Source organism: Pan paniscus, chromosome 8, assembly GCF_029289425.2.
Source record: "Pan paniscus chromosome 8, NHGRI_mPanPan1-v2.0_pri, whole genome shotgun sequence".
Classification (NCBI taxonomy): Eukaryota; Metazoa; Chordata; class Mammalia; order Primates; family Hominidae; genus Pan; species Pan paniscus.
Genome location: NC_073257.2, coordinates 83,078,912 through 83,150,811, shown reverse-complemented (window position 1 = coordinate 83,150,811; position 71,900 = coordinate 83,078,912). Strand labels below are relative to the sequence as shown.

At 51.0% G+C, this 71,900-nt stretch overlaps 1 long non-coding RNA gene across 1 annotated transcript; it reads right to left on the bottom strand.

Moving 5' to 3' along the window:
- Positions 1 to 44,398: 44,398 nt before the first annotated feature.
- On the bottom strand, positions 44,399 to 61,479 carry LOC130540506 (uncharacterized). Its single transcript, XR_008954488.1, has 3 exons — positions 61,352 to 61,479; positions 46,049 to 46,376; positions 44,399 to 45,031 (listed from the first exon to the last, which is right to left on the bottom strand). It is a non-coding gene; the product is annotated as an uncharacterized LOC130540506 (long non-coding RNA).
- Between the last annotated feature and the right edge of the window lie 10,421 nt (positions 61,480 to 71,900).

Sequence of the window (71,900 nt, the reverse complement as noted above, 5' to 3'; positions counted from 1 at the left end):
AAATTAGTGCCCTAATAAAAGCTTGAGGGAGCTCATTTACCCCATCTGCCATATAAGGACACAGCAACAGGCGTCATCTTTGAAGCAGAGACCAAGCCCTTGCCACGACACTGATTATGTTGGCACACTTGATCTTGGACTTCCCAGCCTCCAGAACTGTGAACGATAACTTTCTCTTGTAAATTACCTAGCCTAAGGTATTTTGTTATAGCAGCCTGAACTAAGACAGGCCCCGAGGGCAATAAACACAGGAAGTATTTATTCATTAGTTTTCATCTCCCATTGGTCAAAGGTTGCCTGTGGGCATTAACTGCCCTCTACACACACACACACACACACACACACACACACAAGAGGCATGTGCACACACACATACAGAGACAGAGGGAGACACAAGAGACATGCATGCACACACCTATGCAGAGACAGAGAGAGACATAAGAGACATGTGCACACACACAGAGACAGAGACAGGAGAGACATATGCACACACACACACACAGAGACGGAGACATGAGAGACATGTGCACACACACACAGGTGTCTGCACACATATTGACACATTTCCGATTTGCACATGCAGAAGTGCCACCTAGATTCCTGCAGATGTCTCACGTCATGACAAGGGGGCCTCATTCGCACCTGGAGTAAGGTGAGTCACTGTCAGGTTGCACCTGAGGGAGGTCTATCAGTCTGTTTTGTGTTGCTGTAAAGTAATACCTGAGGCTGGGTAATTTATTTTAAAAAGGAGTTTATTTGGTTTATGGTTCCCCAGGCTGTACAAGAAGCATGGCACCAGCATCTGCATCTAGTGAGGCCTCAGGGAGCTTTTACTTACGGCAGAGGATGAAGAGGAGATGGCATCACATGGCTAGAGAGGGAGCAAGAGAGAGGAAGGAGGTGCCACATTGTTTTTTTAACAACCAGTTCTCGGGTTAACTAATAGAGCGAGAACTCCTTCATTACCGACGGGAGGGCACCAAGCCATTCATGTGGGATCCACCCCCATAACCCAAACACCTCCCACTAAACCCACCTCCAACATTTGGGGATCACATTTCAACGTGAGATTTGGAAGGGCCAAGCCTCCAAACTGTATCAGGAGGCTACCAGCCTGCGTAAAGCTGGTCAGCCCAGGAGGGAGAGGTGTGGCTGAGTGACCTGAGGTGTCTGATAGCATTACCTGCTTCAAGGCGTGCAGGCAGAACTCAAACTGGATGTTTTCAGTACAGGCAAAGGCTGGGCCCAGAGTGAACCCATCCATTCCTGGGTCCACCCATCCCTGTGACCATAATACCTCTGTGGAAAGAGGTCCCATGAGTGATTTAGGGATGGGGGAGGGTAGCCAGGGTCTGAGCAGAGGGTCTGAGCTAGGCCCTGCGGTAGGCATAGGGGGTGTTTGTGAAGTCCCTGAAGGAGGGACCCCCGTCTGATTTGAAAAATGGTCTCGTTCTCCCTGCCTCACCATAACAAAGGTATCCTGGTCAGGAGACACGAGTGCGGCTTGCACATGTCAACTGTGAGGCCGGGACACTCCCAGAAAAGCTTTCCTGCCTGCCACAGCATCCCTGTCCCGCTGGTGTAATTAACCCTGAGCTAATGGGGCGAGGCCTGCAAGGAAGCAGTGTGCCATACCGTAAGGTGGGTCTCAGCACTCCTTCCCGGCCCCTCCACATGCTTTCCCTTTCCTCTGCCCCCTGATTCATGGACGCCTCCCAGCCCCAGCCCCACTGAGAGTTCCTGGGCCAGGAGGAGCAACAGCGAGGATCCCAGGGCATCATGGACGTAGCCCAGAAAGCCCCCTGGACCCCCTTCCTCAAATCCAACAAGAGCCATTGATCAGGAGATTCTTTCTTGTTCTGGCCTAAATGTGCTGGTGGTATTCCTAGCCCAGAACCTAGAGACCCTGCTCCTTGCCCTAGGGGTTTCAGGGTATAGGGAGTCTCATCTCAACATTCCTCTTTCCTGACCCTCCTGGGGAAAGAGGGGCTTTGAGGGTAGAGCACACTCCTGGGGGACCCCTGATAAAAGCCAGCTCTCCTACCACATGGAGAACCAGCCCCACACTCAGCCACAGAGGCTTTGTGGAGCTTGGGCCTTGGAAGTGGGCAGGCCTGGGTATAAATGCTGCTTCTGAGAGGCCTCGAGCAAGTTGCTACACCTCCTAAGTGTGCATTTTCTCACCTGTGAAATGCGGAAAAACTAGGACTAGCTCACAGGGTTGTCATCAGCACGAGCACTGACGTGTGAACAGCACTTGGCACGTAGTACACACTCAGTAAATGATGGTTCTTATGACGATGATGCCAGGATGGAGATAGTGGACAGGGGCATCCTGCTGTCCAGAGGATGATGTTCAAGGCTGCAGCTGGGAAGAGAGGAGAGCAAGGGCTCACGTGGACATCCACAGGACCACCAGTGTGGGGCCCAGCTCCCCACAGGGCCTCCCAGACAAGCCCAGGCAGCCAACCCTCCACTGCCTGCCCCATCCTGCCCAACCCCACCACCCACCAATATCAGAAGAGACTGGAATCTAGAAAGGAGGGGAGTGTTTTCCCTCCTGGATATCAAAGATGGGGAGTAGGACAGCAAGAGCCTTGAATTAAATGGGAGCCTGCAGGATTTAAATAAACAGAACTGGCTTTTAGAGAACGGGAGTAAGACTACTTAATAAACAAGTCAGGAAGCTGTGGTTAATGGAGCTCGATCCTCCAGGGTGGGTGTGTTAATAGGGTATCGACAGTTACTGGGGGGAAAACTAGCCGCTTCATGTTCACATCTCCATGAGCTGGGATGCCTGACTGGACATTGTTATCATCATTTTCATTCATTAGGCGAACAGTATTATTTGTTGAGTACCTGCTGGTACAACTACCTCCCTTCACCAGGTGCCCTGAGGATGCATAGTCAGGGAACTTAGCTGGGTGCCTCTCAGGTCCCTGTTCCCCTGGGAAGGAGACTCTGACTCAGTGCCTCAGGGGCACAAGTCAAGCAGGTCACATCCTAAAGCGTGGGGGACCAAGGACCTGACAAGAATGGCCTCCTGCAGTGCTAAAGGCATGAAGCCCACCTGAGTGTGAAGAGGGCAGCAAAGGGCCACAGCCCACAGCCAGCTTGGCAGTAGGAGGTGACATGCCCACAGTCCTGCAGCAGGGTCAGCTGAGTTAGGCTGGTCCCCAGGTCCCCAAGGTTCATGGTACAACCATTTCAGGTAAAACTGGCTCATGGCAGCTCATTCTGCCCCACACTTGAGTCCTTCCTCCCTCTTTCTTTCTCTCTCTCTCTCTCTGTCCCTACAAGTAGGATGGTGGTTGAGCAAACATCCTCCAAATGCAGGGGAGCCTGGGTCTGTGTCCCACTCCCCATCCCGCTTTGTAGCCCCTCCAGAACACTACCTCCCCTCATCTCTGGCCAGCTGACATCTTACCATCACTCCCTGCCAAGGTAAGTCGGTGTCAGATGGTTTAATTCATAGCAATGAACCCACCTACCTGTACAAAAATAGTGCCTGGGAGGTACCCTCGGCCTTTATTCACCTCAATTCTAATTCTATCTTTACTACTGTCTGGCTTGGGGACCTTGGCAAGTCACTTTGTCACTGGGCCTCAGTTTCCCCATCTGGCCCATCATGAGATTGAACTAAGTCACTTCTAAAGTTCTTTCTAGAATTGAGCCTTCCCCACCCAGCACCCCTTAACAACAAGCAGCAGCAACACTTCTCTCCCCTCTCTACAATGTCAGCTCCACCAGAGGACAGGGACTTGTGTCTGTCTTGTTCACTCCAGCATCCTAAGACACAGAACAGTGCCTGGGACATAATTGCCACTCAAGAAATATCTGTCAAGTGAATGGAAGAATCAGCTACAGCTCCTATTTATTAAGGGTGTACTGTGAGTCCAACACTGGTCTAAACACTCTGCAGGCATGACCAGAGGACAAGCTATTCAGGTGGCTGTGCATGACAGTGGGGAGCAGCAGGGCTGGGTGGGTCAAGCTGGGAGCCCAGAGACAGACTGTGAGTGGCCCAGGATCACTCACTCTCTTTAAAATCTGGAAAGCCCTGTAACTGAAGTCCTTCCTAAGTCATTGTCAGATCTTGCTTGTCTCCCTTCAATTTCATTTTTTTCTGTTTGATTCTCAGAAAAGGGGGAAAGTACCATTTTACATCAGCTATTTATATACCCCAAAATCTTATTACATTCTTCCCAAGAACGCTGTGACAAAGCCAAAAGGCAAATAACAAACTGAAAAAAAAACATTTTTACCATATATGAAAGACAAAGGGTTAACAGTCTTAATACAAAGAGTACTTCAAACCATTGGGAAAAGATAAACTAGGAATTCACAAATTCAAAGAGCCAATAAACCAGAAGGAAAATTAGAAAAATTGTCAACTTCACTAATAATTCATGACATGCAAACTCAAATAATAGTAAGATGCAACTTAACACGTAGCAAATTAGCAAAGATTCGCTCAATTTGGTGTTGGTTTGTGTGTCGGGAAAAGCGCATCATGATGGTATACTGTGGGTATGAGTGAGAAGTGGCACATCCTTCTCCGGGTGGGGGCGATTGGACTGTCAAACCTGAGACTCTTTAACACAGGCATACTCTTCAACCCAGTGATCCTACTCCTAAGTATTAATCTGAAGAAATGCCTCAAGGATGTGTATCTAAATGTTAATCAAGTGTTCTTAAGAAGTGCCTGGTTGCCCAGTGATAAAGCTTTAGTCAAATGATTCCAGGTGCCTCCACACAATGGAATACCTTGAGCCATGAAGAATGATGCATACACACCATCATGTCTTTAGACCATCTTTAGAAAGACTCAAAAAACTGCTAATAGTGGGGGTCCCTTCAGAGGCAAATGAGGGGTGGAGAGACAGGGATGGGAGGGGAATTCATTTTCCATTCTGTTCTCTTTTGTACTGTTAGACTTATTTATCACATGCATGTATTAACCAGTGAAAATAAAATTAATTACAAATGATATAGAAATCTATTTTTGTCAAAAGATAATAAAGTTTGGATGGCTGTCTATAAAGTGTGAGCCAGAGTTATTGGTAGAGGGAAATCCCACCTGTCTCTACACTTTGGCCCCTCTTCCCACCCTCTCCTCTCCTCCACCTCATAAGCGAGGAGGAGTTTAATTGACAGTGGTCCAAGCCTAGGATATTTGGGGGCCACCTTCACTAGGGGGGCAAGGTCACTGCACTGAACAGCCACTAGTGAAGCACTTCTTCCACCCCTGTCCCAGGCTGCAGAAGGCAGGTCGGTCCTGCCCCAAAGAGGCTGCCGGCTTTGATTTTGTGGGAAAGGGGTAGAAAGCCCCTCAAAGGCTTCAGGCCTGGGCCATGTTCTCCATCCTATCCCTTACCAGGGTTCCACATTCATTCATAAATCTACTCATAGAGTAGCAATTGGAATCTCATCCGGCCACTGTTTCTTGTATACAAGTTCCTCGATCAGAATTCTGCACGGGGCTGGGGAAGGGGAGTTGTGATCCGGGACTTTCTGGGTGCTTGGCTCTATCTAGTATCATAACAACCCAGAAACTTCACCCAGAACTCAGAACCATTCTCTCTGGGTAATGGGATATTATAGGATATTTTAATTTTCATGTTTGTGCCAGTCTGCTTTTCCTAATCTTTTCATTATTTAGTAATTCTTAAATTTTTTTTCCAAAGAAAAAGAATGGGAAAATCCCCTCTGGGACAACCTTGCTGAAGACAGGGCCCTGGTCAATGTTTTTCGCAAGATAGACACCTGCCCCACAACTTCCTTTTAATCAGGTCATCGAATTCTCCCAAGAAGACTTTTGTGGACATCAAATTGCCTCTGTGCTTGGAAGGGATTAGGAAATGCCAGTTTTTATCCCAGGGGATTGGTTTTTGGAAGAACCATGTCTTCTGAAGACCAGAGGGGCTGTGAGAGAGAGTATTCGAGTCAACACGTATTAATGCCTGACATTTGTACAACATCCTGCGATTTACAGAGAGCGTCCACATCCATTATCCCCTTTGATCTTCCCACAAACCCTGGGAGAAGGAGACCTTCCTCCTGGGAATGGGAAATAAATTATTAGTAATCCCATTTGACTCACAAAGAAACTGAGGCACAGAGAGGTTAATTGCCCTAGGTGGTAGAGCCCAGCTATAGACACAAGCACTCTGCCTCTGCATCCCACACCCTTGCACTCTATTCTCCCCAAGCTGTGTGAGGTGAGCAAAGTGCCTAACCCTCCTGAACCTCAGTTTTTCCATCTGACAAGTGGGAAAAATAATAGTACCTTCTGCCCTAGGGTTGTTGTTAGAGTTAATTGAGTTAATATGTGTGATGTCTTTTTTTAAAAAAAATAGATTTAGGGGATACAAGAGCACTTTTGTTATATGAATATATTGCATAGTGATGAAAGCCGGGAATATGTGTCATGTCTTAAGACTGCGTCTAGCAGGTAGTAAGTATTCAATAAATGAACGATTATTAAAGGTGGAGTCTCCCAGGTGTGTGCCACACCAAGTCCTAGTCTTGCTCACCGTGCCGGTCTACCGCCTGCCTATTTGCTGAGTGCCTCCTCTGCACAGGGCTCTGGGGGGAGAGAGAACTAGACAAGGTAGAGGGACTGCCTATAAGAAGATCACCCTCTAGCAGGACAGAGAGGCATTTACACACCCCAGCCCAGTAACTAGGCACAACAAAGGCATTGAGACTGAGGGGCAGAAGGCTTTATTCTTCTTTGGAAGAAGGATTCTGGGAAGGCTTCCTGGAGGAGGTGCTGAGGCACCTGGCTGATGTGATCCTCCAGGATGAGGACTGAGTTCCAGTAATGGAAGGATAGAGGGTGGCCTGACAGATGTGGTCCATTCCTGGCCACAGTAAGGATGTTTTCCCCTTCTCCACCCAGCACAAAATGGGAGGCAAATAATAGCTTGAGAGATGTCGCTTCTTGGAGCCACTTCGCCTGTTGCAAATCAGATAGCCAGGCCAGGTGTAGTGATATAGGGTCTACGGGGTTGGATAGAGAGGAAACAAAACGTACCAGCAGCCTCTCCCTGCCGTCTCCCGCCACAGCCTTGCCGTGCCCAGCAAGCTTTCCAAAGTCAGGCTACCCTGTACAGGTGCCAGAGTCTGTGGACGGAGCCTCTCAACAAAGAGAGAGAATGGTGAGCGGGTGGAGGCTGCCTTCCCCTCCCTATGCCACCACACCCCGTTGTTCCCATCCTCATCGTGGGCACTCCAGGCCTTCACCCTTCAGAACTGGCTCTCAGGAAAGGCTCCAAAGAGCTGGATGCCACTGAGGGAAAAGTATCTGCAACCCCTGTGACTCCAGAGGAGTCTGTAGATCCAGGGGAACACGCACACCTACCCTTATTCAGCCCGAGAACACTGCTTCCCTGAGGAGCCCAGAGGAGCACTCAGTCCTGCTTGCAGCTGTGGGGCCTTGAGCAAGTCAGCGAACCTCTCCAGGGCCCGTGCTCCTCACCTACGGGGGCTGGGAAGGAGCCTGCTTACTCCTGTTGCCCTAGCATAACAGGTACTGCCTGACAGCCTCAAAACTGTTCCAGTTTGGATAAAGTGCACAGTCTCGCTAGATTACCTGTGAAGTGGGACTAGTCACACTCTGTATTGGGGAATCCAATGAGATAATCATGGAAATACTTTGTGCTGGCCAACTGTGATACATTCTGTTTTGGAAGGGGTTAAAATAGTATTGGATGTTTTTAAAAAGTCAGTCTTAATTTAATATCTGAAAGAGGCACTTTTGAAATAATGATAACTAGTGTGCTCTCTAATTCTGCTGGTACTTTTTCTGAACAAGAATATTCCATGCAGCCAGGCACTGTGGCTCACACCTGTATCCCAGCACTTTGGGAGGCCGAGGCGGGTGGATCCCTTGAGCCGCCCGAGTTCAAGACCGGCTTGACAAACATGGCAAAACCTTGTCTCTACTAAAAAATACAAAAATTAGCTGGGCGTGGTGGCGCATGCCTGTGATCACAGCTACTTAGGATTTGCTTGAACCTGGGAGGCAGAAGCTGCAGTAAGCTGAGATCGCGCCACTGTACTCCAGCCTGGGCAACAGAGTGAGACTCTGTCTCGAAAAACAAAAAAAAAAAGAAAGAAAAAGAAAAAAGAATATTCCATGTGTTTAGTTCAACCCTACTTGCAACTCCTTCATACTGTAGGCAAAGTTAGCGGAAGAGCCTTGGGAGAAGCACAGGAGCACACTATACATCTTGGTCTAAGAGAATATGTTGCAACCTCTATTGTATGTTTTACTGTGGCCTTGCAGACAAATTCCAAAACCTGCTAGCTTGTGGAGGGTTCAAAGGCCAGTCCCCTCCCCAGGACTTGCTGCTGGAGCCAGGTTACACCTGTGCAAGAGAGCTGGTTGTTAAAACTTCAGAAATTTCGAGAACCAGTTGATGGTTGGTAGCTGGAAACTGGCCGTGGTGGGAGCATTTACACCACAGAAATTGGCACACATGACAAAGCAAGGCTTCCCCTCCGCCTCCTGGAGATCAGGCTGTTAAATATTTAGCCACATGCCACTACCGAATGCCCACAATATTTAGCAATCTGTGACAAGAGACTGAGAAGGAGGTCCCACCTTAATCCCAGGGCTAACATGTGTGCTGCCTCATTTCATTTCCTCTCCCCACTATTTCTTTGCAGCCCTGGACCGGTGAGGCCCAGGAGCTCCCACTTTGCTGTGGGATCGCGAGGGAGGAGACTGCTGTTTGATGTAAAACATGTTTAGCTGCAGGAACTCTCCAGGGTGTAGAGGCCTGAATTAATAGCATCTGGGGTGCCCAGTGTCTGGCGGGGTGCCCTTCCCCCAGCTCTCCTGTCTGCCCAAGTGTCCACACTGCCTGAGATGTACAATGTGTGCCTGCAGGCTCATCTCCTCAAACAAATAAGCCCGGGTGTGGGTGCTTGGGCATTTCCTTCCCAATAGACCTCCTGCCAGGGATGCAAACCCTGGGTAAGGAAACAGCATCCGGCCACAACCCGACCACCGCCCGCCCTGGACCCAGGCGCTAGAGAGGAGGCAGCACTAGATGCCCAGAGCAGGGATCCTGGCTCTGGTCCCATCTTGGCCAGTGCCATGCCCACCGCCCTCCCTCCCCAATCCTCTGTCTGCCTTTCTGTAAAACAAGACAAAGGAGAAGGAGGCACTTTTACTTTCTCAACAGTCACCCCAGGAATTCCTCTTGGGGACCACGCTGTATTTATTTGGAGAAATAATACGTTGGTCTGCCTCTTGGGTTGAGGAATGAGACTCCGAGGAACATGTTAATATCACAAAATATGGTCCCTGAGCTGCCTTCTCACAGAGCCTGGGTCCTATTCACAGTGCCCTTTGTTGTGCTGTGCCTGATGCTGGGTCTGAGTTTGTTATTTGGGGGCAGGAGCCTCGTCAAATCTAAAATGCTCTACATAATTAGCGGGCAGGAAATGGCAGATCCTGGGGGGATGTGGAGGGCCAGGAGGCAGGCTTGTGAAGAGGAAGCTTGAGAGTCTGACACTTGGTGGAGACCGAGGAGATAAAAACAGACCATCGTCCGGCCGCAGTGGCTCACGCCTGTAATCCCAGCACTTTGGGAGGCTGAGGTGGGCAGATCATGAGGTCAGGAGATTGAGACCATCCTGGCTAACATGGTGAAACCCCATCTCTACTAAAAATACAAAAAACTTAGCTGGACATGGTGGCGGGCGCCTGTAGTCCCAGCTATTTGGGAGGCTGAGGCAGGAGAATGGCGTGAACCCAGGAGGCGGAGCTTGCAATGAGCCGAGATCACGCCACTGCACTCCAGCCTGGGCGACAGAGAGAGACTCCATCTCGGAAAACAAACAAACAAACAAACAAAAAACAACAAAAAAAAACCAGACCATCGAACCCAGTGGTGCCAAGACAGAGGAGGAACTTCAGCTAGGGAAGACAAAGCTCATGGCGTTTTCTTTTAAATGTCCTATTGAAGGATAACACACAAAGACAAAGCACACAATCACACTGCCACCGTTAAATGGATCGTGGCAAAGTGAAGACGTGCAGAGCAAACTTCCAGGTCAGACACGGGACACTGTGGGATTTGCATGCCTTTCCCAGGAAACTATCTCCCCACAAAGCAACCGCCGCAGAGATTGTCTTTGCCTGCCTCTAACGTCGCAGAAACAGAATCATACAGGTGTGTTATTTCGTGTCTGGCTTCTTTCTCTCAGCGTTTTCTCTGTGAGATTCAGCCATGTTGCTGCACTGTAGCTATAGCTTTTTTATCCTCATCCCATAGAGTATTCCGCTGGCTGAGTAGCTCACGGTTTACTTACCTATTCTACCTGGAAGAGAATGTGGGTCATTCCCATTTTTGACAATTATGCACAGTGCTGCTGCTCTGAACGTTCTTTTGTTGAACACACGTACGCGCTGCTGCTGGCGCGTGCTCAGGAGTGGAAGGCCTGGCTCATGGTCTGTGTATGTGCAGCTTGCAGGACAGTTTTTCTAAAGTTGCTGTGCAAGTTCACACCCCACCAGCTGTGAGGGAAAGACCCAGCTGCGGTATGCACCAACCCACACTGGGCCTTGTCTGTCTCTCTCATGATCATCTTCCTGGTGGGTCTAAGGAGGTGACTGCTGTCACCTCCATCACATTTCCAGGGAAGTCCATGGAGCTCACAGACACCCTTGGACAAGGGATTCTTTCCGGTAAGTCAAAGGGGTGCCAAGCTAAACCTTCAACTAGGCCATGGAGGGAAGGCAGAGGCCGTTCTCATGGAAGTGGGAGCAGAGGCTGAGAAGGGGTCTGACCTCTGGATTCCAGAGGGGAGTGGCTCCATGAACCCCACCCTCCAACTCCTAATTTCCCAGGACTCCTGAAATTCCTGCCTCACACACACAGCTGGCTCTCAGGAAACTGCCTCTTGTCTCTGATTGCCACACCCAGTCTGTGGGGTGCACTCATCTCTCTATCTCCTGCCCCTCCTTGATACCCTCAATCTCTGCAACCCCAGACCCAGGCCCAGAGTAGGAGGCAGTAACGGCCAAGCCCAGTGCCTGCCAGTCATCATGATGATGTGCAGCTGAAACTCCAGCGGGATCTCAGGCTGCATAAATAGAGGCACAGTGCCCAGAACAAGGAGGGGACAGACCCACTCTCCACCTCTCAGGCCCAGGACCAGACTCCCCTCTGCCTGAGACGCACACAGACTACCCAAAAGACACCCAAGGTGGAGCGGCCAGGAGGAGGCCTACTGACGTCACTCGAGTGGGCAGTACTTCCTGAGCTCATTCTGAGTGCCAGGCCCAGCTCCAGTTGCTAGGGACACCTCTGAACAACAGGGACCAGTACCATGCCTTTGTGGGAGATAGGGCCTGGTGATGCACAGCTTTAAAACCCCGGAATAAGGTTACTTCTGGAATTACTGAGAACTGTGAAGTAATTGAAGAAGAATGGTGGAAAAGAGCGTGGCTAGAGTGCGAGGGGTGGCACAGCAGCTGGAAGTAGGAAGGTCAGGGGAAATGTCATCTCTCAGGAGGTGACATTGGGAGGGAAATCCAGAGAGGAGGAGCCAGAGAGAAGAGGCTGGGGAAAGCATTCCAGGCAGAAGGAACTGCAAGTGCAGAGGCCTGGAGGCAGGAAAAAGCTTGGAATTTTCTGGAATCTGACAGAAGGCTAAAGGGTAGGGGTGTGGGGACAGTGGTGAGGAGTGAGGAGAGAAGGTATTTAGAGGCCTGATTGGGCAGAGCCTCAAAGGCTGCCTTAAGAGGTTAAATTTCATTCTAAGGTCAACAGAAAGCCTCTGAAGGAAACATTTAGAAAAGATGTGGCAGACACCTGGCATCCTGGCCTTGCTATCTCAGCTGCAGCCTGGTAGGCCTCATGCTGGCGGGGTCCATCCTCGGGACACCTGCACACCCTCAGGGCGTGTTCAGCCTCAGGGCTTTCTCTGACACCTGGGGAGCCCCTGCGCCTGCACGGGAGCTTAGTCCCCAAATGCAGGGGAATAAGCTCCTGCACAGCCACCCTCAAACACAGGACCAAGCCCATGGATAAATGCTCCAGTGCCCATGCTGCTTCAGGGGCAACCCTGGAGGCCTTCTGCATGTTTCTTGAGAGACCCGGCAGAAGCAAGCCCCCCAGCTCATGGCGGCAGCCTCAATAACACACTCTTCCATCAGCTCCTCCTCCTTCCCCTCCTCACGCTCCAGATACTTCCACGATACCTCCCGGGATCACCACCCAGCTCAGCCACCTGCACCCAAACCCCTGCCATGGTCTCTTCTTGATGGGAGGCCATGGCGCCATCCCACTGATGCTCTTGTTGATGCAGAGTGGGCAGTGGGTAGGAGGGGGAAGGTGGGAAGCCCAGAGGCCGGTCAGGGGCTCCCCTGGTCATGCAGGGAGAAATGGGGTGGCCTGGATCACAGTAGTGGAGGTGGAGTGGAGGTTGCATCCAGGCTGTGTTTTAAAGACCGTACTTGGTGATGGTTTGGATGTGCTCAACCAACAAGACTTTGAGGATCCAGGACTGTTTTGCTTGAGCAAGTGGAGATTTGGGTAGCACTTACCGCCTGCACCCTCCACCCCAGCCACAGTGTGAAAGATTGTCCTGGAGAAGAGACTCGACCATAGGCAGACAGGCCATAGGCTTCAGCAATGAGGACAGGGGACTGGCAGGTAATGAGTGTCAAGCTTATGCCAAGCACACACTCATCTGCCTATCCCCAGCCTCATGTGGTCCCTGGGTGCTTGACTGCAAGGTGCTTAGTGACACACCAGGTCTCAAAGGCTTAGAATAAGAAGAGAATGAGAAATATCTTGTTAATGCTTTTTTACATTAAATATATTTTGAAATAATATTTTAGATATATTAGATTAAGTGCATGTATTATTAGAAATTAATTTCACCTGTTTGTTTCTTTTCACTTCTTTAATTGGGCCCCTGGACAATATAACACTACGTACCTGCCTTACATCTGAGGCCCACATCCTATTTCTATAGGCTGGAGCTGGGCTAGAGGGTGTGCGTCCACTGAACACTCAGGCCACGCGACATCATGTGAGGAGACTGCTCCTGCCCATTTCCAAGCAGCAAGGCTGAAGTTCAGAGAAAGCAAAGCTCCGAAGTCCAAGCTTCTTTCTACACTGCGTGCCCCTTAAGGGGCAGTGGCTTTTTATACTAGAGTTTCTACACTGCCAGGGTAAGGGCTCAAGCACCGGACAGAGGAGGCAAGTTTGGGGTGATTGACCTTGAAGGTCACTTCCAGCCCTGACGCTGTGCTTGGGCGTCGGTGGAGGGAGGTAAGGACCCTTCTCCCCTCCCCCATCACTCTCCAGGGGCCTCCTGACCCCAGGACGACTAATGGTTCCTCAGCCCCACCTTCCCACCCACTGGGCTCCACCCGCCCTCTTCCCACTGTATCAATCCCCTGAGTAATTTATGAGAGCCATCAAAGTTAATTAATGCCGTAGTTACGAAGCCATCCCAATGTAATTATTGTGTAATTGGATTATAACTTAGGTAATTTCTGACAAAGCACCTAATACTTATGCAAGAAAGCCAGGGATTTTTGCCGAGTGATTGATGGGGGTGTCCGGGCCAGAAAGGGAGGTTAGGGGCTGTGTATGAGGTTGGGGAGGCTCCCCGGGAGGAAATCACAGCTTTCAGGCTGAGGCATCCTGTCTGAGCTGGAGGGGAGAAAGGCAGGTGTGCGTGGGCTCCTCACCCTCAGCCTCAGGCCTTCCCTCAAGGCAGGACTGGTTTGGGCCCACCTGCAGCCTCCTTCCTCCCGACTCCTGTTAGCTCTGCCTCCACCTTCAGGCTAATTTGCAGCAGCTTTAGTCCCATCCAACACCACGGTGACCTGTTTATTCAAACTCAACTGCCAAGTCACCTTCCCCACCCAGCCCTGCTCTGGCCTGTTCCATGAGTGAGGCCCTATTTGGTCTGGCATGACTCTGCCTGCCAGCTGCTCCAGGGCCACAGGTGGTTGGACAGTCAGCGACAGGAAGAAAAGTGGTCAGCCAGACACAGAGAGAAGCAGACACAAGGTGGATGTGGCTGAGCTGTAATCCTTAAACTCTTGATGAAGGTGTTACCAGAAAGGGGCCTGATCAGACCCCAAGAGAGGGTTCTTGGATCTCGCACAAGAAAGAATTCTGGGCGGGTCCATACAGTAAACTAAAAGCAAATTTATTAGGAAAGTAAATGAATAAAAGAATGGCTACTCCGTAAGCCCTCAGGGCTACTGGTTACTCATTTTTATGGTTATTTCTTGATTATATGCTAAACAAAGGGTGGATTATTCATGAGTTTTCAGGGAAAGGAGTGGGCAATTCCTCGAACTGAGGGTTTCTCCCTTTCTTAGACCATGTAGGGTAACTTCCTGACATTGCCGTGGCATTTGGAAAATGTCATGGTGCTGGTGGGAGTGTAGCAGTGAGGACAACCAGAGGTCACTCTTGTTGCCATCTTGGTTTTGGTAGGATTTAGCCGGCTTCTTTACTCCAACTTGTTTTATCAGCAAGATCTTTATGACCTGTATCTTATGTTGACCCCCTTTCTCATCCTGTGACTTAGAATGCTAACTTACTGGAGTAAATGTTCTTTACTCCAGCCTGTTTTATCAGCAAGATCTTTATGACTGTATCTTATGTTGACCCCTTTCTCATCCTGTGACTTAGAATGCTAACTCGCTGGGAATGAAGCCCAGCAGGTTTTAGCCTTATTTTACCCAGGCCCTATTCAAGATGGAGTTGCTCTGGTTTAAACGCCTCTGACAAAAAGGTGACCCAGGCCCTCCACTGCCTGGGACCAAAAGGCTTCTAGACCCCCATGTGCCCAGCTGCTCTATGCTAAGAGCTTTAAGCACAGCCAGAGCAGCCTTCACAACCTGACTCATGCAGGCCACTGCCAGTCTATATGATCTGACAACCCCAAAACTTCTGGGAGCCTCAGTTTCCTTGTTAAAGGGAATAATACTACCATGATGCCTGGTATGGTTTGGATCTGTGTCCCCACTCAAATCTCATGTTGAAATGTAATCCCCAGTGCTGGAGGTAGGGCCTGGTGGGAGGTGATGGGATCATGGAGGCAGTTTCTCATGAATGGTTTAGCACCATCCTTCTTGGTGGTGTTGTGAGTTCTCATAAGATCTGGTTGTTTAAAAGTGTGTAGCACCTCCTCCCTTGCTCTGTCTTGCTCCTGCTCTCACCATGTGAGACACCTTACTCCCCTTTTGCCTCCCACCATGATTGGAAAGCTTCCTGAGGCCTCCCCAGAAGCAGAAGCTGCTACGCTTCCTGGACAGCCTGCAGAACCATGTGCCAATTACCTCTTTTCTTTATAAATTACCCAGTCTCAGGTATTTCCTTATAGCAATGCAAGAACGGACTAATATAATGCCTTGTAGAGTTTGTGGTTGTAAGCAACAGAAAGCACCTCTAGCTAACTTAAGCAAAACAAGATCTCCTAAAAGCCTACAGGGAAATTTGGATGATCAACAGATTTCCAAGAAAATGTAAGAAACAGAAACCAGCAAACTAGCAATGACCTTGTGCCAGACAATGTGCATTCACTGCCACCACCCACTACCTAGGAAGTGTCCTAGGAGGATGGAGGGTGGCGGGACACAGAAGGAAGGGTAAGAGCTCCTTGGATGGGCCCCTCTACCAAGGCCATAGCTTCCACTGTGCAGCCGCTCCTACAGCTTTTCTCTACAGAGGTGTGGCCATGCCTTCCCTTTGCCCCTCATATTGGGGTGGTGAGAGCTCCCACTGTTAGCCTCAGGGTACTGTATCACCCTTGATGGTTCTCCTTAGCCCTGCTCATACACTAATTCACTGTCCTCATCGAATTCTCCTCCAATAGCCCCTAGGAGTGTGCCACATGTTTCCTGCTGGAACCCCAGCACACAAAGGCTCCTACCAATGCTGTGATATCAACTCTACCCACTTCCGTCCATCCCAGCTTCACCTCCTGGGTATCTAAAGTCCTGGGAGGGTGTCTGATACCAGCTCACCTCCTGACTGTCCCTAGGGTGGGAAGAGGAAACATCTGCCCCCGCTTAGTGTCTGACAATGAATACCTGGAATTGACCTTCTCCCAAGGACTTGACATAATAAGGATGGGTTGGTGTCCTAGAGGGCCACCAGGAAGGGGGTTAGATGTCGAGCATTAAAACCTGCTCCTTTGTATTCTTTGCAATGGTAAGCTAGTGTGTAGAAAATGCTTAGCCAGTGCCTGGTACACAGTCCGTGATCCCAGTAAATGATAGCTGCTGTTATTTGGCTTGTTCAGGTGGAATCCTGAACACAGTTTACCTTGATATCCTTAGATAAACTTTGTCCCTTGTGGCAGCCTAAGCAAGCCTCTGTCCCTTGCCACCCTGAGGCCCTGGCAGGCTCACTTTACAGCCTCTTCTCACCACATGTCATTGGCCCAGCACATGTGAGGAAGACAAGAGGCCTGTCTGTGTGCAGTATCCTCCCTTGTCTGGGTGTGGGCCACTTCTCAAGATGTTCTCCCATTTCGCAAGCATTGATTGAGTGACTTCTGTGTACCAGGCTCTGTCCTGGGCACTAGGATAGGGCAGAGAGCAGGACTAACAGAGCTCTAGCCTGCAGACCAACAGACACTGGACATGTGGTCAGAGGAGGATGCATGACTTGGGAGGATGTCTGCCCTGTGACCTGAAGGAAGACTAAGAATTCAGGGCATGTCTGATGGCCCAAGTCATCCCGCTCTGAAGGTGTGTATTTCTCCAGCATTTCCTTTCTACTGTGTGCCCATCCTGTGCACACGGATGGGGCCAAAAAGTGTCCCAAACTCTGTTCCCAGCTGCTCATAATGGAGCCAGCTGAAGCCTGCTGACAGTCAGGGAGGGAGAAGCTAAGAGGATAGAACATGTCTGTGGGCTTCCTGTAGGAGGCTGAGGTTTGAAAGGTGATGAGAAGGGATTGGGGCAAAAACATTGCACTTGGTGCTGCCTGAGCCAACAGCCATTCCCTGTGACCAGGGGAATTCCCTGTGGGTTCTAGGAGCAAGACCTGGGAAGGACTCTGGGGTGCTGGCCCAGCAAGGGGCTGTCAGAGGCTGGGCACAGGCTTGACCAATACTGCCTGTACCACAGGCTGGAGTCCAGTAGACACTGCCTGGAACATGCCATGCCAAAGTTTGATTCGTATTCTCTCTGAGTGCAGCACAGACCTAATCTTTATCACATGTGCATCTGCCTTGAATGTATGTTAGCTCCAGCCAGGCTTGTAAAACCAGAAAATTTCTAGGTTTCACTTTCAGTCCAGTCTTTAGCATGTTTTCTGATAGGTTCAAGTTATTTTCTCTCGCTAAAAATAATGTGCTTGGAAGCTGTTCTATTTAGGGCAGAGCCTCCATGTGTAGTGTTTATGCCTGTTACATTTAGCTAAGGCATGTCAGGATTTGAGTTGACATGACATGTTCCCTCAAGGCAGAGCCTGAGGCAGGGATTCGGGGCACAAGATTTTCTGAAGGAGCAGCTTCTTCAGTAAAGCCCTCATGGGAGGGAGGTGGGGGAGCAGGATAGGAAGGGAAGGGAAGGTCTTAGGGAAGGCCTGGCCTTGACCCGACACACTGAGAGCCTTTAGAGAGTAAATCATGGCACAGTGAAGTTGTTCTGTTTACGGAAGGGGCCAAGTAGGCTGACAGCAGGAGAGACTGTCACCTTTGGCTGTTTGTGGGCAGCAGCTCTGGCCGCCAGGGAAGTCGCTGGAGTTGTAAGCGCTGGTCACCCAGCAGCAGCTGGGGAACTGGCCCATCTTCAGGCAAAGGGAGCCCTGGGTGAGGCTCAACAGCACCTTCTGCAGCATCTTCTCACCACACTGAGCCACTTTTATTATTTTCTTCCCATACACCTGAAAGATTGTATCAGTCTCTGCCTCTGCAGCTTTCCCCCAAAACAATTCCAGCCTCTATCTAGCCTGGAGCCGCACAGAGCAAAAGCATACAAAGCATGTGGAGAGAGAACGATGAATAGAAAATATGAGTGCACAGGACTGCTCCCTGAGTGCCCCCCAAGTACCTGACTCTATTGGCTTGACGTCCCTCCCTCCGCTGAGGGGCTGGTGGGGATGACCAGAGGGCCAGGGGGCAGAACTAGGCCTGGGGGCTCAGCCTAACTCAGTGACCACAGGATTCAGAGCAGGCCACCTCCCATCAGTGGGGCTCACTTCCCTCCCTCAGAGAGTGGGTAAAAATTTCCCCAGCCCTGCCAGGAGGGGCCTGTGGGGTAATGGAGGAAGCAAAGACGCAGAGAGGAGGTGTGACTGGCCCATCCTCCACTGCAAGGAGGTGGGAGGAGAGGACAGGGCAGGCCCAGCCTCAGCCTGACCTGAGTCCTCCACAAGTGGCAGGCAGGCAGCCCCCCTGCAGCCCTGAGACTCCCTAAGGAGTCAGATAAAGTCCATAATAGGTGCTGAGGGCCTGTTGCCTTCTGGCTCGGCCTTGGCCCTGGAGCCACACCTGGTGCACTCTCCTCATCGGGCCACTCCTCTGGTCCTGCAGGGGCTGGGGAGGCAGGGATTCTGGGAACACCCTAGACAGCCCCAGCCACAGCATCACCCACAGCTGCATTCTCCCTCTGTGTGTAGGCAATGCTAAGCCCAGCCCCGGGCAGGCAGAGATGACCCAAAGGGATAGAAGGGCAGGCCTGAGGCTGGGGGTGGGGGGGCAGGCCCACCCATATTCCTGTGCGCTGCAGTGTGTGAGACGCTGCACTGGCTGCAGAGTGACAGGGAAGAATGTCACATCTCATGGGGCCCTCACAGAGTCCTAAGTTTAATTAGGGAATAAAAATACCTATTACTCTCAGTATCTGTACAGCTCTGTACAGTTTGCCAAGATCTTTCGTGCATGCACACACAATCCTTGAACATCATTTGTGCAACATTTGGTATCTTTCAACACCATTCCAATGGAGGCCTCATCCCCATTTCACAGATGAGGGAAAGTGAGGTCTGGAGCTCCAAGGTCACCCCGTTAATAAAGAGCACAGCCCAGACTCAGAATCAGGCCTTCAGACATTAAATTCCCATGCTTTCTGCTGAGCCATACTGAAAGAGGAATTAATGAGGCTGATGTCTTGGAGGCAGTGAAACAATATCATAAATAACTTCAGGGGCCCTGGGCTTTGCTTTTTAATAATTGTTTTAGCAAAGTCAGAGGCATATAGAACATGCTGTTTTGCAGCCTGCTTTTTTTTTCTTCCTTAACAATATCTTGTGAACATTTCCCCATGTCGTTAAATATTCTTTTACTGGGCCATCATTTTTAATGGCTGCATGGTATTCCATCACATGGATGCCCCATAATTTATTTAACCAATCTCTGTGTTGGACCTTTAAGCTATTTCCAGTTTTTTGCCCTCATAAACAAGGCTGTGATGAGCATCCTTGTGCATACATCTTTGCACCCATTTCAATTTGCATCCTGAGGGTCAAAAGGATGCATTCTTTTTAAAAATTATGCATTATTTTGATGTCTATTACCACATTTCCTGAGGTTGTTCATTTTCCCTTGTCCTCAAAGTGGTAAAAAAAAAAATTTAAATTTTGAAATACTCAAAATGTTAAAAATTGCATCATTGTCCCCAATCAGTCAGGTAATCAGTTGTGTGACTTTGCCAGGTCACCTGGCCTCTCTGATCCTCCGTAAATTCATGTATCAAATGAGGGCCGGGCAAGCGGGTCCCTACATCTCCTTCTGCTCATAGAGCTCCAGGAGAGCCCCAGACTGCTCAGGTTACAGCACTCAGAGGACAGAGAAAGTGCTGAGGTTTTCCTGGGAGGAAGAGGGGCTTGTACTACCACTGGAAGATACATAAGGATTAGGAATGGGCATAGAGGAAAAAGTGAGTCTGGGTGGAGTCCTTGCAACCTCTGCTCTGCCGAGCTTAGAGATGGGCCTCTTGGTTAGCCAGGGCTGCCAGATGTCTGCTCTAGTGTCTTCCTGGTCCCAGTAATTTAGCACAGGGGCAGGAGAAGTGTTAGGGACATTTGTACGTCACAGACTGTTGTCTGGAACAACATAAGGACCTCTACTGGCTTCCCTTGCTGCCCTTTAAGGGAGTATAACACCATCATTGGGAGCACATAATTGGCTCCCACGAATAAGGATCCTGTCCCCACATGGGGGGGCAGAACCAGGTATCACCAGGTGTGATTTTCTGGTTCTGATAAGTAGGATTTTGGCCAGGTGATACCACCTCATTATTCCTCAGTTTCCAAGCTGAAGAGCAGAAGCAGTGATACCGACCACATTCATTCATGGACCCACTCATTGGTGGACCAAATGAGTACCTCCTGTGGCAGGGCACTGTGCTAAACACCGGGCACTCCTTCCACCTGCACAGAGACAGTGAGCTGGCATGGAGCTTACCCTCTGAGGGAGGCAGACATTAAAGAAACCATTACTAAATAAATACATACATGCAAACAGATTTCCACAGGGCTCTGAGGAAGCATGAGAGCTATTGGAACGTGAGAGGGGCAGTGGGAAATGATCTGGCCTGTAGAGAGGGGTCGGGAAAAGTGTCCAAGAAAAAATGACATTTACAATGAGAGATAAAGGATAGAGTGGAGGAATGAAGTGTTGGGAAATGGGAATAGCATGGGAAGTGCACAGTGGCAGGAGGAAGGATGAGGCCACTGGGAGCTTCCAATGGCAGAGTAGCTGGAGCCTGTGCCACTGGGAGGGTGAGCCCCGAGGAATGGAGAGTCTGGCAGGGGCCCCTCCAGGCAAGGCCTCCACCTGAGTCGGGGAAGGTAGTCCTGGAGGGCTGCCAGCAGGGATGGGTGCCCCAGCCAGTGGTGCTCAGGGTAGGGAAGGGGCAAGAAGAAATAGACACAGAGGAATGGAAGGCAGGGACTGAACTCTGTGGCACTCGCCTGCTGGGGTGGGCAACCAGGGTTGGGTTACCACAGGTGACAAGTGTGGAGGCTTCTCCTTCCTGAAAGCCACAGGAGCTGGGGACCAGGGAGGCTGCAGAGGAGAAGGTCAGCCTTTGATTTTCTCATCATTCAGCTTGTGGCAGGGGTGGGAGATGGTGGCAGTGGTGACATGTTGGCCTGTCATACCACCACCTGTTGCCTAGAGACCTTTCTTGTAGAATAAGACTTCACCCCTGACCTTGGCCAGATAGTGCACACGCAGAAACACACACACACACTCACACGCACAAAGGGCAGCTTTGGGAAAATTGGCACTGGAGGCCAGAGGACTTTCCAGCCAGCCCAAGCAGAAAAAGATAACCTCCACCCCACCTGCCAAGTTCTGACCCGAGGGGGACACTTAGGTGCAGCACAGGAGCCTGGACAACGTGCCGGACCCCAAGCTGCTACTTCCACCAACGTCCTCAACTCTCACCATGCTGGGATGCTTAGGCACCCCAATGTGGCAGGAGGGGAAACTGAGGCTGGGGAGTGCAGCTTACCCATGGTCATGTAGCTAGCAGGTGGAGAAGGTGGCTTCAACTCAAACTTGTCAGCCGCCCTGCCCAGTGCTCCTTAGGTTAAGCCCAGGTGCTGGTGGGATACACAAGAAAAGCTTAGATTCACACAAGAGGGGTGAAAGCAGGCAGCCTGGTCTGGAGCCAAAAATACTGTACTTGGAATTGACAGAGCTGCCCTACCCTCCCCAGTGATTCACTCGCTGACCTCGGTTAATCAGACACAGCAGCTCTCTGCCTCAGTTTACCCATTTGGATGTCAAATGTCACACTCACAAAGAGGGGTGAGGACCATGGAGAAGTGTGTTTCGGAGGAAAACAAAAGTGTGGTACAAGCCACGAATGGTGTCGTTGGCCTCATTATTAATGTCATTAATAATAATACCAGTAATAAATCGCCAGGCTGCTGAAAAGTGTGTTAAGTAGAGGGGTGACGACTCATTTCACTCACACTTGTCTGGCACTCTGGGCTCCTTATGGCTTTCTCCCATCCATCATCCCTGCAGTCATCCTGAGGCCCACCCCGCAGGGTGGCCAGGCAGGGACTGCGGGAGGCGAGGTCTCCTGAGATCAGCCAGTGCTGCCCCCTGTGAACAGATGGGGACCTGAGGCCGGGAAGCAGAGGACTCACCAGGGTCCCCCAGCCAGGGGAAGAGGGACTGGGACGTGGGCCCAACCTTCAGATTCTGATGCAGCTCCTCCAGCTCCCCCTCCACCCACCCACCTCCCACTGCACCCCGGAAGAATTGGCACCTTCAGCAAAGCAGTGGAGCACCTGCAGCGAGGCCTCAGGCCTCAGAGCAGAGCAGCAGGTGAGGAGGCAGGCGAGGCCCTTCACAAAGGCTTCGAGAAGGGGCTTCATCTCTCGGCTCTCTTTTTCCCACCTGCTTCTCCTTCCCCACATGGAGGAGGCCCTGAGCTTGGTGGGAAGATGCAGAGAAATGACAGCCGGCCTCCCTCATGCATTCCTCAGAGTCTTCTTATGGCTCTGCCTCAATTTCCCCACCTTGGCAATGGGTCCAGGGACCTTGCTACCTAAGCTAAGGAACAACCATCAAAGGAATCCCAGACTGAGCATTGAATGGGACACTGGAGGGAAGTGAAGGCTGCCCATGGTCCCTCCTCCTGTCTCAGGGAGGCTGCAGTCCTGGGTGGGAGGGGCTTTGTCCGGCTCCTCTGGTAAGTGGCCTCCTGGGGGGCCACTAGGTGCTTCAGGCTCATGTGTCCCCCTGCTCTGGAAAAGGAGGTTTGAACAGAGAAGCTCTCGTCCCCACCTAGGACTTCTCCCTCATATGGGCCACCTTCCTCCACTCAGTCTTATTTCCCCCTTCCCTCCCCTCTCTCCCCATTTCTGAGTTTAGACTTTGTGGGTACCCCTCTCTGAATCCAGCACCCCCATATACATACATAGACACACAAGTTTTTCTCCCACACACTGCCCCTTTTGGAGGCCTTCAGTGGTTTCCCAGGGCCCTAAGGACAAAAGCCCAAACTCCCAGACCTATGTTCAAGACCTCTGTGATCAGTGATCATGCCCCAACCACTAACTGCTGCTGCCCTGCGGAATCCAGCCCTCTAGTCAAGAGGGAACACCTGCTCTTCTCCAAGTACCTGTTTCCCCACCTCCACCCCTTGCCCTGCAGTCCCCTTCCTAGAAGCCCCTCCCTCCACCTCTGTGGACTCAAGTCTTTCCCAAGCCCTTCAAAGGCCACATCCTCCAGACTCGCTGGTTCTCCACACAGAGAGGCCATCCCTACACCATGAGCCCCCAAGGCTCTGTTCCTCCTCTCTGGTGGCACCTCCATATTCAACCAGAGTTCTGCCAAATGTGTCTGCTACTCCCCCTCCACACACACACACCCCCTAGGCCCTTCAGAGAAGAAATCTTATCCAGCCCAGGGAGTGTCATTCAGCAACTCACATACCAAAGGGATTCAACAACTCTCTGTTGCATCAAAATTGCATTAAACCATCCCAAACCCAGAAATGCCACTCCTGGATATACACCCAACGGAAATGCATGCATATGGTCTTCAACATATATGTACTAGAATGTTCAGAGCAACAGTATGCATAATAGCTAAAAACTGGAAATAAGTCCTGTCAATAGACATGAGAGTGAATAAATTGTGGAATACTATGCAGCAGTGAAAATGAGCTGCTGCTGCCCACATCACACATGAGTCGCACAGACAGTGTTGAAGGAAAGAAAGAGACATAGGAGAGAACATACTACAGTTTATGATTCCAATTATAGAAAGTTCTAAATCAGACTAAACTAACGTAAGGTGATAGAAGTCAGAATAGTGGCTTATTTTATGGGGAGGGAAACATCAGGGATATGCAGGCGGGAAACCTGGGGTGCTGGAAATCTGCAATTTCTTCAGTAGGATGGTCGTTTTAAAACACAGGATTGAATGCCCCTGCGTGATATCACACAAATCACCTGACCTCTGAAGTTTTCATTTTTCCCAATGTAAAAGGGCCAGAATGCCCACACCCAACTTCTTCCAGCTATCCGAAGACTATGTGAGAATGCACTTGAGGGCTGGGAAGATAGAGTGTCCCAAAGCCTGAAAAGTTTGCGGGAAAACCACCACCTTTCTCCATAGCTGCAATGGCTCCCAACATACAAACCAGTTTACCTTGACATTGTTCAGGGTAGGCAGCTAGTGCAGCTTTGTCTGGCCTCACATGGGCAGATATTTGCCTGGAAAATGACCTAGTGGCCTGGGGTACTAGGTACAGCTGCTCCTGCTCTCTGACTTCAGTGGTATACTGAAAATTGTTTAACGACTGGCATGGTGGTGGGGGTGGGGAGTGAAAATGCCCTGGTTTGTAGTGTTTGCCAGTTCCCATGGTGTAAATATTCTCACCGTGGATAATTTCAAGCTATTAAGTGATGTTCCTGAGCATGTTGTGGGGAAGAGATGTGCATAACTGGACCTTGTGAACTGGTGTAAGGCAGCTCCAATATACCACTGGGTTAATCGTCCTAAAGCACAGCTTCCTGGGTCCAGTGTTGGAGGCAGGAGCCAGGGGTCTGAGGATGTGAGGCATGCAGAAGGCTTGGTCTATGAGAGGGTCCTCCTTGGCATTCCCCTTTCAGAAAGGCCACTTCTTTCTGCCAAATCGTATTCCAATCTGGGTCCAGCCTTCTTCCCTCTTACTGCAGCCTCACTCCAATCCCTCTCCAACCCCCGTAAGTAATCTCTCACCAAAGTCCTTTGGCTCCTCTGAAGCTCTCACATCCTTCCTCTCCTCCTCATCCGCCTTCACAGTCCCAGTCCCTCCCACGCCATCTTCCATCTGACCTGCCCATGCAGCCTCTGCTCTGCCCCCGTCTCCTGCTCCCCAGCAGCCTCTCTTTTACAAAGTCATAGTGATCTTTATAAAACAGACTTCATTGTAGCATGCCCTCCCTTGAAAACACCTCGTGGCTTCCCACTGTCTACGCAAGGGCCAAAAGCTTGTCAGCCTGGCATTTTTGATGGTCCTAGCTCAGGCATTCCCTACCCCTGGAGTGTCCACATACTCTTCTACAACCCTGTGTAAACAGTCCCTGTATTAAAGGACTCCTCAAAGCCTGTCTGTTTTCTGCTGGGATCCTGACAGACGTGAAGAGGAAGACCTATTTACCCACCGGATCTATCCCACATGGAACAGGCTGCTTCAAGAGGAGTGAGCTCCCTGTTTCTAGAGCTGATCAAGCAGAGGCTTGTCTGACATGTTGTTGGAGAGATTTCAGCATTAATTGGGGCCTCAGTTAGAAGACCTTTATGGTCCCCAGCCACCTGAGAGCCCCTGCTCTTGTGCCTGCCTCACCAAAAAGCATCTGGCCCCAGTGCCTCTGCGGCTGTGCTTTGATGACTCATCACAGTCAGCAGTCATCACCCTGGGCCAGGTCCTGTCACAGCCTCTTACCATCAGCTTCGGGCTTACACCCCAGGCACCGAGAAACACAGGGTAGAAGGGATTCTTCCCTTCCCCACTTTGCCTCCTCCTTTACTTCCAATCCAGCAGCAGATAAGGTGGTAGAGGCGATGCTGGGGGAGAGAAAAAGTGGAGAGGAGAACAGCCCCCAAGTAAGGACAGGAGACCCAGGATGGAGAATGTTATTTTAAAGATGGGGAAACTGAGTCCCAGAGTGACAGCACATGCCCCACAATTCTACAGGAACATTGGTGCTGCCCTTTCCTGGCACCAGCCAAAGACCCCATCCTCTCCCCGCTGCTTCGCTGGTGTCATTGTGGCACTGTGTTTGGGGGATAATAATATGTCACTCCCGCTTATGCATCAGAGGTGAAAGTAAACACAAGGAATCTAAACTGTAGTTTCTCCCCCCTACCCTTTCTCCCCAAGTGACGAGGCTTTTGAGCAATGGAGAGAGGCAGTCCCCCAGTCCTGAAACACAGGTTTGAGCTCAGCCCCGCCATTCCAGCTGTGTGCTCCTGAGAAAGTCATTCAAATTCTGCCCCCTGAGCTTTCTCAGCTGTAAGAAGATGCTTACAATGTCGAAGATGATATATTTGAATATATTTGAACGCACCTTGCACAGTGCGTGGCTCTTGGTAGATGCTCACCCATGGCCATTTCCTTTCATGTTAATCAACTTTATTGAAGTATAATCTACATCTAAGCAAGGGCATCCATTTTAAGTGGGCAGCTCATGAGTCTAACAAAGGTCAAAATCACAGCCAAGAGGTAAAATGTTTCCCTCAGCCCCCAAATTTCCTCCTGCCTTTTTGAAATCCTCCTGACTTTGGACACAGGTGACCACTGATCTGCTTTAGATTTATTGTTGCCTATTCTAGAATTTCATATAAATGGAATCTAACATGTGTACCTTTTGGGGTTTGGCTTCTTTCAGTCAGCATAATGATTTTTTAGATTTATCTGTGTTGTCATATATATCAATCCACTCCTTTTCATTGCTGAGTAGTATTCCATTATATGAATATATAGAATGAACCTTACCCATTTTATTATTTCTAGTTTCAGTGACTAGAAATAAAGCTGATGTAAAAATTCATATGCAGGTCTTTTCATGAACATGTTTTCATTTTTCTTGGATAAATATTTAGGAGTAGGATTGTTGGATCATATGACAAGTTATTTAACATTATTTTAAAAAGCTGTATCTGCTTTCTAAAGTATTTGTACTATTTTGCATCCCTACTAGCAATATGAGAATTCCAGTTACTCTGCATCCTCTCCAGCTTTTGTTGTTTTAAAATTAGCTGTTTTAATAAGTGTGTAGTGGGATTTCACTGCAGTTTAATTTTTCATTTCCCTGGTAACGAATGATGTTAAACATCTTTTACTTATGTATTTGCCATCTGTGTCCCTTCTTTAGTGAACGTCCAAATATTTTGCCCATTTTAAAAACTGTTGTTTTTTTTCTAATTATTGAGTTGTGAAGTTTCTTTATATATTTTAAATGCAAGTTCTTTATCATTTACAGATGTTTTCTCCAAATCTACAGCCATCTTTTCACTTTCTTACTAGTCTTTCCAAGATGAGAAGTTTAAAATTTCATGAATTCCAATTTAATCTAAATGTTCTCTTATTGTTTGTGCTTTCTGTGTCTAATCTAATAAATCTTTGCCTAACTCAAGGTCATAAAGATTTTCTCCTATATTATCTTCTAGTAATTTTGTAGTTTTACATATTGCATTTAGGTCTATGATCCATTTGGAATTAATTTCTGTGTATGGTGTGAGGTAGGAGTCAGCATTTCATTTTTGCTTATGGATGACCAATTGTTCCAGCATAATTTATTGAAAAGATGATTTTTCTCCATTGAATCACCTGGCACTTTTGTCAAAAATTAATTGGCCACATATGTGTGGGTCTAATACTGGTCTCTATTTTTTCATCTACCTATTTGTCATGATTATGGTGATTATTTGGCAAGTTTGAAAATGGTAGTATGAGTTGTCCAACTTTGTTCTTTTTAAAAATACTTTTGGCTATTTCAAGTTCTTTTATTTCCATATACATTTTGGAATCACTCTGTCAATATTTATAAGAAAGTATGCTGGAATTTTTATTAGGATTACATGAAACCTATAAATAATATGGGAAAAATTAACTGCTTAACCATATTCAGTCTTCTGATCTATAAACAATATTTTATATCTCTCCATTTATTTAGATCTTCTTTGATTTCTCTCATCAATTTTGTAGTTTTTAGCACACAAATCTTACACATATTTTGTTGGATTGATCCCCAAGCATTTCACATTTTCATGCTATTGTAAATGGATTTTTTTAAAATTACAATTTCTAATTGTTCATTGCTAGTACACAGAAATACAATTAAATTTTGTATATTACCCTTTTTTCCTGAAACCTTGCTAAATTCGTATGTTCTAGTAGTTTTTTGGTACATTCTGTTGGGATTTTATATGTAGACAATTATGTCATCTGCAAATAAAGACAGTTCTTTACATTCCTTTCCAATCTGGGTACTTTTAGTTCTTTTTCTTGCCATATTGCACTGGCAAGTCTTCCAATACAATGTTAAATAGAAATCGTGTAAGTGGACATTCTTGTCTTGTCCTGATCTTATGGGGAAAGCATCAGTTTCTCATTATTAATTATATTACATCCTTATCAGGTTGAAGAAATTCTCTTCTATTCCTAGGTTGCTAAGAATATTTATCATGGATGAGTGGTAAATTTTGTCAAATGCTTTTTCTGTATCTACTGAAATTATCGATGGTTTTTCTAGTTTAATCTCTTGATATGGTGAATTACATAGATTGATTTTTCAAATGGTGAACCAAACTTGCATTTCTGGGATAAGCCCCACTTGCCTATGATGTATTAACTGTTTAATAGAATTTAAAATTCAACTGGCTAAAATTTTGTAAAGAATTTTTGAATCTATGTTCTTGAAGGGTATTAGTCTAAATTTTTCTTATACTTTAACACATTTATCTGTTATCTGTTTTGGTGTCAGGGTACTACTTTCCTCATAAAATGAGTTGAGAATGTTCCCATATCTGTGTCAAGTATTTTTTATTGAATGCTGGGCATTGTTAATTTCATGTTGTAGAGTGCTAATCTTATTGTAGTTTTTAAAAAGTGTTGGACTTTGTTTTAACATGCAGTTAGGTTACTTACAGATCCTCTACTTACAGAGGACTTTTAATCCTCTAAAGTCTTGTTAAATTCACTCAAGATGAGTTTAGAGTATGCTGCCCCTTGAACTTGTTGAGGCCTATTACTAAGGCATCACCCTCCTGGGGACTCTCCATTCTGACTGGTCAGAACTTGAAGGTCTTCCATGCCTATGTAAATTTGGGGAAACGCTCAGTTTACAGCTCCCTGGTCACTGTTTGCTAGGCTTGTGGAGTTTTACCCTAAATAGTCATGTCTTAAGACTTGGCAACAGAATCCGGGGAATTCCTATGGAGATTTCCAAAATCTTTTGTCTGCATAGCTTCCTTGTATCCAGTTCTCTGCTCCACAAATTCCAGCTGCCTCAGCCTGATCCAATGCCAATCCATCCCCTCAAATAAGAGAGTTCACTGAGCTCTCCTTGGGCCCCTCCTCCTTACGGTGCAGTCGGAATAGTGCCTTCAGGCAGGGGTGAACATAGGGTCCACCTAATTTGTTTCCTTCATCCCAACAATCACAGTCAACAGCTACCTACTGTCAATGTCTGAAAATAGTTGTTTCATGTATTTTGTCTAGTTCTGTAGGTATTTATGGGGGGAGGGTAAGTCCAGTCTCAGCAACTCAGTAACTCTAACATGGCTGGAAATGGTGTTGTCTCTTTCCTTATTGTAGTCCTTTCCATCTGCCACACCTCTGCCAGCAGAAGACACCTTCTCCTCCTAAAACCTGGGCATGTTGGAGGGGAAGAAATCTGGGCATGACCAGGAAAAGGCCATGCAAGCCTATCTTTCTCCACGCAGCCTCCTTCCTCAACCCCTGCCCACTCCCTCCTCCCCACTCAGGTTTCCTTGGAGCCTGTCTTAGTCTGTTTGTATTGCTATAAGGGAACACCTGCAGCTGAGTAATTTATAATGAAAGAGATAAATTTGGCTCACGGTTCTGCAGGCAGTATAGGAAGCATGGCACCAGCACCTGCTCCTGGTGAGGCCTCAGGAAGCTTCCACTCACGACAGAAGGCGAAGGGGAGTTGGCATCACATGGTGAGAGGAAGGAAGCAAGAGAGAGGAGAGGGAGGTGCCAGGCTCCTGTCCACACTCAGTTCTCCGGGAAATAATAGCATGAAAACCCACTCATTACTACAAGGATGGCACCAAGGCATTCAGGAGGGAGCCATCTCCCACCCCATAACCCAAATAGGTCCCATTAGGCCTCACCTCCAACATTAGGGATGAAATTTCAACATGAGATTTGGAGGGGAAAAATATCCAAAATTATATCAGAGCCCAAGCCTGGTATATTCTTTCAAACCTAGAGTATTGAAACCAATAGGTTTGGCCCTTTTGTGGCAAACACTGACCTGGGTGCTCTTAAAGAATCTTTTTTTTTTTTCAGTCCTCACAGTATTTCTCTAAGTTGCTCTGTGCTGGGTATCGTGCAAGGCATTTTATACACATGATTCCGTCAAATATTCACCATAGTTCTATGATATAGTTAACATAGCATGATGTAGTTGCTACTGGGCCCCCTTTTACAGATGAGGAAACAGAGGTGCAGAGAGGTTGATTGACTTAAGTGCCCAAGGTGCTACAGCTAAGAAGTGCAGGAGAACCTGCTAAGATGCACAGGGTTTCCAAGGCCAGGAACCCTGCTCTCCCCCGCAGCCCCCACTACACTGGCTCAGCTAGAGCCTCCTTGGTAGGAGCTCATCAGGAGCCTGCAGGCCACTACTCTAGGGCCATTCTCCCCCAGCCTGCCTGCTGTCAGCCTGCAGCTCCAGCGTGCCGCTTGGGCAGGGTGGGTGGCTTGCAGAGAAGGAGGGGCAGTCATTGAGGTTCTCTGACCCTGTGACCCTTCTCAACTGGCCCCCACCAGCCCAGCCTGAGCACCAGGCCCCCAAGGAGCCCCTGCCCATCTGTAATCCCTTGTGACCAATTCAGTTAGTTCCAGTCCCTGCACTCACACCTTGAGCAGGCCACAGGTCACAGGCCCTGTTATGCCTCTGCCCCTTCTCATCCCGCCCTGGGGTCCAGGGGAGGGGGCTTGTGAGGGTCCGAGAACTGCCAGTGCTTACATCTGAAAATTTAATGTGTCCCTTGGGGGAATTCCTAGGACCCTGGGACTCCCTGGGGAGCCACCACCACATTCCAGCCACTATCAATAAAGAAAATGTCACTGACTGAGGGTAGTGGGTCCACTCAGCTCACCTGTCTACTCCTGAATGCAGGTCCACTTTCCTAGGGAAACTTATTCTTGGTTTAGGGGAAAAGGAACATGAAGCCAAGAGCAGGCCTTCCTACCTCCTTCTCTCCCTGACTTCATCACCTTGAACTTCAAGCCTTCCCTGCTCAGTGGGGACAAGGGAGGCAGGACATTATGGAAGAACTTGGGCCAGGCTTTCTGTGCTTCCTATCCAGCGCACCAAACTCAAATCAAATCAGCCCCCAGGTGCACAGCTCTTATGTGAAAAACAAAAATGATGTCCCTCATTTGGGTAATGTCTTAACCTTGCCAGTGTGAAAATAATAATAACAGCAGTAGTTACCACTTGCCAAGTCTTGACTGTGAGCCAGGCACTTCACATAATTTACTGCTAATCCTCACAGCCTATAGCATAGATATTACAAAGCCATTTGGCCATGGAGGAAACTGAGGCATAGAGAGATGAGGTAACTTGGCCAAAGGCCCCAGAGCAGGGAAAGTCCTTCCAGCTCAGGAGTACTTGCTTGTATTCCCCACCTGTCTCTGCCATGTAACGAGCAACCTCACCCCTTCTCCAGTTACTCAAGGGACCTGTGAGAGAGACAGAGTTGGCATCAGCATGCCCTGCGACAGATGGGGAAACTGAGGCACCTGGCCTTAAGTCCCCCAGCAGGCTGAGAGCAGAGCCAAGAGAGCAACGTGAGCTTCCATGGCCTCTGAGGGACCTCTCTGCCCACACACGTGTGAATGGGTGGAGTTATGTTGTTCCCATGGAAACTTGACAGTCATCACAAAAGCCAAGGGTCTAAAAAGAAACTGGTACAGTTTCAGGGCTGGCCTCACAGACATCTGCTTTAGGAGTCCCTCGATGAGACCCACAACTCATGGGGTGCACATCACTCTAGAGTTTACAAAGCCCTTTCTCGTGTATCATGAAATTCGATCCAACAAGTGAGGCAGGGATTATTTCACTCACTTCGCAGCTAAGGAGCCCGAGGTTCTGGTTAGTGACAGGTGGCCAGATGGTGAATCATCATGAGGCCAGCATGTATCTGAACATCCTTGGTCCAAAAGGTGCTAATGAACTGGGGGAAGGGCAAGGCCTTGGGAGCAGCCAGGCCCTCTGGGTCAGGGCTGACAACCTGAATTGGATGAGGTGCGCAGGAAGCCCCAGGAAGCCGTAGCCAGGAGGCCACTGCCAGGTCTCTCTCCCAGGGCACTAACTGGGGCTGACTGGATCAAGGGGCCATGATATCCCACCGGAGCTGGTGTCTGGAGCCAGGCAGGGGGTGAACAGCCTTTGTCTCTCCTTTTGTTCCTTTGACCTCAGAGCAGAGGCCTGCACGAGGTTGCCCTGGGGAACCTGGAATCTGAGCTAATGAGGCGACTTCCTGGCCCAACCCAGACAGCTGAGGCTGCAGCACCATCGGTAGTAAGGGACAGGTGGCCTGGGACCTCTTCTGAGCCTAACAGTCTGGGTCCCCTTGTGGGTAACAAGCATCCAACAAGTGTCTGTGTGTGCTGTGAACAAGTACACTGGACAATAGGTGTAGACAGGGACCATCCGGAACACTGAAAGACATGGTCATCCCGCCTGTACCATCAGCATCCTCATCTCCATCTAAAAGACAAGCCAAGGATCACAGAGACTGCCACTTGCCCAGGGACACAGCTGGGCAGAGGCAAGCCTCAGATCTGAATCAGACCAGAATCCAGCTTTTGCTCCGGTCCCCTGACAGACCCTCCACCCTCCACTTGCCATGGTAATAATATCTCTCATTGATCAAGCACTCACTCCAGGCCAGACACTGTGCTAAGCGCTTTACATTCATTATCTCATTAAATTCTCATAATCAGTCTAAAAAGGGGGACTATTATCGCCTTTTTAGAGATGAAGAAATGGGGCACAGAAAGGCTAAGCAATTTGCCCAGAGTCACATAGATAGGAATTCGTTAGATAGTCCAAGAGGTCTTAAGTCAGGCCAGCTGGGAAGTGTGCCAGCTACCAGATGGGGGAGGTGGGGGGAACATGGAGATATGCTAATCCTGGAGGACTTTCTAGAGGAGGCAGCTGGCATCTAATGGAGGGGTCGGTATGGAAGATCACAGCACAACCTCCCAGCTCAGCCACCTCTCTCCTCCCATCACTCCCAGACCTCCAGCAGCTTGCAGAAGAATGCACGTTCCAGGTTTGGCATCCAAACCTGGTGGGTCGAGATCCTGGGTTTCTATGGCAACCGTATCCTTAATAGCATCCAATAAGGACATTATTTGGCTGCAGTAATCGCACACAGTCTTTTGATTACTGCTGAAGGTATCAAGAGGCAGCCCTCCCCCTCTCCAAGGGCCCCCATCCTTCCTTGGAAAAACAGATGCTGCCCTCCCAAAAAGTGGGGGTATAGAAATCAGGGGAAAGTTCTCACACAAGAGAGGGGGAAATGGTCAAAAAAAAAATCAATGTTTGCGTTAATGGAGTTGCCCGTTCAGCATTTCTCCTCTTTTATAGATTTAGATAACATGCTCGTCAGGGATATCTTCATTTCCCAGAGCAAAGAAATTAATTACTCACTAATGGCGCAATTCAGAAATTAATTTGTGCTACCGTCTCAAATATGTCGTTATTAATCAATTGAGAGTGTGGGGCTGGCAGGGGAAAAGGTGTCCACCAGGGTCTGAGGCTCTCAGGGTTGACCTATATTTGATGGACATTTCCAGAGGCTCAACTTGGGCACTCAAAACCAGGGGCCAGAGGGTACAGACCCGAAAGACGATTCCGAGGATGCTGTGGGAAGAACATTAGACCGGAAGTTGGATGACTCAAAATCTAGGATTGACTTTGGGCGAGTCCCTCTGGGTCTCAGTTTTCCTGTCTACACTGAGAAAGGTTGGATTCGAGCAGTGCTTCTCAACCCTCTAACTGCAGAGTTCGTTTTATAAAACAGCTTGCAGAATTCCAGGGTGCAAGATGTGCAGGTGGGAGCAGGAGTTGGGGGCCTGGAGGCTCTGACCCCCCCCTCCCAGTTATGGTCCCCAGGGCTCTGCAGAGCACTATTGAGCACTCTTGGGGAGAGAGTGTCAGAGGTTTTGTCATTTGGGGAGGTGGCCCTGGTTTCACCCTTCGGCACCCTGTTCAGCTCCAGCACAAGCTCTCAGTGCTAGACAGGCAGCACTAACAAGGCTGCCCTTCCATGCCGGAAACAGGGCCTGGTACACAGCAGGCACTCAATAAGTGCTTATTGTATGAGTAATGGTTTGGCCTTAGACCACTAGGATGGAGAGGGCTGGCCAAGTGGGCAGTGCCACATGAAAATGGGGAGCCTGGGTGAGTTTGGCTCGTGAGGAGGGACAGCAGAGCGGGGCAGGGCCCTCAGGATGAAGGTCAGAAGAGGTCAGAGGGGAGTGACAGGTGTCAGGCACCCAGGACAATGCTGGAACAGGAACACAGTGGCAGTGACTGCGTGCTGACGCAGCCAGGCATGGCACTCGGCGCTCATACACAGATGTCTTAGTTAATGCTCACCACAGGCCCCCAAGCCCTATTACCGCTATTCCCCCATTCCACAAATGAGAGGCTGCCCAGGGCGTGCAGCTGGGGTGGAAGAGCCACTTTCAAATCCCAGCATCATGGCTGGGGGCCCATGCCCTCACCCACCATGCACTTCACCTCTGCGTCGTGACTGGCTTGCAATCTGCTGTTTCTCTGTGACCCTTCAGAGTCTCTGCAGGTCTTTACTCCCCTCACCTGGCTTGGTGCTGGGAGGTGGGCAGGGTCCATATCACTCTCCCCATTTGACAGATGAGGGAATGAGGCTCAGAGAACCCAAACCAGCAAGCATAGACAGAGGGGAGGCTTACACCCAGGCCTCCTGGAGTCCGACCTCGTCCTGGCAGGGCAGGGCAAATGGCCTCACCGGATAGATAGTGGGGCCGGCTCACTGAAGGCAAAGGCCAAAGCACCCGAACTGTGTGCAGAACAACCCGTTAGTGCAGGGGTGTTTCACCAGAGCCACAGGGACCCGTGGGGTCTGAGCTATCGATGGAGCAACTGCATCATTGTAGAGATGGGGAAACTGAGTCCCAGTGTGGGGAAGGGCCAACCAAGACTGCCCAGCAAAGGAAGACAGGATTCTCTAGGGTGAGACCCTGGGAGAGAACTTATCCCCTGCAGGATTCATAGCCCATGGGACAGGCACCTCTCTGCCGTTGGTGCCTTAGGGGTGGGTCTTGCTAGACACTGGAGGGCGGGCAGGATGGGCCTCTGGCTCCATTAAGGCCTGAGGATGTGGGATTCAGCATGTGGAAGCAGCAAGTGAGCTGGCCAGGAAACAGCAGGTCAGAGATGATTTCCCAGGTGATCTGTGAGCCTCGGGAGAAGCAACAAGAAAGAGCTGCAGTGACTGGGGCTGCAGGAGAAAGAGCCGGGCTCCTCTTAGAAGCCAGTATTTCCTGAGTACCTACTATGTGCCAGCCATCTCCATCTGTCATTCCACTTAGTCTTCAGCACCACTCCCACCTGCAGATGAAGAAATGAGGGCTGGAGAGGGCAGGGGCTGGCCCCGAGTCACCCAGTTAGGCGCAGGGCTAGAGTGCAGGGAACGCAGGGAACGGCGGAGCAGCTGAGAGGAGGGATGGGTTAGAGAAAGAGTGTTCACTGTGGTTTCCCTGGAGACGCTGACTGCCCACAGCCACTCTTACCCAACACAAATAATGGTGAAAATCTGCACCATCAGGGACACTCTCGGCAGCTCCTGTTCCCAGGGAAGGGGGAGCAGCAGGGTTTTACAGGCTTTGCAGCCAGGAGGGCTGTCATGGTCCTGGCTCTGCCCCGGGCCCTGGTGGGACCTTGGACAAGTGAGCCTCCATTCTCTCATCAGTAAAATGCAGTTAAATCCCTCAGGTTTGGTGAAAAGACCCAAACAAGAGGACTCAGGTGAAGGGCTTGGGGAACTGGAAAACACCGCGTAAGCGTCCATGATTGCCCCCTGGCTAGAAGTTTCTTGGCTTTACAGCCCTCCTCTAAAAGTCCAGGAGCCTCTCACTGACTTCCACCAAGCATTTATTTCACCACGGTATGGTGTGGGCCTACTATGTGACAGGCTCATTGCTACACCAGAGCCACAGACACAGCCAGCTCAAGGCAGCCACCTCTGTCTGTAGCCTCCTCTCCAGCAGCTGCACTGACACACACTTGGCATGCACACATGCACGCATCATGCAGCATACACATCCACACTCATATACATGCTCACCTTGTTCACCCACAGCCACACACATATTCTCTCAACCCAAAGACACATGTGCACATGTACACATGCGTGTGCACACACGCACACACAATACACTTCTCTCTCTGTCTCTCATTTACACCATTTTGTCACAAACACATCCAGATAGTCACACATATGCGGTGGTACGTGAGCCACAAGTGCAAACACACATACGCACACTCACTCACATCCTGACCACGAATGTGAACTGAGGCGCGGTGGCAAGAGCATAACTGCTGCTCCTTTCAAGGGAGGAAAGCGAGCCTGGGTGCCAGCAAAATCCTTCCGCTTCAGCCCTTCCTCTCTTTCTCCCTCCCCGTTGTAGCTTTCCTGGTGCTCTGCAGATGGCCCTGCCCTGGCAGGAGCTGGCCCTACCCCAGGGCCACTCCCTGCCCCACACCATCCCTGACCAGCTGAGAAGGATCAAGGAAGCTCTCCTTTCCATCAGGGGGTGGTCTGAGAACCATAGAGGCGCAGTCGCCTGCCTAAGGCCACATCACAACACTTGGAGTCCCACAGTTAAACGTGGGGTTCCCCGTGGTCCCCTCCCCACCCCTGCCATCCAACGCTTCCTTCTCTCAGCGCCTCCCTGTTTCATCTCTGTCCCTGACTCATGCTTCTGTCTGTCTCTCCTGGTCTCTATTTGCTTCTCTGTCTCTCTATGACACTGTGGTCCAGTGTCCCTCCCTGTTTGTGGCTCTGTGTAACTGTCTCCCTGGGCTGGGTGTGGAAGAGCATGGGTCTCTCAAGTACACTGCTCACCTGGCCTGTACACCTTTAGCCAGGTGGAGGCTGAGAGAAGGCAACTCATGGACCTTCTCTACAGACCTGACTGTGCCCCAAGACCATTGAGACACTAGGTGGAGGTGGGGGCCCTGAGCGGGGTATGTTGTGATTGTGAGTGTGTATAGAGGGTTTACTAATCCCCTGTTGCTCCTTTCCTGCTCCCTAAGGGGTGGGATTTCCCCAGCAGAGGGGCAACGGGGCTTGGCGTTACCTGGCTCAGCCAGGCACCTTTGTGCAAGGTACAACCTATTTAACCATACACAGTGCCCATTGGCAGAGTAGATGCCATTACGTTTAAGTAGGTTGAGCTGGGTTGGGTGGGCTTGGGTAGAAATTGGTGGGTTTGTGTGTGAAAGGTGAAGTTAAAATATGATGAGTACAAATGGGGAGTTGGGCTTTATTAGGCTAAGTTTGGGATGCACTGAGTTGGAGAGTATCCATCTGGAAGGAGGGTTGGGGGCTCACTTTGTGTTTTCGGAGTCATAGCAGCCACAGGGATGCGTGTCTGGTCACCTGTTCCTTATTTAGTGCTTATTACAACAGAACTAGGCTCAGCCCCAGGAAGTGCGGGAACTGATTAAAATGTGTGCAGATCCAATCTTGGGAAACCTCACTGTAAGTCTTCTAGGCCAGGCTTTCAAATTACATGGCTCCTCTCTCTCTTTCCAGTCTGGCCCCCTCTGCTTCCTACAGGGTATTCCTTAAACAATCAGACCTTGCCGCTGAGACCCCAGCCAGAGCACATTCCTGGAGGAGGGAGGGTGCCAGGTGCTGCAGGAGCAGTGTGGGGTTTTGAGGCCAGGTGAGAGTAGCGGCAGGATACATTAGTGAAGAGCATTAGGCATTGGGCATTCTCTGCTGCACTCCTCAAACCATACCTGTCCTGGTGGCAGCTCCAGATCTCTGGAGAAGCCTGTCTAATCCAGTCAGCTAGTCCTGCTCAGGATCTGTGGTCCTGGTCCTCCTCAGGAAGAGGTTGCCTTTTCCCAGGGGCTCCTGGACACGATGCTCTGACCCCCAGATGGAAGTTCTATGGGGATCTCTGTCTACTTGGTAGGCTGGGCAGGGAGGAAACGTTTTGAAAATTTAGTGACTTTTGGTCCCCATCCAGTCACAAAGTGAAGGACACTACTGACTTCCTCTAGGTCAAGGCCAGCCCCAAGCTGAGAGATGTGTCCCCAGCTTCATGCCAACGGTTGTGAGGAGGTGCCTTGGAGAAGACCCCTCTGTGGAGCCACCTGTGGAGCCACCTTCTCTGTGGAGATGGGTCTGCACCGTGAGAGGAGGAAAGGAAGGATAGAGTAGATGGACTCTGATTCCTTCCAGCACACATGGCGACTGTCACAGAATGAGGGCCTCATGAGTTCCTCAGTTTAACTGGCTCTGGTTCTGCAGCCCACCCCAGGGCTTAGGAAATACTGATTGGTGAGCGATGCTGATCTCTGCCCCTGGAGGGTCCTGAAGTTCTCCTCCTTCGATCCACAGCCTTGGCCTCCCTCCCCCTCCATTAATGCCCTTCACTCCCCCGACAAACTGATGTATGCCTTACTGTGCTCTGTGAGGAGGGTGAAGACATGGAGGTGGCCAGAAGCGGCGGTGGCTGGGTGAGCTGGAGAGCCCTCTCCGCCTCTGCCTCCGTGCCCCTCCCCACCTTACCTGGAGAATAACCTGGCTACCCTTCTGAACCTCTGGCCCGGCAAGAGCAGGCCCTCACCCACCATGGCAGCCTCAGCCCTGCTTGCCAGCCAGGCAATGGAGCCAAGGACATGGGGATTGGCTTGTCAGGGATGAGGCAGCTTCCCCCATCGTAGCTGAGGGTGGGAGAGTAACAACAGCGCACACACACTCACACATACACATACACACTCTCTCACACACTCACACACACATTCTCTCACACACTCTCACTCTCACACAGTCACACCCACTTACAAGTACACACTCTAACACACTCACACACATTCCCACACACACTCTTACACTGTCACACTCACACACATACACACTCACACACATTCTCTCACACACTCTCTCTCACATACACACTTACTCTCACACACATTCTCACACACACTCACACATACTCTACTCTCACACACTCACATTCACACATTCTCACATACACACTCTCATTCTCACACACACACATATACACTCACACACACTCATACACATGCGCACTCACACACACTCTTTCACACTCACACACTTATACATATACACATTCTCACATACACGTTCTCACATACACACACTTACATGCGCACACACACACATACACTCACACACACTCACATACACATGCGCACTCACACTTTCACACACACATATACACATTCTCACACATACACGTTCTCACATACACTCACATGCTCACACTCACATTCCTCACATTCCCACTCACACACACACATTCTCACACACACACTCTTACCCTATGCACACATTCTCACACACTCACACATTCTCACACTCACATTCTCACACAGATACACACACATTCTCACACACGCATATACACACACAAATACACACTTTCACATATACACACACATACACAATGCTGACATACATTCTTACACTCACACATACACACACATTCTCACACATGGTCTCACACTCACACTGTCACACACACATTCTCACACACTCACTGTCTCACACAGTCACACCCACTTACAAGTACACACTAACACACACACATTCCCACACATACTCTTACACTATCTCACACACATACACATTCTCTCACACACTCTCACATACACCCACTTACACGCAGTCACACACACATTCTCACACACTTACATTATCTCACACTCACACACACATACACTCTACTCTCACACACACACACACATTCTCACATACACTCATACCCTCATTCTTACACACACTCACACACATACACTCACACACTCACAAACATGCACACTCACACACTTTCACACTTTCACACTCACACACTTATACATATACACATTCTCACATTCTCACATACACACATTCTCACATACAGACATACACACACACATGCTCACACTCACATTCCTCACATTCCCACTCACACACATTCTCACACACACACTTACTCTATGCACACATTCTCACTCACATTCTCACACACACAGATACACACACTCACATTCTCACACATACACACACAAATACACACTTTCACATACACACTCAAACATACACAACGCTGACATTCATACACATTCTTACACTCACACACATATACATACACATTCACACTCACACATTCTCACACATTCTCTCACACTCACACATATACATACTCTTACACTCACACACACATACTCGCACTCACACTCAGACACACACGCACTCACACAAATACACATTCTCACTCATACACACATACTCTCACACGCTCACACCCACATTTTCACAACACTCTCACTCTCACACACACATTCTCACACACACACTCTCACACACATTCTCACACACACTTAAGGGTCCCTGCAGCAGGGCCACAGCATAGGATTCTTGGCCCTTATATACATAATATATCATAACCTTGACCCTGGAAACATGGGACAAAAATTTATAGGAAGATCTGTTTGGGTTCCACATAAAAGAGAACAGTCTAAGAATTAGAACAGTCTCACTATTAAATAGGCTTCCTTGGAAGTAGTGAGCAACTAACCCCTGGAGGGAATGCAAGCTGATGCCGTCCTTCTTGTTAGAGGCCTACAAAAAGGGTTCCTGCTCCCAGAGGTGCTGACCTAGAGGGCCTGTCCATATTAGGGCTTTATGATTCTGGCTAGGACAGTGGGACGTGGAAGAAGGTAAGGAGCTAGGATGGGGGTTCTAGTCCCAATATTTCTATTCACTGTGTGACCCTAGGCAAGCCACAGACCCACAGACCTTCTTGGAGCCTCAGTTTCTCTGCTAGAAAACCACGAGAATGGATGAATCCATGGGTTTCAAACTATGCCCTATGGATCTCAGAGTTCCCTGGAGCTGCCTCAGAGATGCCATGGGAGTGATGAGAAGGTAGAGGGAACAGGGCCTCCTGCCCATCCCCCAATTCCAAGACACAGCTGTGCAGCTTCCACATAAGACTTCATTTGAACCAAGGGTGCCTGCAAAGAAAGGTATCAAAACCCAGGAAGGATATTTTGTAAGGATAGTTCTGATGTCTGGACTCGAAATTTCATTTCAGAGATGCTGACTGACCTTCATAAATTAATCTTCGTTCGTGCCCGTCCTCATTCTGGGTACCACTGGGGACCCAGAGAAATCTAAGCCATGGTCTCTACCCTTGGTCCCCTGAAGAAGACAAAATCATGTCTGATCACAAAGTCTGGTGGTTGTCTTTGGGTTTGGTACAATCCATTACTTAGTTTTCATAAAGTGTCCCACTGCTTCCTGGGAGTAACCTGAGAACTGGTCAACCTTAGGGAGTTGGGGCATGGCTGGTGGGGCAAAATCCTTTTCTGTATTCTCTGAGGTGTATGGGGGTGATCCCAGAGGAAATGAGAATGGGGAACAGAGGGAAGAACACCCACATCAGTGTGAAAGGATGTGAGTAAGGAAATCCTTGGGTATGTCCAGCATAATAGGTGACTTTCCTCTAACGGCTGCCACCACCAGGGACAGCTCTCTTCCTGGTAGTACCAGCCGGCTGGGGGGAGAGCTCCATATAGTCCAGAGCACACTATATTCAAAAGGATCTGGGCCAGAGAAGTCTTCATTGGTCTACCAGGCACTGACTTGCAGATGCAGACTCAAGACCTTGAGTTCACCCAGAAATTTCAAGTGTGCAGTGTAACCTGCTAGGGCGGGTCTCGGGGCAGGGGAAACATGCCAACCCCACCACTGACCCTTCTTGCTGCAGACATATTTAGAGCAGCTTCTGCAGTCAAGTGCATGCAGCAGTATAGTGAGCTCCAGGAATTGAAAGAAGGGAGAAATCCTTGGGAGTTGAAACTGACATGGTGTAGTCCAGTTATTTATCTATGCGTAACAAACTACCTCAAATCTTAATGACTTAAGAACAGTAGTTTATTATTATTGTATCTTTCTGTACTGTGGGTCAGTGATTCAGACAGAGAACAGTGGGGATGGCTTGTCTTTGCTCCATGATGTCCGTGGCCTCAGCTGGGATGACTAATGGCTGGGAGCTGAAACTGACCAGGCATCTCTCACCACATGGCCTTTCCACATGGCTAGCTTGGGCTTCTTTTCTGCGTGATGTCTCGGCATAGCCAAAGTTCTTAAATGGCAGGTCCCAGCTCCAAGAAACCAATGTGGGAGCAGCCAGTATTTTTATTTGTTTGTTTGTTTGGAGATGGAGTCTTCCTCTGTCACCTAGGCTGGAGTGCAGTGGCACGATCTCGGCTCACTGCAAACTCTGCCTCCCAGGTTCAAGCGATTCTCCTGCCTCAGCCTCCCGAGTAGCTGGGATTACAGGCGCCCGCCATCACACCTGGCTAATTTTTGTATTTTCAGTAGAGATGGGGTTTCACCATGTTGGCCGGGTTGGTCTTGAACTCCTGACCTCAGGTGATCCACCTGCCTTGGCCTCCCAAAGTGCTGGGATTACAGGCATGAGCCACTGTGCCTGGCCTCAGTGTTTTTAAAGATTGGACCTGGAACTGGTATATGTTCACTTCTGCTGGCCACCTTGGTCAAAGCAGTCACAGACCAGCTGAGATTAAAGGGCTGGGGAAGCACCTCCACCTCTCAGTATGTCAAAGACTTTGTGGCCCTATTTAATGCACTGCCAATGATGTGCTAGTTTCTATCGCTGCTGTAACAAATTATCACACATTCAGCAGCTTAAACCATACCTATTTATCACCTCGCAGTTCTGTAGGTTGGAAATCTGGGCACGGCACAGCTCAGCTGGTTCTCTGCTCTGGGATTCACAAAGCCAAAATCAAGGTGTCATCAGGGCTGTGTTCCTTTCTCAGGGCTCTGGGGAGGAATCTGCTTGTAGGCTCTTTCATGTTGTGGGCAGAATTCAGTTCCTTGCCATTGCAGGATCAAGGTCCCCATTTTTTTGCCATGATTCTGAGCTTTTGAAGGCTGTCCACATCCTCAGTTCCTGGCCTCTTCCCACATCTTCAAAGCCAGCAATGCGGTGTCAAGTCCTCCTTGCACTGTGACTTGCTCTGCTCTGACCTTCTCTTCTGCCTCATCTCTCTGCCCTCCCCTTCCACCACATCTCTCTGATTGACTCTGCCGCCCTCCTCTGCTGCTTTTAAGGGCTCATGTGATTATATTTGGGCCACTCAGATAATCCAGGTTAATCTCCCTACTTGAAGGTCAGCTGATTAGTAGCATTAATTTCTTCTGCAAAATCCCTTCTTCACAGCCTACCTAGATTCATATTCAACTGAACAGCTAGGGACAGGAGTCTTGGGGCAATGTCTTTAGAATTGTGCCTACCACCAATGGCTTCCTAGAGAAGATGGTGCATAGCCTGAGCTCTGCACAACAGTGAGACCTGGGTGGCATGGAGGAAAGAATGCCCCAGCAGGAGGCACAGCACAGGCTAGGACATGAAGGCAGGAATTGTCATGTGTGTTGGAGAAGAGTAAGTTCACTGTGATGCTGCAGAGAGAGTCTGAGAAGGGGGCAGGGGGTGGGTGCCAGGGTCCCCAGATGGGTCCACACTGAAGGAATCAGACTTCAGGGGAGCAGCACTTTTGTTTGGAGATAACTAACTGGGATTTCATGGACCCCTCTGGCAGACACAGTGGGATTCAGGATGCCCTAAAATTTCATAATAAATACTATCCGTACATGAATACATGCATTTTTCTAGGGAACTTTCATCATATTCCCCAAAGAACCCATGACCTACAAAGAGCACAGACCAGCGCTATAATCTTTCTCACCCTTACCCCTCCACTTAGCCAAACTCCAAGTTAGTAACTCCTAGAAGAATCCTTTTGTGACACAAAATAATACCCTCAACTTCGATGTTACAAATCTGTAGCCAACAGAATTCCAAGACCCATTTATTTTTCAGGCTTCTTACCTCCCTCCATAGGGCCCCTAAGAAGGGACAGATGGTTCCACTCATTTTTGGACTTGTTACCTCCCAGGTCTTTCAGGTGGCTGCCTTGGCGCAGGCCACACTGGAGTGTGAGAACCGAGGGCCAGCCTGCTGTCGTGTGGTAGGAAGCATGCATGTGTTCCCCATGGGCTTGGACATACCCCTGGTGGTGGAAACTGGGTGAGGGCAGGAGAGGAGAGTATAACAGGAGGCCATCCCGAGCTGCATTCTGCACAGCCACCATCAGAGAAGGGGGCAGACGGTGGTCCTTGTAATGTCTCAAAAGGACCAACAAAAACACCGTCCCAAACACCAGCCTCGGAGAAGCTGACACCCAGGACATCAGCAGTGGGTTACAACAGTGACAGGGACCTAAGACTTTTAGCCCCTTTTTCTACTATTCCTCTATCTCCTTGCTCTGACTCTCAAGGAGCCAGCAGCAGCAGAAGGGCAAGAAAGCAGAAGCGAAGCAAAAGAACAGACCAATCTTATCTCCAAGCCATGGGTCAGCCCTGAGCTGAAGGAAAGGAAGAAGTTTTCAATTGGATATGAGCATAAATCTCTGAGGCTGGACTGGCCCTGAAAGTGAGTCCTAATTACTAAGATGAGACTCTTCTTACAACCAACAGTAACCGAAAACTTAGAATCTGTCCAAGATGTTGTCAAGAGACAGGGAAAGGAGGCTTAACAGGAGCATGTTTAAAGCAGTCATTGGAAAAAATGAAGCCATTTCCTATTTGCATCCCATCAAGTTTAACCCCTTTATATTAGTCAGAGTAATTCCCACTAGCCACTCTAATAAGTAGCCCCAACATCTCGGTGGCTTTGCGCAGGAAGGTTGATTTCTCAGTGGCTTTGCGCAGTGAGGTTGACTTCTTACTCATATGACCCATGTCAAGCAGCTTTCCTAGATGTCTCTCTTCTGTGTGGTGACTCAGGGATACAGGTTCCTTTCATCTTGTGGCTCCACCATCTTGCAGCTTCAAAATGATCTTGGCATCACTCAGGCAACAAGGATTGTAGAAAAGCACACCAGGTAATTATTCACCTCATTCCAGGTAACATATATACCTTCTGCTCACATCCCATTTGCTGGAGTGAGTCATGTGACCAACCTAAGAGCAAGAGAGGCTGAGAAGTATAAAGAAACTCTCAGATGTGAGTGAACACCAACAGCCTTACCATGGTACTCACTGTACTGGTCAAGCAGCCATCAATCATTACATCTTTCCTTCTACTAATTCTTATCAAAGGCCATCTGTGAGCTAGGCCAATGCCTACTACATGAACAAGAGTGTCTCAGAGCTTGCTCCTCCTATGGGTATAGCATGTGGGGTATTAGGTATTGACAATTCAGAGTGATGACTGCCAAGATGGGGAAGTACAGAGTATCATGGAAGCATGGATGAGGAGCACAAAACTCAGGAGTTAGGGGAGGCTTCCTGGAGAAAGCGAGACCTGAAGGATGAAAGGAGTCAGCCAGGTGCAAGGTGGCAGGTGGAGGGCATCAGAAGAGGATTCCAGGCAACAGTTGCAAAGGCCTAGAGACCAGAAAGAGCCTCTGGGGTAGCGTAGCCATCCAGCTCTTTTCCTCGGTGCCCATGAGCCCTTTCTCCCACTAGCTCTGGACCCAGGTGGGTCCTGGCTGTGCATAATCCCACTTGGCCTGCCCCTACCCCTCCAAGCTGGGCAGTTAGGAAAGTTGGCGCATTTCACTTGTGCTTTGTGACCTTGGACAAGTCAGTAACCCCCTCTGGGCCTTGGCTTCCCATTAGTTGAATAAAGCAGTTGGAAAGTTCCTGAAGGCCCTGTAGCTCAGTAGATGACCTTGCCCAGATGAGACCTCTTTTGGGAATTCCTTTGCCCTATTCTAATCCTGCCTCAACAGCAAAGTAAGGCAAGCTTGGCCATGGAGGGAGAGGGAAAGCCAGTGGGCTGGGGGAGGCAGGGGAGACAGCCTGCTTCTCACCTTCCATCCCGAACCCACCACTAATGAGGCCTGTCTGTGGAGTAATTAGCCATAATCACAGTGGGGTGCATTAGGCAGACACAGCCTCAGTGCAGCGGCAGCAGCTCTTGGGAAGCAAGAGCCCAGGGCTTTGAACACTGCATTACAACAGGGGATGCGTCCTAATGTCACTTAATTACCCCAGACAGCCTCAGATGTAATCGAGCCTGGATGGGCTGGCGGGAGCAGGCACAGGCGTCCAGAGGAGGCTGATGCGTTTATAATGATGCCACTTTGCAAGACAAATCTGGCCTTGGTGGGCTGAAGATGAGGAGGAGGAGGCCGGGGTGAGAGGGAAGAGGCTGTGGTGGCATCCAGACAAGGGTGCCTTCATTCTCCAAAGCCCTAGGAGATCTTCCAGATTTCTCCAGGCAGCAGGAAACTGGGGGACAGGTCTTTACTTCCCACCCCATCATCCAAGAGGCTGTACAGGTTAAGATTTTCCTCTTCGTTCTTTCATTTCATTCCCTGTGAAAGGTGAATAACAGGAATTGTGAGTGGCAGATAAGGGAGGAGGTCCTGGCAGGTGAGACACTGAAGACCAGACACTGTGAGGGGCCGATGGATGTGCTGAGGGAAGAAGGTGGGGAAGTGCCCTCAAGGATGCTGGCTTCCAAGAAAGTCCCATGGACAGGAGGAAGAGCTCTGAGGTACAAATCTGCACACTGAGTTTCAAGGGAGGACTCTCAAGATAGTGCTCTTGCCAATGCATGTGCCTCCAGAGGCCAGAGACCCAGCAATGCAGGCACCTGGGGCCTCTGAAAGGCCCTGCAAGACAGGAATCATGTCTGCCCTGCTCATCTTCATTTTCCCAGCACCTAGCACAGTGCCTCAATAAATATTTATTGATTTGAGAAAATGAACAAATGCCACTAACCCACTGATCCCTCTGGGCTGGGTCATTGCTTTCCCTGGACCTCAGTGATGTCATCTGGGAAATGGGGCCAACAATGCCCAGCTCACCTCCCAGGGCTGTGGTAGCAGGAGTCAGGCAAGCTAATGCTCACAAGACCACTTGCAGTGGTGAGGAGCCCCTGGCAGAGGTAAGGGGAACAACTGCATCTGGAGTCACTCTGTCTCCTGCTTCCTCCATCAAATCCCACAGGCCCACCCAGGCCAGACTGACCACCTGGACCAGAAAGAAGCGAAGATCTCAGTGGCCAGGGTTGGGGTGAAACTGCTCTAGGCCTGCAGAGAAGCCAAGAACTCACTCTACCCTTTTCTCTTTCCATCCATCTCCCCTCTTTGGCCTGACTTATTTCCTATACACCAGGAATGCAGGCTTCTGGCATCTAGCTGTAATACTTCCAAAACTTCAAGAATGGTTGCCATGGAAGAGAATGTTCTTTGGAGAGGTTTTTCCAAAATACTAATGGGGAGAGGGCATGGTGATGGGACACCACTCAGGTGGGGACCTTGCACTGGGAGTGAGTTCAGAATGCCAAGTGGAATGCACGATGACAAATGGTATTTGGGCCCATGCCTCTCATGGATAAGCAGACAGATGGATGGGAGGCCCTTGGAGGACAACCGGCCCTCAGCGGGCATGAGCTAAGGCTCAGAGGTTGGGAGTGGAAGGCAGTTGGTGTGGGCTGCAGAGTGAGGGGGAAGAGAAGGTGCAAATGGATCATCAAGGTCTCTAATACCAGGCAAAAAGTGGGAACCTCCCCTCCCACTGCCCTGCAGGTGAGAACAGTGCTACAGTGATACATCCTGAGGTCACTCTTCTCCCTCCCCTGGACCGCTGAGGACCTTTGCAGCAATCTCTGACCTTAGCTAGCTATGTGACCTTGGACAACTCACTATCCCTTCCTGGGCCTGTATACTTCCACTTGGACAACGAGCTAGCAGGATTATATGGTAGTTATCACACTTCTAACTCTGACCTTCTGTCTGCCTGTCACAAAAAGGGGGCTGTGAGAGGCACTGGCTTTCCCTGGGGTCTTTGTCACTTCACTCCAGAGCCTACATGCCCCCTCCCTGGGGTCCCAGCCATCACTGTGACCTACAGTGACATTGAGGGACGTGTTATTCTCTACCCTGTCCAATGGGCCATGTGCCAACACCTGCCTTTTCCGCATGAGCCATCCGTCACTGTCTTGGTGTGTTGGTGGGAAGACAGCTTCATTAGCTCCTCCCGAGCCATTCATCCCCCAGTGCAGAGACAAATGAGGCCCTCCAACCCCCATCAGCCTGGGAGAGTACAGAGTCCTAAGGGTAGTTTCTAAAGGGGTGCCCTGACATTTCTGCTGTCTGTAAAGTTCTTCTGCTGGAGGTCATAGACATTCTCCACAAGGCAGGAGACTCAGCCTCAGCAGGGATCCCCAAAATCTCCATCACCACATGTCACGATGCCTGAAGTCCCCACCATTAGAGGGGTCACGAGGCACTTCAGCCTCCACAATTCTATTAAAATGCAAACACTTCTGGCAGGAGGAGGAAGAGCCTGAGACTGAGAGCCAAGAGTCAAAGATGCTCCTTTCTCTGCTGTGTGAGCTCGGGCAACTGATTTTCCCTTCCTGGGGAAATCTCAGTTTTCCCATCTTTAAAAAAAGGGGTTGGTCTAGAATCTAAGATCATCTCCAAGCCCTTTGATCACTGATAAGAGGTTCAACAGGGCAAACACTGGGATTCCGAGAATGTGCCAGTATATTTGAGGGAAGGTAAGTGCTCTGAGCCCTCTTTCCCAGAGGACCTGAGGCCATCAAGCACATGGCTTCAGTTTGTCAGACACAGTCAGATCCGTTAGCAAACACAGCTCTCCCCTCTAAACCATTTGGAACTTCTGGTTACTAGCCATGGCTTTAGGGGCTCTGCCAAGCAGTGGGCAGTGGGCAGAGTGGATACCAAGGCCTGTCCTGGTGAATTGGCTGATAATAGGCCTAGAGAGGAGAGAATTTTCTTCCCAAGAATTTTTTTCTAGACTATCAGGATGTGGTTCTGCCTGCTTAGCTGAGATGAGGAGTCCCTCATCTCATGATGCTCATCTTTGCATGATGCCCACCTCATGCATGATGCCACCTCTGGGCCATTTTTAGTTCCCCATGGGTTTAACGAAGAAAAGAGAGCCACCACTTCTCTACTTGCTTGCCCGGCCCAATAGATGGAAGCTCCTTATTTATGGAGGGCAGAGGGAGAGGCAACTCACCTGTATGGGAACAGTGTGCAGAGAAACTCTCACATCTCCACTAATCAAGTTGGATCCTCCGTGGTTGAGCTCCAGAGAGAAAACTTTATGAGGCAGTCTGAGCTCTAGTGGGGTGAGTGGGTTGGAAGCTCCCTGAAAGGTCCCTAAAGTTGAAGGTGGGACAGCTGTGACCACCATACAATGAGGGCATTGGGTCAACTCTCATAGGCTCAGAGTAAACAGAGATGGAGGCTTGTGTGTGTGACCCACCATGTCTCGGCCACTCCATGGAGACATGAGGCAGAATTATCTGTCTACATAAGTGTGACCTTGGCCACCCATGCCAGCTTGGAGTGGGAGCCTCAGAAAGATTCTGTCTCAAAGAGGGGGCCACAAGCCTCAGCTAAGCACTTCTTGGAGTAATCTTCTTTCACCGGCAGCCTTGAAAGAGCAATCATAAGTTTTATTAAAAGAGCTTATTGGGTCAAAATACCACAAGTACTCACCCATGCTCCACACACATGGTCATGGGAAACTGTGAGCCACTGATTACTGATTTGGACTATGACCCTGGCCCCAGGGAGTCCCTCAAGGGGAGCCATGTAAGACACAGCCATATAAGACCAAAGAAACTGAAAGCACACTGAGTATAAGGCCATTGTTTTTCAAGAGGGGGCCCAGGTGGTCAGTGCTCCCAGAGATCAGGAAGGGAGACAGTCAGAGGCAGAAGGAGGGCAGTGGGGATGGCAAAGGCTCAGGGGAAGAAAAGAAGAGTGTGTCTGGGGCCTGAGAGAAGGCTCATCTGGCTGGAATGAGGGCAAAGCTAGGAAGTGGACAGGGGCCAGAGAGGGCCTTCAGGGCCTGGCTATAGGATTTGTAGCTCGATCCTATAAGCAGAAGGAATCTCTTGAAGGCTTTTGATAACAGAAAGGGCTAGCGCTTGAGGGCCCTGAGAGAACACCTAATTTGGCCCTTCATTTTAAAGGTGGAAATCCTGAGACCCAGAGTTGGGAAGGAACACACTTAAAGTCATCCAGGCCTTTTAGAACCATGGCAAGGCAGGTAAATTTAAGCCACTGATCACTCCATGCCAGAAGTAATTGTGTTCTGTGGGAAAGAGATGCACCCTGCCACCCCAGCCCTGGGGACAGGGCTTTCAACACCACATAGGCTGTGGACAGCTTCCAGCCACCCAGCTTTCACGTTGGAATCAGACAAGAGGCAGGGTATAGAGGGTTTCAGCACCACTCAAATTGTGGAGCGTTCCTGTCCATTGCCTTCCCACCAGAAGAGGGTTTGTAGATGCCTTCAGCACCTCGCAAAGCCATGGACAGCTCCTGGACACTCAGTTTCCCCACTGGGGAGCCCAAGCCGGGAGTGAGAAAGCAGTGGGGAGAGGGGCTGGTGTGCTGACTTCTATTATCAGGGGGCCCAGATGCAAAATGAATGCCTGTCATATTTATCCTTCTCATCACTAATAATAAGTGGCCTGATTTGTCAAGCGGGGATAGATCCAAAGATGCCAATTAAGAAGAGAGAAAAGCCCAGCTGCACTGTATTTATCTGCTGTACAGATGCATGGTGACAAAAAAGAGTCCAGATCTTGGGACCTCCATGCCCCAACCCCTACCCCCCTCTCACCTTCTTTCCACCTCACTTCCCCTGCCTCATCTGCCTCCTCTTCGTCTCTTCTGTCTCCTGCTCTCTCTTTTCCATCATGTCTTGTCCTCACATTTTACTGCACTTTCATCTCTCTTCGAACCCTTTATTTTATTCTCTCCTCCATCTTTTCTCTTTCTCCCTTCAACTCTCACCCCTCCCTCTCTCCTAGACCACTGGATTACTTACCATTCACTCTCACTCTTTGGTTTACCAATATCCCCTCTTTACCTCCCCCACTACATCCCTGTATCCCCCTCTCCCAGGTCCCTCTCCTCCAAACCTCTGGATGCTATGACCCTTGTCTTCCGAACTGGCTTCCTCTCATAATCTCAGTTCACAAAGCATATTCTAGATTCAGAGGGTTAAATGGATGTGAACTACTGAAGGAAAACTAGAAAAGCCATAAATAGGAAGGTTTTTACTTAAACTGCAAGCAAGCAGAGCCAATTTTTTAGAGGTTTTAGCTTTGAAAACTAAAATAAGATCTTAGGGAGGCAGTTTGACTGGGTCCCTGAATCTAGATTAAAGTCTGAACCTATGCAAAAACTTCTCAATACTGCCTTCCCTGGCCCTGAACCAATCATGTCTGAGCCCTGAGGTCATCAGAGCAGGCCTTTTTCAGGTAGCAGAGGGGTTCTAAATAGCACCAAGACTCTTCATTCTATATCTTAGGTCTCTCCAATCAAGAAGTCACAGAGAAATGCCCCCAAAATAAAAATTGCCCCACAAAGCCATTGTACTCTAAGTGGGGTTCAGGTAGGATGTGAAGATGTATCCATTTTGGTGTCTTTTATGGGGTTAAGGAGAGGGTGACAATGCATCATCCTGGTGGTCTCCACTCACTATCATTATGAGAGATTATTGTCCTCTTGTGGAGGACACATCCCACCCAGATATCCCAAGCTGGGGTATGCATCTTTTCCTGTCTCTGCTCCACTAAGGCCATGACCTTCACTCTCCAGGGTATAGTGAAAATCGTTCCCTGGATTTGGGGATTCTGAGTCCAAAGCTGCTTGTATAAGCAGAGGTCCCCTCTTTTTGGACCTCCAGCCCCAGACCCACAACCTCTCCAGCACACGATGACTTCACATTGCAGGACACCAAGGCTGACCATTGAGATGGGGTGGGGTTGCATTCAGTCTGGCTGAGATGAAGGGCTAGAGAGCAGGCCAGTCTATGGCCAGGAAGAAAAGAAAGCCACATGACCTCTGAGAGACTGCTGGTCTTGCCATCCTGGCCAGAACCAGCTTCCCTGGACTTCACCAACTGGGCGTGGACAGGAGGCCCTTAAGTCACATCCTGAAATGTACCTGCATGCATAGGGAAATGAGAAAAACTGCCCCAAACTGGTCGGAATGCCAGTAACTACCTCACTTTCTGGTTTAATAACTGCCAGTCTCATCCTCCTCTGCCTTTCCTCCATCCCCAGGAGCCAGCTGAGAGCATCCCCCACTGACGTCCCTGAGCAAGAACTTCAGGCATTCCTCCCAAGGTCCAAGGTTCCCCAGGCACTCTTTCTTCTTCCCAGGCTGCCTGCACCAGAGGCTAAGCCTGAGCCATCCTTGGAGTGGCATGATGACATGTAAGGCTTCTGTAGTGGCCACGGTTTCTTAGGCCCTTTGGAAGCCCCCAGGGCACAGGAATCAAGTCACCTGGCTCTAGTCCCAACTCTGGATGCTAACTTATAGTTTTCAAAGTAGTTCCACATTCATGATGTTTTTTTTTCATGATCTTATGTGATCCTCACAACAGCCCTAGGAAGAGACCAAGATGATGTGGTTTTATCCCCACATTTCAGACAAGGAACTTGACATTCATTTTAGAGCCCAAATTAGAATTCAGACTCCTTGGCCAAGTATGGTGGCTCACGCCTATAATCCCAACACTTTGGGAGGCCAAGGCGTGAGGATCACTTGAGGCCAGGAGTTCAAGACCAGCCTGGGCAACATAGCAAGATACTATCTGTATAAAAAATAAAATAAATAAAATTAAATAAGATTCCAGACTCCTTGCAACATAGCAAGACACTGTCTCTACAAAACAAAATAAATTAAAAATTAAATAAGAACCCACACTTCTTGTTCAATGTTCCTTCCTCTGCTCCATATCTTCAGAGACTATTTCAAGGACAGTCTTGAGATCATGCAATAATCACTAGGTTAATGTCTGAAGCTGATCTTGAGTTCTTGGGGAGACAGGTGTCATAGACAAAGAAATGATTGTCACAACCAGTACCTATGAGCAGAGACATATAAAGTCACTTGCTGCTGGTTCAATTTATGCTCACAAAGTCCAGAAATGCTGCATGAGCCTGTTTAACACCTCCAAGACCCAGGAATGGCCTTATCAGACAAGAACTGCCTACTCCATTTTTCTCATTATATTATATTATATTATATTATTTTCTTGAGACAGTCTTGCTCTGTTACCCAGGCTGGAGTGCAGTGGCATGATAGCTCACTGCAATCTCCACCTCCTGGATTCAAGCAATCCTCCTGCCTCAGCCTCCTGAGAAGCTGGGACCAGAGGCATGCACCATCACACCTGGCTAATTTTTGTGTATTCAGTAGAGACAGGGTTTTACTATGTGGTCAGAATGGTCTTGAACTCCTGACCTCAGGTGATCCGCCCGCCTCAGCCTCCCAAAATGCTGGGATTACAGCTGTGAGCAACCACACCCGGCCGCCTGTTTAACTCCTAACGACAAAGTGGGCCACTGAAAATCACTCTGGGCTGGTAAGTTGGCAGTGTTTTCTACAAGCCTGCATCTTGCTCCTCCCTTTTTTACCTATCATTGGAATAATAAAATCATAATGATAACAAACATTCATTGGGCACATAATGTATTCAAGGCACTGGGCTAAATACTTTACAGACATCATTTCATTTATTGATCACAACAATCCCACAGCGTGGGTAGTATTATCTCCCCTTTTTCAGAGGAGAAGACTCAAGTTCAAGGATAATAAGTAACTTGCTCAAGGATGCAGCTTGAAAGTGGCAATCAGCACTTGAACTCAGATCTGTATTTCTCAAGTGCTGGAGCTTAGGATCAAATTCTTTGCAGCCTCCTGTCTTGAGGTCTGGCCCCCAGACTGAGGCCTTGGCGAAGGTGCAGATGGAGGCAATTCTTCCACCAGCAGCAGCCCTCAGAGTCCATCCACCTAGACTTGGCAGAAGCTGAGCAGCGCTCTACCTTCCTTTCTGGGACGTTCTCACAGCTCAGCCACTGTAGCAGACACTGTTGGTTCTCCACCTATATCCCCTCCTCCTTCCCATTTCAGGGCACACTGGCCCAACCGCCAACTGCCATCTTTATTTCTTTGCCTGAGGACTTTGACTGCTGGGTCCTCTTTGCTGAAAAGAAGGCCAGAAATGTCAAGGATGCCTCCTGGGAGCAGCCTTCAAGCAATGGCTGGTGAGACTTGCTACATAAAGCCCCCTGCTCCCTCACTCCTTGGGTGGGCGCATGTGCCATGCCAGCTCTCAGGTTCCCCAGCAGGACTGGGCTTCACTCATCCACCATGGAAGCTGGCTCGGTAATGCCCCTCCTGCCTTCCTGCTGTCCCTACGGTGTTTCTTGCACTTAAACACATGTCTCAGGATTGGCTTCTGGCGGAACCCAAACTAAATCTCCCTCTTCCTACTCTCAGCAGCATCCCCGGGGAGGCCACCGGATGAAGTTCAGACTCTAAGTTGGTGTGCAATGCCCCGCGTGCTCTAGCCCTCGCCCACCTCACTTCTGGATACCCCTCTTCCCACACTTGCAAGACTCTCCTCACACCACTCGCCCTATCCGAAGGCCCACCCCGCAACCCCATCCCCTCCACTTGGTGAATATTACTCACCTTTCAAGACTCAGCTCAATGGCTGCTTCCTCTAGGAATTCATTTCTGACCACCCTCCCTCAGTGAAAGGCAATCATTCCTGCCAGGGAGCCCTAGGTGACCTGAACTTGCCCCTTGCTCCCTCGTTCCTTGGGGGGTGCATGTGCTATCCCCATCCCTGTGACCCATTGTGGGGCTTACTGTTCATGGGGCCACCTCTCCCACTCAGTGGTGAGCCCCTTGAGGGCAGGGGACAGCCTGATCCATCTCCCAGCTGTCAGGCCAGCTCCCTAATAAATGTGTCCTGAATGAATGACGGTGTCTCTGAGATGAGAGGAGGAAAGGCAGGCAGGAGGTAGTTGGGGCAGGCGGCTGCTGGAACTCATGGTGCAGGGTGTGTTTGGTCCCATCATGGTCTCAGAACCTGTCCTCCCATGCCCCAGGAGCTCAGCAGTTGGGCCCATTGAATCCAATGGGTGCTCTGATCTCTTCCTTTATCTCAGCTCTGCCTGCCTGGTCAACGAGCCCACATCTAACGCAGGGTCTCCCTTGTACTGGCCCCATCCCAGGTGATCAGTGGAGATAAGCTGATATTCTGGAAAGAGCACCAACCTGAGTTTAAATTCCACTGACTATGGGTCCTTGAGCAAATTAAATGGCCTCTGTTTTCTCATCTGAACCTCAGTTTCCCCAACTGTAATGGGTAATAATTGACTCTCCCTCACAGGGAAGCTGTAGGCATTTGAGATGATAACCATGAAGGGCCTGGCACATCTACTGGAAGGTGAGTTGTGCAGGACATGGGAGGTGTGGAACACATTGGGCATTGAAATTTGTCAATTTCAGCCCAGTCCTCCACTTCACAGATGGGAAGCCAGGCCCAGAGAGCAGTTACCTTCCCAAGGTCACGGAGACTGTCAGGGACAGGCCTGCAGGTCTGAGCTGCTTGGCTGTGTTTGTTCCACTGCACCAAGTGGCTGATTTGCAGCCATCGTTGTTTAGCTAAAAATAGTTTAAAATCTCTTCTTCCCTTTTCCCCATGGTGGTCCTTGTGCAGAGTTCACTGACGACTCCCCATTCACTACCCTACCTTGGCAAGCCTGCCCCACACCTGGCTGCCCATACCTGCACACACCTCACCTTCATCAGCAAAGATCTATCCACTCCCCAGGTTGTGGATCTCAAGGGCTGCAAGGCTGAGGGCACTGAAAGAGGCTGGGGACTTGTGGAGTCGTGGATCCACCTGCCCTCTCTCTCCCACCATCCCCACCCATGACCCCAAGATCACTCAGCAAGAAGGCCAGACTTGGAGACCAGCTGGGGGGCAGAGGACCCCTTATTCCCTTAGCAAATGTCTGTTGCCCTCCCATGAAGCTCCAAGCTCTGTGCTAAGCTTTAGGGAGGCAGAGCTAAAACTGTCACTAGATGTACCCCAAGATATTCAGGGTTAGGGTAAGTGAAGAGACAAAGCAAGCAAAGAATGAGCTCTTTATGTGAGAGCCAACACTCCTCAAGGCAAACACCAGGAACTGGGGGAATGGGGGCAGCATGAGTGGGTGGGCACTGGCCTGGGGACACTTCCTTCAGGGCTCACAAAATCCTGAGCATCACGGGGCCTGGCAGCAAACCCCAGATCCCCCAGAAAATGCCTGTGATCGGATCAGCTTGCAGAGGGGAGCCCAACTTGGTGAGAAGAAAGTAGGGGACCATCCTCTCCCCTCCCGCAGCTCTCCATTCTCCCATCCCCCACAGCCCCAGCTCCTGCCCCTCCGCCTCTCACACCGTCCTATTAATAACTTGTGATACCATTAGCTTTTGCTGTCACCAGCAATGACAACTCAGAAGCCCCCGAGAGCTGTCTGCAAAGACAATAAACGAGAACTCTTAATTAACACCTCCCTTAACTAAATAAATTAATTTTATGCAGTTGCGATGTCAGCAATGTGACTTGCCAATGACTGAGGCCACTCGGACAGACTTGGCAAGGGCTGCAGGGCAGGCTCAGCGGGGTGTTAAGCTCTGCGGGGTGTCAGTGGACAGCAGGGCATGGGCATGAGCGCCAGCCTAGCCTGCGGATGGCATCCCGGGCAGGACAGCCAGGTGGCTGCATGTGGAGTTCCAGAGGGGCAGTCTGGGGACCCAGGGCCTTTCCCAGCTTTGCCTCTACCTCCTGAGTGGCATTAGGCAAGCTTCCTCCCAGGGCCTCTGTTTTTCTCATCTGTAACACGGGCATCCTCTCTTGTCATGCCTGTTTCTCAGGGCTGTGGAGAGGATAAGAAGATGCAGGGTAGGAAATGGGTTATAAACTATAGAGTGTCGTGAATGCGTGAGAAACGCTGATGACACCACCCTCCAGCTGCTAGTCAGTGCTAGCTGGGCAATTCTGTTCTTCCCCTGACAACACACAGACAGGGTGAAATGGCCCCTGGGTCCCTGGGCAGCCCTGAGCTTCCCCAAGGACAACTTGGGGACAGGAGGACTTCTTCAAGGCCATCACCCTCAGAAAGCTTTGGTTATCCACCCACTCAGCTTATGTGCTCACAGCAAATGAGGCCAGGACAGTGAGCCATTCCCAGTGCTCCTATTGGACAGAATCTGCACTGGCCCCAGGCTGACACTGGCCCTGACCTGGTGAGACCTCTGGTCCAGCCCTGAGTTGAGGTCCTGAAGCCAAGCCCAGCTGTACCCAGCTCTGACCAACTTCTTCATTCAGGATCCGCGTGAGCCCCCAGCCATTGCCTGAGCCAGCCCCTGACCTCAACCCCTGGCCAAGCCCCGACCCAGCCCTCCCTGTCACCCTTCAGTTCCAATGCCAGTCCACATGACCCCACCCCAACCAAGCCTAGGACAGCCCCCTCCTCCCACTCAAAACTACACTCTGCTCCAAACCGTGTCAGCCTTGCCTTGGGAAAAAGAGAGAGACCCCAGTGTCCCCAGCAGTTTACACTGCGGGCACCTTCCACAAACTGCAGAGCCCTCCTGCCCACACTATCCCCTCAGCACGTGCCTGTCATTAGCCATTCTTCCCAGTTGGCACTATTTTCAGGTATCTGCACACAGAGACATCTAGCAACTCACCAAAAGCCACACAGCATAGCTGTGGCTGGGCGAGGACTCAGATGACCACCAAGAGATTCCTAATTCACTCACTCAGCCATTCAGTCACTAAACAAACATGCACTGAGTACCCACATCCATGCCAGGCCCTCGGGGTCAGTTATTGGAAAACAGACATGGCCCCTGCTCTCAAGGAGCTCACAGGCTGAGCAAAGATGAGACTTCTTCCCTGTAACTGCACCAAACTTCTTGCAGTTGCTGCCTCATTCCCTCCCCAACACACACACACACGCTCCACCCTCCAGGCTGGCAAAGTGGAGACACACCTGAAATTAGCATAATGGGCTTGGGGGGGTGGAGGGAGGCCCAGGACCTCTTTGTCCATCTGTGATGCTACCAGGAATGAGGCCCGTGTTGGTGGCTGTGGGAACACGCAGTGCTGCATCAGTAATTGGGTCCCTGTGGGCAGGGGATGAGCAATGATGTCCCCATGTCCCTAAGCACACAGGGTGACTTGCAGTGACCCTGCCTAAAGCCCACATCTCCACAGCCATGATGGAGTAGCAGGCAGCAGCCACTGGGCTGAGGCTGCAGGAGACCTGCCCACCAGGCCTTCCCACATGTGCGGGCTCTGCACAGGGCAGGATGTCAGGGAGGCTGAGGACAGAAGCCCAGGGGCTGTCCCCAGCTTCTAACATCAGCGGGTCATAGAACTTCCTGCCTCAGCTTCTTGAAATCATGGCGTCCTTGACCTCAGGTACCCCTTCCATTATGCTCCGGCTCTCCCAACTTCTTAGGAGCCTCCTCAACTCCTGGCCCCTTCTGCGGAGGAGGCGGGAGGCAGTGAAATCATGGCATGAAGAGGTGGCGGACCCGAGCTCCAGCCCCCATGCTGCAGGAGCAGCTGTGTGACCTTGGGCAGGTCACCCAGCCTCATGCACCACCTCAGTGTCTCATCTAAGAAACAAGGCTGTGGGAGCCCTTCCCACAGGGTGGTGGTGACATCAGACTGCCACTGTGCTTGGCTAAAGGCTGGAGGCACAGAGGGTACCCAGCCAACGGGAGTTCCTTCATCTTATCTCACCTGCCACAGAGCCAGTCTCCCAGCACCACAGCCCCAAAGCAGCCCCCCAGGTGGGAAGTGCCTTGGGGGTACCTACTGTTCCTTTGCTCACCACCCCTCCACAGCCTCCTCTTGGGTGGTCTTCAACTTCTACTTTCCCTCCCCCACGTCCTGACATCTGCCTCCTCCTCCCCACCCCTCACGCAGAGCTCTCCTGATGCCCTGAGGCCTCCAGTGCCTCCATTCACAAGGAACTGCAATGGTACAGCCTTAATCTGTGTTCCTTCTCCTGGGCCTCCATATTTTGGAAGCTGGGACTGTTGACCTAAATGTATCCAAAGAAATGACTTCCTAATGGTGGAATTACGGGTATCGGGCATCTTGGTAGGAGGGAGCTTTGAGAATGAGAGCCTTCTTAACACCTCTCCAATCACACCCCATGGCTCCCCTTCAGGGTAAGAGTCTTCCTACACAGAGATCAGTGGATCTGGAATAAAGCCAACAGCCACCGCCTAGCCCTGAGCATGCTTGGAAACCCACAGCCTGCTCTTGGACAGGAAGGTTCAGCCACAGCAGCCAGGACAGCTGCAGCTTTAAGAACAACTCCTGAGCCCAGAGAAGCATGGAGTGGAGGGGATTGATTTTTGGGTCCTCCTGGAGACTGGGATCCAAAATCAATCTGGCAATTAATAGGCAAGGTGTGAAATGGCTCTGGTTTCAGGCTCCCAGTGTCCCTGGTTGTCTTCCCCAGAGAAGGGCCCTGCTGCCTCTGTGCTTCCTTCCACTCCCCATATTCTGGGGCTCTGGTGACAGCTCCTGAGAAGTCCAGCTGGCTGGCCCTCTTCCAGGGCCTTGTCACCTGGACAGGGCCACAGGATAAGCTTGGCCAGCTGGCAGGGCTGGGAGGAGGGAGCAGGCAGCCTGGATTAGTGGCCAGGGAAGGGAAAGCCACCAGGGGCCCTTTCAAGCCCCTCCATCTCCACCCCTACATCGCAGGTAAGAAGCAGGACATGGCGGGGCTTCTAGGGACTCTAAATTTCCAGAGGGCCAGCACCACGGGGGCAAATAACTGTCCATCCTATGTCCTCCAACCACTCTGCTGACCGAGCCTGGTGGACAGGCCCTCCCCCATTGCACAGACAGGCTGCTTGAGCTCCTAAGAATGTGTCCATCCAAGTGCCAAGTGGGTGGAATGGCCCCCAGATGCTCAGAACAGAACTGGGTGTGGGCTATGAGCCCATGAGAGAATGTTTCTTGGCGAGGCAGGGACTCAGCTGAGTGATTGGGGTGAAACCCAGAAAGGAAAAAGGAGAAAAGTGGCACGCCCAGTGAGGGATGCGTATGTGCCAAGGTCAGGGGATAAGATAAACAGGTCACAGCACAGTGCGTGACAGTAGGGGGACAGAATGGCCCAGCTCAAGGGCTGGAGCACAGCAGCCTTCAAGGTGTGGGCAGCTGATGTCAGCAGCCAACTCCTGTCCACCCTGCATGCCATGCTGGGGTCACCCCAGACCCACTGATCTACATCTCTTCCTTGTTCTCCAAGCGGCCCCTCTCTCCGGCCAATGGGTCAGCTGTCAATAGCTACATTTACAATCTCCATTATATCTCCATTGCCCAAATTTCTTTTCCTCATTTTTCTTACTAAAAGACAGTCTTTAAAAAGGAGTCCCTGAGCTCAGCCCTTTTCCAGCCTCGTTAATTTCATGCCCCACCTCATTTGTTCCAAGGACCTACTTTCCCCTCGCCCGCTGCCGCCTTCCTCCCGCCAGCTATATTCGGATCTCTGCTCCGTCCTCCGTAACCTTGTGTGCCGCTCAGAGTTCTGCGGGTGTTTTTCTCTGCCGAGGAACTCTGGACTCAAAGGAACCGCAGAGGTTGTCTGTTCACATCCAACCCCCTCCTCATGCCTGAAACTGGAATCCCTTTTCCAGCCCAAGGTTATCTGGTCTCAGTTGTACTCCTGCAAGGACAGGCTGCTGCTCACTGCAGGACAGCTTTAACTGAGACCAACTTCTTCCAGAAAGGTGGAACCAATCTGCCACTGATTGCCGTTTCCTCTGTGTGTTTTGTCTGAGTCAAGTCTCACAGACAATACTGTCAGCCCCCAGGTGCAGGGCTCAGTCATCCCTTTCTTTGGAATCCTTTGGACTAAATGTCCTTTGGTTACCTTGGATGTGCAAGACATGTGACAAAGCACCATCCCTTGCTCACACTGCTGCTAGTGCTGAGACACTCACTCCTGCCCCTGTGCCTCCAGCAGCCACTGGGGGAGAGTGGCAACCTAGAAACTTCTCCTCATTTGAGCTGAAAATCACCTCTTGGCCCTCCCCACCCTCTGGAGCTAGCTCTGCCTTCAGGAATCACCTGGAGCAAGTGGAATTCTCCTTCCCCCAGACAGACATTCAGACCTTGAGAATTCCATCATGTTCCTCCCAAGTCCTGCCCTGGCCTGGCTCTGCAGCCCAGGCACCACCCACTCCTCTCCAAAAGACACAGGGCAGTTCACCAACATTTATCCAAGGGTAGGGTCCCTCACTCAGGCTGAGGTCTGTGCACAGCCAGACCGATGTCAACAGTTAATGCAACGCAAACCTGCACAGGGCTTTGGCAGCTGCTCACACTGTTAGTTCATGTGAAGTCAACAAACGTTCCCAAGCAGATTTTGCACAAACTTCCCTCAAGCTGAGCCATGGGCCCTTCCTACCTAGCTGGCAGACTTCACATTTCTCTCTGTTGAATCCCACTTCTTCATTTCACTCAGGAGTCCCAGCCTGCAGAAATTCTTTGGGGACCTGTTGTGGCTTCTGTTGGGTGGCCCGTCCCTCTCAGCCTGGTGACATGCCCAGACTGGATCATCAGAGGCTGTCTCTAGCAGGGTAATTGTGAGGAGAGAACCCTGGGGCCCCTGGAAACATATTGTCACCCCAACCCCGCCCAACCACCTTGGCTTGCCAGGGGAAGGAGTTTACTGTGGTTCTGCAGTTTCATAAACTGGTTTGGTGGAGCGGGAGTGTGGGGGTTGGCAAACAAGGACCCCAGCCCCTCAGCACAACACCAAAGTGAGCCAAGGCCTCTGAGTCTGATCCCAACCTGCTCCTGCCCACAGGTCCAGCAGGAGGTGCCGGGAGCCCAGGAAACAGGTGGAAAAGCTGGGGGCATGGGCAACTTTGAGGGTACAGAGAGGCCACGAGGGACCAAGCTCTGCGGGATCAACTGTTCCTGGCTCCCAGGGAGATATAACCCCCAAATGAGTGCCCAGACCTCAACAGAAGCTGTCTCTCCTCCTCCTTCTTGTTCTTGCTGGGTGAGGGCCCCACCCACTGCCAATTGGAATGGAGGCAGTGTGTGGTCCTCACAGATGATAGACAGAAGCCCCTCAACAAACACCCCGTAGAAAGCAAGGGCCTGGGACTCAAAACATGCCCCTGTGTTAAGCAGTCATTTCCCATGAGACTTGCCCAACACCCCAAACTGCAACAGCCATCCTTCGACTCCCACACTGTCCCTAATTTTCTGGAAGCAGAGCAAAGGGAGCCCCCAGCGGAATGGGCTGCTGGATCCTCAGATCGATTTGGGATCTCTCAGTAGGGCCTCACCCAGGACTTCACCTCTCACTCACCTACCCACCTGAGGATGCCGGAAACTCTCCCATCAGCTATGGGCTCTTTCAAGCTAAGGCTCCTAGTTAAAGGGCAGACACTGTGCAAGGGCAGGTCAACCTACGGAGCCCAGGCCTAGCAAAGCCAACAGGCCACTCCACCAAGACCCTGCCTCTCAGGGCCAGACTCACTCAAGACCTGCCTTCTCCCAGCAACCATGCAGGGTCATCTCTGTTCTGCAGCTTCCTTGAGGGAGGAGCCCTGGGCCTGCATCCTGGACGGGCACCCAGGTCACCCCCTCGCCTTCAGTGCTGGTGAATGATGAAGCCGTGGTCATTCCTTTCCCTCCCCAGCCCCACCCATCAACAAATAGGCACGTGGGCTAAACCATGACTCTTCATTTCAATCCCCATGACTGTGGGAGGCAGGGGCAGAGCAGAATCACTATCCCCAGTTTACAGATAAGGAAATAGGATCAGAGACGGAAGCAACCTGTGGTCACCCAGAGGGAGAGTGGAGAGCCCAGACAGGGGTGTCTAGCTCCCAGGAGGGCGGCCTCCCACACCCTGGTCTAGGGCATTCCACCCTCACTCCCACCGCCCTCCCTCTGGTTCTGTCCAGACCATGCCGACCCCAAAGCGTTCCCCAGGAGAGGCAGGCATGAGCATGGCCGCTCACTGTTCTCACTGCTCACCTTGGGCACGCAAAGCATTCAGGTGTCAGGGCCCTTTCTCACTCATGAACATCCAAAGAGGCCTATGCCTGCTGTGTCTACACCCTCACCCCTGCAATCAGGTGATGCCCTACCACACCATAGAAGCTGCTCTCACCAGGTCACCTTCAGCCTCCCAATTGTCACTCTGGACTCTTTCACAGCTGCCGCCCACTCCCCTTGGTTTTGGGACACACAGCCCCATTCCAGCACTGCTCCAACTCTTGTCCCAGTCCTAAGTGGCTCTCGCCCCTGAGCTTCTCCTGCAATGCAAACCTTCTACAGATTTGTACCCTTGGCCTGCAAATCCCTCCTCCTCCTCTCCTCCTCCTCCTCTCCCCGCGGTCGCTCTGATCCATTCACCCCATGGCTTCTGAGACTTCTCTAGGTGGACCATTCTTCAGCCCACATTTCTAGCATTCCCTGAGCTACGAACAGAACATTCACCACACTTTAAAATCCTGCTTCTCCTTCAAGATCAAGTCCCGACTTCTCCTCTTCCAGAAAGCCTTGCACAATGTCCCCATGTACTGCTATGTCACTCAGGGTGTCATGTCCTCTTCTAGCTGTGATGGTCCTACCCACACCTGCCAGATGGCACTGACTAGATGGGGAAATGACCCCCATAGGCAGCCAGGCCCATCATGTGAACTGGCACTAAGGGCTCTGCCCCATGGGCAATAGACCATCAGATAGGGCTATGGGATCGCTTAAGAACAGGAGTTCAAGGCCAGCCTGGGCAGCACAGTGAAACCCCATCTCTACAAAAAGAAAAGCTAGAGCAAGAGGCCAGAGGAGGAGGGTGGAGGATGAAGCAGACAAGTAGAAGAAGGGTCAGAGACCCTGGAGGTGAGGCAGGAAGTAGGCGGAGAGGCGGCAGGGAGGAGTCCTGAGCTGCCTGGCTCCTGGCTCCATCTCTCCTCCCAATAAACCTCTTTATCTTAAGGCCACCTGGATGAACCTCTGGAATTAGTGAGTAAAGGGTTCCAGCACCCCAAACAGATGAATGCCTTTCCTCCTGCGGGCTCCTCCACAAACACAGAACCCTCGGGGTTTCCTCCCACCACTGCCCCAGGGCCCTCTGTGGGATGAGAGAGCTCGGGAAACTGGCAGCCTGAGACACCAGCAACCTGGAAGGCCATGCTGCACAGGACTTCATGGGCTCATGGCCCAGCACTGGGGCCCATTAGGGTTAGCTGCTGTGGCCAGAATCCAGTCTCCTGTCCCAGGAGCCCCTCCCACCTCACACCCAAGTGCACATAGGAGTCCGGCCAGTTGAGGCCCAGTCACGGCTCGGAGTGAGGCTGCAGATCTCTCTGGCATGTTGGGGCAGGAAAAAGCCTGGGAAGGGTGGCCTGGCCAGCATCCATGGTTGACAAAGAAGGAAACTGAGGTCCAAGGAGGGTGGCTGAGGCCAAGGGTGGAGAGGGTCGGGCGGGGCCAGCAGAGCCCTGTCTCCTGAAGGAGGCTCTGCTGTTTCTAGCGCATCTCACAGCCTCTCTGGGGAGATCTAGTTTCCTTCCTGGTTTCTACACGACCTTGGGCCAGTCACCTTTGCTCTCCCCACTTCATTTCCTCCTGCATTTTAAAGAGGCCTAAAGCTCGGCATTGGGGATGTGGAGTGGCGAGAGCCAAGCCGCTGCCCGGAACCAGGCTGTTGTAGGGGCACAGGGCCAGGTGACCTTTCAGGCACTGTCAGGTGACCGGCACCCTGGAGGGCTGGACAGATGGAGACCAGAGCCTGGGGCCTGGACCAAGAGATCAGCTCAGGACTCCTCGAGTACAAGGAGGGCTTCAGTGCCCGGCTGGCCCACCCCTCTGCCAATCCCGCAGGTGCTCCCAAGCAAACCTCTCCGGCAATTTTTCTTAACATATGATCTCCTGCTGTCACTCCATCGCCTTCCCTCCCAGGTAGTTCTGGGGCTGGGGGATGTGTGAGTGTGTGTGTGCACGAAAGTGTGTGGGGTGTATGAAGGTGTGTATGTGGGGGATGGAAGCAGGGGCTGTGTGAAGATGGGGAGTCTGAAGATGTAGGCTGTTGGAAGGTGTGTGTGCAAGTGTGCATACTCGGGCATGGCAGCCATGAGGGAATCTGTAGATGGCTCAGGGGGCATGTGAGGAAGAGCAAAGCTAGAAGTACAGCTCCTGGGGAGCTGGGCACCAACTAGGCCTGTGAGCAGGTTTCATGGTAAGAGTCAGCACCTGCATCCATCCGAGGTGCCAGCACTGCAGGGCCTGCTGTCCGAGCCACAGCAATTGGCAGGAATGACATCGAGGCTCATCGCTGGCCTGCCCAGGTCAGTGGGGGGTCAGCATGGGGCCCCAGCTTCCTGGCTCCTGGACTGAGGCTACCCCTGCCCTGTGCCATCTGCTCCACACCCCAGGCTCTGCTGGTTACAGGCAGCACCAGGGCTGAAGCTCAGCTATGGTGAACTTTGGGACCCTCATTCAGCCACCCTCTGAGGACTGAGGACTGAAGGTGCAGCTCTGTGTGTGCCCTCCATAGGCCATAAGCAGGCAGAAGCTCTCACCTGAGCCCACCCCTCCTGCCAGCCCTCTACCCTTCCTTGCCCAGGCACAGTAAGCTGGGTGGGAGTGACAGAGGGTGCCTGGCTGGGGCCAGACAGACAGACAGCTGAGGCAGGCAACACACAGGAAACTGGCATGAGTAGGTCCCTTGCTCCCCAGCCTGCCTGCTGGAGGAAGAGGGAGGAAACTGCCACTTTCCCTCTCCCCACACACCCATGTGCAGCAGGAAAGAGGCTGGGAAGGCGGCCTTGGACCAGGGAGAAGAGAGGTGGGACTGGGGCCCAGTGTCAGGCTGACAGGTACCCATGGGAGCACCCTCTCCAGCCACCCATCCCACATGGTCTCACTTCACAGAATGAGAAATAGAGGCCCAGAGAAGGCAAGTGAGAGGGCCTTTAGGTGGCCTGGCCTGTCATTAGCAACCATTCCTGGCCCAGGGGGCTCCATGGCTGCCCCTCCCAGTGAGGCAAGCTCCATTATTCCTGGCTTCAGGGCAGAAAGGGGAGAGGCAGAGTGGAGGCAGGGAGGGTCCAGGGCATTTCGGCCAGCCTGGGAGTTCAGTGTGTGGGCCAGAGCCATGCTAACTTGGGAGGGGTGCATTCCCACAAGACATGTTTTCGTAGGGTGACCAACTTGTTCCCATTTGCCCAAGACTTTCCTGGCTTTAACGCGAAATCTCCCACACCCCTGAAAACGCTTTAGTGCCAGGCAAACTGAGACAGTTGGTCACCCTACTCTTTAACCTCCTGGTGGCTCTCCCAATGGCTTCCATATATGATGGGGCCAGGGTGGAACCAAAGAGCTGGGGGGGTCTTAGAGGCCATCAGCTTCATCGCCATGTCCCTCAGCTCATTGTCACTGTCCTCTGCTCCAATGCCCACAGCTCCTCATAGCTCCCCACCACACCAGGCAGTCTATTCCATTAGGGACCATCTCTAAGGGCTAGAAAGTTCTTACAGCAGGCTAACAGTGGCCTTTCTTCAGTCACTTTTCCCTTCCCCTTCTCCCCCTGCCTTCCTTCTTCCTCCTGCTCCTAGAGCTCCCAGAATACATGTGCCTGCCTCCTCTTCTCAGCCACTACCCTTTAATTCCTGGAAGGCTGTGATCACACCCCTGAGGCACCTCGGGCATGTCTTCTCCAGCGAGTGATTTCCAGCCTTGATGTGCTGGTGATGAGCAGAAAGGGGACACCAGGGGACATCATGGCCCCACTTTCACCCTGCTGCCTTCATCCCCTCCCCTGCTCCATGCCTTCCGGAGCTCCGTCTGTGAATTCCATCAGGCCCCAGCCACCCCTTCCTGAGAGGGAGCAGAGTGGGGCCTTGGAGGGCAGGGCAGGGATAGAGCATCCTGAGTGCAGCAGCAACCTTTGGGGAGCCACAGGGGCTGGTTTGTGTCTGCAGATGCTCATTCTGGCCACTGTAGGGGAAACAAGCCACATCATGAGGTAGGGACTACTGGGGAGGCTACTGCTGTCATCCAGGAGAAGCCATGGTGGTGGCTTGGAGAAGGGCGTGGCAGGAGTGATGGAGTGCAGTATGGATCCTAGATGTATCTAGAAGGTGGACTCTGAAGGATTTGGCAGTGGATTAAACACAGTAATGTGGAAAAGGAGGCACACAGCGGGGTCCCTGGTCCCCAGTGCTGCTCCACACACTCCCAGCTGACAGCTCATGCTGAGCCTGGAGGGCGGTGGGAATGGGGAGAGCATCCTGAGTGCAGCTGCAGCCTTCAGGCCTGGGGGCTGGACATGTCTCCCTGCCTTCCACCATACCTGGGCCCCGGTGACTCTGTTCCCAGCAGGTGGGTTTCAGGAAAGGAATGGAACCCCAGACAGCATTGCAGCCTCCTGAACTCACCAGCCAACTGGCCTAGAGGTCTTGGAGCTCCTCCCTCTGTAGAAGTGGTTCTCAGCCCCATCTGTCCATCAGAGTCACAGCAGACCCCTCACCAGGCTCTACCCCACAGAGCTCCCAGATCGGATCCCTGCTGGGTGGGCCTGCTGGGTGTGTATTCTGATGCTCAGTGGGAGTTGAGGACCACTGCACTAGTTCAAGCCCCTTGCATTAGAGATGGGGAAACTGAGGCCCAGAGAAGAAAACCGAGGGTCCCAGGTCACACCATGTGTCAGGACCGAGGTTCCTAGCCCCACCCCAAGATGCCCTCAGCCCTTGAGGCCCCAGGCATTGGCAGGGAGGGTATAGAACCCTGGGGGAGGGCAAGGGCTGTTGACCCCCTAGGCTTCAGGGGCTGATCTGTCATCTACTCTGCCTGAGCCCCAGATGGAGGCGGCTCCCTCCTCCCACCCTGTGCCACCATCTCCTCCATGCTGTAAACCTGTCTTGTAAAAGCCGATGAAAGGCCTGGCTCTCAGCCACAAAAGCCTGCTCAGGCCTCTGCTCCGGCCTCACGTGGCTCCTGAAGCTAGCAGGAGAGAGGCAAGATGCTGGCATTTAGCTGCTCCATAAATCTATCAGAGGTATTTTTTTATCACTTCCCGACATTCCTCTGTAAAAGCCACTCGGCTGCGTTTACAAATTATAGAATTCATTTGATGTCGGGGACCTGGCTAATGGCCTGGGCAAATCCAGCAGGAACAGATGGGAGCTCACCCACTCAGCTCCCATCTAGCTGTGCAGCCTTTGATGACCAAGTCATGGCAATTCAGCCTCTGCCTGCCTGTCTGTAAGACGGGGGTGCAGGTGGCTGTGAGGAGTCGTGAGATCATAGATGTGCATGCCTGGCTCTGGGCCGAGCGCACAGTAGGCCCTCAGTAAAGGATGGTGGCCATGACAGGTATTGGAGCCCGTCTGGAGCCATGAGTTGGGGAAGGGTCACAGGGTGCAGAGCCCAAGGCCTGGGCCTCTCAGCCCCATCTCTCACCTCCCTGTCAGGCAGGTCCTCCTGTATCACAGGGCACCCTCAAGGTGAGGATGCTCTGTAAACCACAAGGCTTATACACATGGGGAATTCCCATTGTCTTCCTCCCACTCTTCTTCCTCCTTCCAGCAAGCTTGAGATCCTCTCCCCCACGTGGAATCTTTGAACATCCCACCTCAAAACTGTTTCGGACCCTAGAAATCCATGGCTTAGAAGTTCCAGCCCTCCATGAACCGTTGGGTTGAGGCTCTCTGGGTCCTGGGTTAAGGATTCTGCAGCTGCTTCAGGCTGATGAGTGATGGCTGCCATCGGCCTTAGAGAATGTGGGGCAGCCCAAAGTATGGCCTCACACTTTGCCGTCGTTCAAGTTCCAAACTCCTTATTCTATAGATGAGGAAGCTGATGTGGAAGGAGGGGAAGGCACTGGGCCGAGGAGTTAAGAAAGAGCAGCCTGACATGTCTCATGCACCCCCTGTGAGCTGCACGCCAGCCACCGTGTCTGGAGGAAGCTGATGTGGAAGGAGGGGAAGGCACTGGGCCGAGGAGTTAGGAAAGAGCAGCCTGACATGGCTCATGCACCCGCTGTGAGCTGCGCACCAGCCACCATGTCTGTACACCATCACGCTGGATCCCGCAGACAATCCCAGCCATTTGAGAGAGGAGGCTCTGCGGTGGGAGCAGCCACCCAACAAGCTGGTAGCACTGTGACCTCCAGGAGCCAATGCACTGGACCCCAGGGTCTCAAATAGCAAAGGCCAACCCAAAACCAGCGAGGCCCAGCAGCTCAGGAGGCAGGTGAAATGGCGTGGCAGGAAGCCACAGGAATCTCACAGAGGGGATGAATCATTTCAGGCTGGAAGCATCCTCTTACAGAAGTTTCCTTTTCACCACTTGAGAGGTAGAACAGAGTAAATTATTAGTAGTGCCGGAAAAGCCAGTCGCCCTCCCATGTGAGCAATGCCAGGAACTTCTCAGAGAGCTTTCCTATCTGACATTGTTCGAGACACTGGGATGCCCTAAAAAGGTGGACAGTGAGGCTCAGCCTGTCCTGTTTCATTAAGGAAGAAATTGAGGCTCAGGGAGATGATCTGGCCTGAGGCCACACAGCCCAACCTCCAGGAATCCTGGTTTAGCACCTGGTGCCTCGGGTCTCCCTTCCCTCTGGGGCTGGAAAAGCAGGACCGGGAACTGTTTTTTGGCTTGTCTTCCAGAGAAAGAGAATCATTGTCTCGCCTTCTCTGTTCCACTCTCCTCCTCACTGGTGCCTTTTGTCCCCGCCTGCTCTGTGCCAGCATTGAGCCCGGGGCTTTCCACACACCATCTCACGAACCTCGCAAAAGCTACATGAAGGGGGAGCGCTCATTGGCCCATTGCGCAGGCAAGGAAACTAAGGCTCAGAGCAGTTGAGGGTTCAATGCCAAGACTGGACTCCAAATGTCTGCTCTTTCCTCTCAGCTATAAGCCTCTTGCCTTCAAGCTCTCCTGCACCGGTTATTAAGCCAAAGCGGCATCTGCTGTGGCCATGTTTTGCAGGGGAGAGAAAGTCATCGCTCAGTCTCCTTTGCTGAAAATGGGTGTAATGATCAAAGTACTCCCTTCCTACAGTCCTTGGGTAGACTGAGATCATGGCTAGGAAACGGAGCCTGACACATAAGCAGTCTTATTATTTTATCGCCCTTGCTGCCACCGCTCCTGCTATGTTGATCTAACACAAGACAAAAACAGAGTCTTGAGAATCTCAACGTGCTGTATCCAAGGCAGGGACTGAGGGGGTTGGGCTGCTGCCACGAGGATTGGGGGGAATCGAGGGCTCAGGGGAGGCAGGAAGATGAAGGACTGTTAAGGTTTTACGTTTTCCAGCAGGATTTAGTGGGAGTGGAGCCTGCAGAGGGGGTGGCACAGGGCTGGGACCAGCACGGGGCTGGATTCCAAGCATCCCAAAGGCCAGACCCCAGTGCCTGTGCCTCTGAGCCCGGGTCCAGCCCCGCCACCCAGGCCCTATCTGCTTGCATTGCCATCTCCTTGGCTTGTTAAGTCGGTCAGGCCCTGGGATTTTATCAGGTGCCTCTGAGGTGCCCATTTCTGGGCAGCAGCATTGCAGGGAGAGGAAAGGCCTGTGACAGAGCAGGGCACCAGCTCAGGTCCCAACGTGGCTGAGTTCTAGCCCAGCTCCCTCACTTCCACGCATGGGCCCAGAACACACTGGATCCACAATAAAGCTTTTGATGAATGAATGCATGCATGAATGAATGAATGAGGCACCCTGGGGTCTCTGTTCCTTCATCTGTCAAATGGGAGAGTGGCAACTACCCACCAAGGTTGTTGGGAGGCTGTCGGAAGCAGTGCACACACAGCCTGGAGCACGGAGGCAGGCCAGGCGCGGGTGAGAGGGGCTGTGATGACAGAGGCTTTGCCTCTGGAGAATCACCAGCTAATTGCCTCTCCATGGTCGGCTTCCCCCCCCCAACTCCTGGATGAACTGCAGGTCAGCCCACAGCCCCCCGAAACTCAATCACTGTCTAATAAAATCCCGGGGCTTCTCACGCACACACACACATCGTGCAACATAGTATTGGGAGCAGATGTTATAGAAAATCAGTGTGGCCTGGATTGGAACAATTCTGCATATATTTCTGAGTTTTGTTTCAGAAAGTGAAGTCATCGTGGGTGACACAAATCAATATAAATATAAATGTCTTCCAACCTGGCCAGTGTGGGATAAAGGAGGTCACAGAGTGTCCACCCCCAGATCATGGGTTGCACCGTCTCCACCCGCTTCATTGCAGCCCCCGCCCCACCCCAGAAGATGTGGGGGGCCCAGGGAGGGTAAGGGAGGGACCTCTCCTATGTGCTCATGCCCAGGCCTCATGTGTACCCTCATGAGAAAGGAGTAGGGGTCCCAGGTCTGATCCCTTCCCAGGTCAACCCTTCAGTCCTCTTTGCATCATGAGGCCCTCTGTGTTCTGGACAGAAGTGGGCTGGGGGATGCTTCTCTCCCTGGGTCAGGCCATGCTGGACCACCAGGGACCTAAAGCAGGGACCCCCATATCTCCTGTCTCCAAAGGCCCTCCAGTGTGACTGCACTTCCCTCGGTTCATCTTTTCCTTTGGCAAACACTCTTTGAGGGTCTGCTCTGTGCCAGGTAGAGGGGCCCAGCCATGAACCGTCAACCACAGTCCAACTCTCATGGGACTGACAACCACAAAGGGAGCCTGGCCCCACAAAGTCATGGCACAAAGCCACTCCAGGGGTGGCAATTAACAGGGGCCTGACCTCACCTGGGCAGTGTGGCACACTGAGACGGACGGATGACTCCAGGTGACGTGGCAGTAGAAAGAGATGTGCAGAGACCTGGCAGGGGAAGAAGACAAGACGCATTCAAGGAAAGGAAGGAAAGTCACATGCTGGACTACGGAGTCTGATGCAGCCCTGAGCTGGGGGGAAGGGGCCGACTCTCATCTCAGGTCCCCAGCTCCCTAGACCCCTCACCCTATCTCTGTCCACCCACAACCATGCTTGGGATTTCTTCTTCC